At 49.9% G+C, this 72089-nt stretch overlaps 2 protein-coding genes, 1 long non-coding RNA gene and 1 pseudogene across 5 annotated transcripts; 2 read left to right on the top strand and 2 right to left on the bottom strand.

Moving 5' to 3' along the window:
* Positions 1–19736: 19736 nt before the first annotated feature.
* LOC118381790 (protein FAM53B-like) lies at positions 19737–51885 on the bottom strand (annotated as a pseudogene).
* On the top strand, positions 46689–48033 carry LOC127926422 (collagen alpha-2(I) chain-like). The gene is made up of 2 exons (XM_052511835.1): positions 46689–47401; positions 47510–48033. The coding sequence occupies exons 1-2, from the start codon at positions 46717–46719 to the stop codon at positions 47731–47733; spliced, it is 909 nt and encodes a 302-aa protein (XP_052367795.1). The 5' UTR covers positions 46689–46716; the 3' UTR covers positions 47734–48033.
* Positions 51886–64914: 13029 nt separating the features above from the next.
* On the bottom strand, positions 64915–66865 carry LOC127926423 (4-hydroxyphenylpyruvate dioxygenase-like). 2 transcript variants are annotated; one of them, XR_008124137.1, is made up of 2 exons: positions 66827–66865; positions 64915–65219 (listed from the first exon to the last, which is right to left on the bottom strand). XR_008124137.1 is itself a non-coding variant. In XM_052511836.1 (2 exons), the coding sequence occupies exons 1-2, from the start codon at positions 66838–66840 to the stop codon at positions 65027–65029; spliced, it is 411 nt and encodes a 136-aa protein (XP_052367796.1). In that variant the 5' UTR covers positions 66841–66856; the 3' UTR covers positions 64915–65026. The 2 variants fall into 2 exon arrangements, 1 of the variants encoding a protein (XP_052367796.1); XM_052511836.1 differs by having other exon boundaries at positions 64915–65423; positions 66827–66856.
* Positions 65365–66252, top strand: LOC127926424 (uncharacterized). 2 transcript variants are annotated; one of them, XR_008124138.1, is made up of 4 exons: positions 65422–65511; positions 65563–65654; positions 65757–65904; positions 66172–66252. It is a non-coding gene; the product is annotated as an uncharacterized LOC127926424 (long non-coding RNA). The 2 variants fall into 2 exon arrangements; XR_008124139.1 differs by lacking the exon at positions 65563–65654 and having other exon boundaries at positions 65365–65511; positions 65706–65904.
* Positions 66866–72089: the final 5224 nt, after the last annotated feature.

The following is a 72089-nucleotide window of genomic DNA, read 5'->3' as shown; positions in this document are numbered from 1 at the left end:
TGGTCTGGTTGCCCTCTGTAGAAGGGAGGCCATTCAACCTGAGTGGTCTGGTTGTCCTCTGTAGAAGGGAGGCCATTCAGCCTGAGTGGTCTGGTTGCCCTCTGTAGCAGGGAGGCCATTCAGCCTGAGTGGTCTGGTTGTCCTCTGTAGCAGGGAGGCCATTCAGCCTGAGTGGTCTGGTTGTCCTCTGTAGCAGGGAGGCCATTCAGCCTGAGTGGTCTGGTTGCCCTCTGTAGCAGGGAGGCCATTCAACCTGAGTGGTCTGGTTGTCCTCTGTAGAAGGGAGGCCATTCAGCCTGAGTGGTCTGGTTGCCCTCTGTAGCAGGGAGGCCATTCAGCCTGAGTGGTCTGGTTGCCCTCTGTAGAAGGGAGGCCATTCAGCCTGAGTGGTCTGGTTGCCCTCTGTAGCAGGGAGGCCATTCAGCCTGAGTGGTCTGGTTGCCCTCTGTAGCAGGGAGGCCATTCAGCCTGAGTGGTCTGGTTGCCCTCTGTAGCAGGGAGGCCATTCAGCCTGAGTGGTCTGGTTGCCCTCTGTAGCAGGGAGGCCATTCAACCTGAGTGGTCTGGTTGTCCTCTGTAGAAGGGAGGCCATTCAGCCTGAGTGGTCTGGTTGCCCTCTGTAGAAGGGAGGCCATTCAGCCTGAGTGGTCTGGTTGCCCTCTGTAGCAGGGAGGCCATTCAGCCTGAGTGGTCTGGTTGCCCTCTGTAGCAGGGAGGCCATTCAGCCTGAGTGGTCTGGTTGCCCTCTGTAGCAGGGAGGCCATTCAGCCTGAGTGGTCTGGTTGCCCTCTGTAGCAGGGAGGCCATTCAGCCTGAGTGGTCCTGTCACACTGACCCAGGATCCTAGAATCCCAGAGCTGAAGGGATACCTCCTCGTCTCAACCACAGGCCGAATCATCCCAAATGGCGCCCTATTCCCTACACAGTGCACTACTTTGAACCAGGGTCTATAGGGTAGTAGTGCACTATGTCGGGAATAGGGTGCCATTTGGGACACACACCCTTGATGTCTATTAATGAATTAGAGCATGTGTCAGTTAACCCTCAGATGACGTGAGCAGGCAAGATCCTTGCAACACGGGGCCGTGCATTATCGTACTATTATCATGCGTTATCATACTATTACCGTGTATTATCGTGCTATTACCATGCTATTATAATGCATTATCATACTATTACCATGCATTATCGTGCTATTACCATGCTATTACCATTCATTATGCTATTACCATGCTATTATCATACTATTATCATGCATTAGCAGGCTATTATCATACTATTATCATGCATTATCATACGATCACACATTATCATGCTATTATTGTGCATTATCATGTTATTACCATGCTATTATCATGCATTAGCAGGCTATTATCATACTATTATCATGCATTATCATACGATCACACATTATCATGCTATTATTGTGCATTATCATGTTATTACCATGCTATTATCATACTATTATCATGCATTAGCAGGCTATTATCATACTATTATCATGCATTATCATACGATCACACATTATCATGCTATTATTGTGCATTATCATGTTATTACCATGCTATTATCATGCATTAGCAGGCTATTATCATACTATTATCATGCATTATCATACGATCACACATTATCATGCTATTATCCCGCATTATCGTGCTGTTATGCATGGTCGTGTTATTATCATGCATAAGCAGGCTATTATCATGCCATTATCACTCATTATCATGCTATTATCATACATTATCATACTATAACACATTATCGTGCTATTATCATGCTGTTATCATGCATTATCATAGTATTATCATGCCATTATCACTCATTATCATGCTATTATCATAAATTACCATGCTATTATCATGCTGTTATCGTGCATTATCATATTATTATCATACATTATCACTCATTATCAGTTGATGGGACAGACATCAGTTGATAGGACAGACATCAGTTGATAGGACAGACATCAGTTGATAGGACAGACATCGGTTGATAGGACAGACATCGGTTGATAGGACAGACATCAGTTGATAGGACAGACTGGCTGACATCAGTTGATAGGACAGACATCAGTTGATAGGACAGACTGGCTGACATCAGTTGATAGGACAGACATCAGGAGGTTGTTGCAGGCAGCAGAAGGTTCTCCACGGCGTCTCCAGACTGTCACATGTGCTCAGTGTGAACCTGCTTTCATCTGTGAAGAGCACAGAGCGCCAGTGGCAAATTTGCCAATCTTGGTGTTCTCTGGCAAATGCCAAACGTCCTGCACGGTGTTGGGCTGTAAGCACAACCCCCATCTGTGGACGTCAGGCCCTCATACTACCACCCTCATGGAGTCTGTTTCTGACCGTTTGAGCAGACACATGCACATTTGTGGCTTGCTGGGGGTCATTTTGCAGGGCTCTGGCAGTGCTCCTCCTGCTCCTCCTTGCACTGTGCTGTGTCAGGTTGAGGAGAACGGTGCTGTGTGAGGTTGAGGAGAACGGTGCTGTGTCAGGTTGAGGAGAACGGTGCTGTGTCAGGTTGAGGAGAACGGTGCTGTGTCAGGTTGAGGAGAACGGTGCTGTGTCAGGTTGAGGAGAACGGTGCTGTGTCAGGTTGAGGAGAACGGTGCTGTGTGAGGTTGAGGAGAACGGTGCTGTGTCAGGTTGAGGAGAACGGTGCTGTGTGAGGTTGAGGAGAACGGTGCTGTGTCAGGTTGAGGAGAACGGTGCTGTGTGTCAGGTTGAGGAGAACGGGGCTGTGTGAGGTTGAGGAGAACGGTGCTGTGTGAGGTTGAGGAGAACGGTGCTGTGTGTCAGGTTGAGGAGAACGGTGCTGTGTCAAGTTGAGGAGAACGGTGCTGTGTCAGGTTGAGGAGAATGGTGCTGTGTCAGGTTGAGGAGAACGGTGCTGTGTGTGAGGTTGAGGAGAACGGTGCTGTGTGAGGTTGAGGAGAACGGTGCTGTGTGTGATCAAGGAAGTGGAAGAGCAACAACAGCAAATGATTAGATGTCCCAGCCCTACAGCCCTACAGCCCTACAGCCCTACAGCCCTGTACAGGGACACAACACGTCCCATCTGACCCCACAACAGTCCCTCCTGTAGTCCCATCTAACCCCAGAACAGTCCCTCCTGTAGTCCCATCTAACCCCAGAACAGTCCCTCCTGTAGTCCCATCTAACCCCATAACAGTCCCATCTAACCCCAGAACAGTCCCTCCTGTAGTCCCATCTAACCCCATAACAGTCCCATCTAACCCCAGAACAGTCCCTCCTGTAGTCCCATCTAACCCCATAACAGTCCCATCTAACCCCAGAACAGTCCCTCCTGTAGTCCCATCTAACCCCATAACAGTCCCATCTAACCCCAGAACAGTCCCATCTAACCCCAGAACAGTCCCATCTAACCCCATAACAGTCCCATCTAACCCCAGAACAGTCCCATCTAACCCCATAACAGTCCCATCTAACCCCATAACAGTCCCATCTAACCCCAGAACAGTCCCATCTAACCCCATAACAGTCCCATCTGACCCCAGAACAGTCCCATCTAACCCCATAACAGTCCCATCTAACCCCAGAACAGTCCCATCTAACCCCAGAACAGTCCCATCTAACCCCATAACAGTCCCATCTGACCCCAGAACAGTCCCATCTAACCCCATAACAGTCCCATCTAACCCCAGAACAGTCCCATCTAACCCCATAACAGTCCCATCTAACCCCATAACAGTCCCATCTAACCCCAGAACAGTCCCATCTAACCCCATAACAGTCCCATCTAACCCCAGAACAGTCCCATCTAACCCCAGAACAGTCCCATCTAACCCCAGAACAGTCCCATCTAACCCCATAACAGTCCCATCTGACCCCAGAACAGTCCCATCTAACCCCAGAACAGTCCCATCTAACCCCAGAACAGTCCCTCCTGTAGTCCCATCTAACCCCATAACAGTCCCATCTAACCCCAGAACAGTCCCATCTAACCCCAGAACAGTCCCATCTAACCCCAGAACAGTCCCTCCTGTAGTCCCATCTAACCCCATAACAGTCCCATCTAACCCCATAACAGTCCCATCTAACCCCATAACAGTCCCATCTAACCCCATAACAGTCCCATCTAACCCCAGAACAGTCCCATCTAACCCCATAACAGTCCCATCTAACCCCAGAACAGTCCCATCTAACCCCAGAACAGTCCCATCTAACCCCATAACAGTCCCATCTGACCCCCAGAACAGTCCCATCTAACCCCATAACAGAACAGTCCCATCTAACCCCAGAACAGTCCCATCTAACCCCATAACAGTCCCACCTGACCCCAGAACAGTCCCATCTAACCCCATAACAGTCCCATCTAACCCCAGAACAGTCCCATCTAACCCCATAACAGTCCCATCTAACCCCATAACAGTCCCATCTAACCCCAGAACAGTCCCATCTAACCCCATAACAGTCCCATCTAACCCCATAACAGTCCCATCTAACCCCAGAACAGTCCCATCTAACCCCAGAACAGTCCCATCTAACCCCATAACAGTCCCATCTGACCCCAGAACAGTCCCATCTAACCCCAGAACAGTCCCATCTAACCCCAGAACAGTCCCTCCTGTAGTCCCATCTAACCCCATAACAGTCCCATCTAACCCCAGAACAGTCCCATCTAACCCCAGAACAGTCCCATCTATCCCCAGAACAGTCCCTCCTGTAGTCCCATCTAACCCCATAACAGTCCCATCTAACCCCATAACAGTCCCATCTAACCCCATAACAGTCCCATCTAACCCCATAACAGTCCCATCTAACCCCAGAACAGTCCCATCTAACCCCATAACAGTCCCATCTAACCCCAGAACAGTCCCATCTAACCCCAGAACAGTCCCATCTAACCCCATAACAGTCCCATCTGACCCCAGAACAGTCCCATCTAACCCCAGAACAGTCCCATCTAACCCCAGAACAGTCCCTCCTGTAGTCCCATCTAACCCCATAACAGTCCCATCTAACCCCAGAACAGTCCCATCTAACCCCAGAACAGTCCCATCTAACCCCATAACAGTCCCATCTAACCCCATAACAGTCCCATCTAACCCCAGAACAGTCCCATCTGACCCCATAACAGTCCCATCTAACCCCATAACAGTCCCATCTAACCCCATAACAGTCCCATCTAACCCCAGAACAGTCCCATCTAACCCCATAACAGTCCCATCTAACCCCAGAACAGTCCCATCTAACCCCAGAACAGTCCCATCTAACCCCATAACAGTCCCATCTAACCCCAGAACAGTCCCATCTGACCCCAGAACAGTCCCATCTAACCCCATAACAGTCCCATCTAACCCCAGAACAGTCCCATCTAACCCCATAACAGTCCCATCTAACCCCAGAACAGTCCCATCTAACCCCAGAACAGTCCCATCTGACCCCAGAACAGTCCCATCTAACCCCATAACAGTCCCATCTAACCCCATAACAGTCCCTCCTGTAGTCCCATCTAACCCCATAACAGTCCCATCTAACCCCAGAACAGTCCCATCTAACCCCAGAACAGTCCCATCTGACCCCAGAACAGTCCCATCTAACCCCATAACAGTCCCTCCTGTAGTCCCATCTAACCCCATAACAGTCCCTCCTGTTGTCCCATCTAACCCCATAACAGTCCCTCCTGTAGTCCCATCTAACCCCAGAACAGTCCCTCCTGTTGTCCCATCTAACCCCATAACAGTCCCATCTAACCCCAGAACAGTCCCATCTAACCCCAGAACAGTCCCATCTAACCCCAAAACAGTCCCATCTAACCCCAAAACAGTCCCATCTAACCCCAAAACAGTCCCATCTAACCCCAAAACAGTCCCATCTAACCCCAAAACAGTCCCATCTAACCCCAGAACAGTCCCTCCTGTAGTCCCATCTGACCCCAGAACAGTCCCATCTAACCCCAGAACAGTCCCTCCTGTAGTCCCATCTAACCCCATAACAGTCCCTCCTGTAGTCCCATCTGACCCCAGAACAGTCCCATCTAACCCCAGAACAGTCCCATCTAACCCCAGAACAGTCCCATCTAACCCCAGAACAGTCCCTCCTGTAGTCCCATCTAACCCCATAACAGTCCCTCCTGTAGTCCCATCTAACCCCAGAACAGTCCCTCCTGTAGTCCCATCTAACCCCATAACAGTCCCATCTAACCCCAGAACAGTCCCTCCTGTAGTCCCATCTAACCCCATAACAGTCCCATCTAACCCCAGAACAGTCCCTCCTGTAGTCCCATCTAACCCCATAACAGTCCCTCCTGTTGTCCCATCTAACCCCATAACAGTCCCATCTAACCCCAGAACAGTCCCATCTAACCCCATAACAGTCCCTCCTGTTGTGTTCTCCGGATGCCCCAAACAATCGGAAAGGGGATTCATCAGAGAAAACGACTTTACCCCAGTCCTCAGCAGTCCAATCCCTGTACCTTTTACAGAATATCAGTCTGTCCCTGATGGGGGGGAGACAGAACTAGAGAGCAACTGAGAGAAGCAGCACCAGCAGTCCTGACACATGGCCCACATTCACAGCCGTCCGCCTGCCTGCCCTCTCCTCCCTCCCTCCCTCGCTGTCCTCTCATCCCCTCCCTTCTCCTTCCCTCTCTTCTCCTCCCATGTCACTGCTGCTCTTCAGATAAAAAGCCCCTTTGTTTCCCAGGAGGGAGGGAGAGAGGAAGGGAGGGAGAGAGGAAGGGAGGGAGAGAGGAAGGGATGGAGAGAGGAAGGGCGGGAGAAAGGAAGGGAGGGAGAAAGGAAGAGAGGGAGAAAGGGAGGGAGGGAGAGAGGAAGGGAGGGAGAGAGGAAGGGATGGAGAGAGGAAAGGAGGGAGAGAGGAAGGGAGGGAGAGAGGAAGGGATGGAGAGAGGAAGGGAGGGAGAGAGGAAGGGAGGGAGAAAGGAAGGAAGGGAGAGAGGAAGGGAGGGAGGGAGAGAGGAAGGGAGGGAGAAAGGAAGGGAGGGAGAGAGGAAGGGAGGGAGAGAGGAAGGGAGGGAGAGAGGAAGGAAGGAGAGAGAGAAAGGGAGGGAGGGAGAAAGGAAGGAAGGGAGAAAGGAAGGGAGGGAGAAAGGAAGGGAGGGAGAAAGGAAGGGAGGGAGAAAGGAAGGGAGGGAGAAAGGAAGGGAGGGAGAGAGGAAGGGAGGGAGAGAGGAAGGGAGGGAGAAAGGGAGGGAGGGAGAAAGGAAGGAAGGAAGGAGAGAGAGAAAGGGAGGGAGGGAGAAAGGGAGAGAGGAAGGGAGGGAGAAAGGAAGGAAGGGAGAGAGGAAGGGAGGGAGAGAGGAAGGGAGGGAGAAAGGGAGGGAGGTCTCTAGGCTGCACTGCCACGATGCAACCCATCATTTAACATGGAAAAGAAAAAAGAGGACTTCCCCTGCCTGTCATCTCCCCCCTGTGGCCTGTCATCTCCCCCTGGCCTGTCATCTCCCCCCTGGCCTGTCATCTCCCTCTTGACCTGTCATCTCCCCCTGGCCTGTCATCCCTCTTGGCCTGTCATCTCCCCCCTGGCCTGTCATCTCCCCCCTGGCCTGTCATCTCCCCCTGGCCTGTCATCTCCCCTGGCCTGTCATCTCCCCCTGGCCTGTCATCTCCCCCTGGCCTGTCATCTCCCTCTTGACCTGTCATCTCCCCTGGCCTGTCATCTCCTCTTGGCCTGTCATCCTCTTGGCCTGTCATCTCCCCCTGGCCTGTCATCTCCCCTGGCCTGTCATCTCCCCCTGGCCTGTCATCTCCCCCTGGCCTGTCATCTCCCTCTTGACCTGTCATCTCCTCTTGACCTGTCATCTCCCTCTTGACCTGTCATCTCCCCTGGCCTGTCATCTCCCCTGGCCTGTCATCTCCCCCTGGCCTGTCATCCCTCTTGGCCTGTCATCTCCCTCTTGGCCTGTCATCTTCCTCTTGACCTGTCATCTCCCCCTGGCCTGTCATCTCCCCCTGACCTGTCATCTCCCCTGGCCTGTCATCTCCCTCTTGACCTGTCATCCCTCTTGGCCTGTCATCTCCCCCCTGGCCTGTCATCTCCCTCTTGACCTGTCATCTCCCCCTGGCCTGTCATCTCCCTCTTGACCTGTCATCCCTCTTGGCCTGTCATCCCTCTTGGCCTGTCATCTCCCTCTTGGCCTGTCATCTCCCTCTTGACCTGTCATCTCCCCCTGGCCTGTCATCTCCCCTGACCTGTCATCTCCCCCTGGCCTGTCATCTCCCTCTTGACCTGTCATCCCTCTTGGCCTGTCATCTCCCCCCTGGCCTGTCATCTCCCTCTTGACCTGTCATCTCCCCCTGGCCTGTCATCTCCCCCTGGCCTGTCATCTCCCCCCTGGCCTGTCATCTCCCTCTTGACCTGTCATCTCCCCCTGGCCTGTCATCTCCCTCTTGGCCTGTCATCTCCCCCCTGGCCTGTCATCTCCCCCCTGGCCTGTCATTTCCCTCCTGGCCTGTCATCTCCCTCTTGACCTGTCATCTCCCCCTGGCCTGTCATCTCCCCCCTGGCCTGTCATCTCCCCCCTGGCCTGTCATCTCCCTCTTGACCTGTCATCTCCCCCTGGCCTGTCATCTCCCTCTTGACCTGTCATCCCTCTTGGCCTGTCATCTCCCCCCTGGCCTGTCATCTCCCCCCTGGCCTGTCATCTCCCCCCTGGCCTGTCATCTCCCTCTTGACCTGTCATCTCCCCTGGCCTGTCATCTCCCCCCTGGCCTGTCATCTCCCCCCTGGCCTGTCATCTCCCTCTTGACCTGTCATCTCCCCCTGGCCTGTCATCTCCCTCTTGGCCTGTCATCCCTCTTGGCCTGTCATCTCCCCCCTGGCCTGTCATCTCCCCCCTGGCCTGTCATCTCCCCCCTGGCCTGTCATCTCCCTCTTGACCTGTCATCTCCCTCTTGACCTGTCATCTCCCTCTTGACCTGTCATCTCCCTCTTGACCTGTCATCTCCCCCTGGCCTGTCATCTCCCCCTGGCCTGTCATCTCCCCCTGGCCTGTCATCCCTCTTGGCCTGTCATCTCCCTCTTGGCCTGTCATCTTCCTCTTGACCTGTCATCTCCCCCTGGCCTGTCATCTCCCCCTGACCTGTCATCTCCCCCTGGCCTGTCATCTCCCTCTTGACCTGTCATCCCTCTTGGCCTGTCATCTCCCCCCTGGCCTGTCATCTCCCTCTTGACCTGTCATCTCCCCCTGGCCTGTCATCTCCCTCTTGACCTGTCATCCCTCTTGGCCTGTCATCCCTCTTGGCCTGTCATCTCCCTCTTGGCCTGTCATCTCCCTCTTGACCTGTCATCTCCCCCTGGCCTGTCATCTCCCCCTGACCTGTCATCTCCCCCTGGCCTGTCATCTCCCTCTTGACCTGTCATCCCTCTTGGCCTGTCATCTCCCCCTTGTCCTGTCATCTCCCCCTGGCCTGTCATCTCCCCCCTGGCCTGTCATCTCCCTCTTGACCTGTCATCTCCCCCTGGCCTGTCATCTCCCTCTTGGCCTGTCATCTCCCCCCTGGCCTGTCATCTCCCCCTGGCCTGTCATTTCCCCCTGGCCTGTCATCTCCCTCTTGACCTGTCATCTCCCCTGGCCTGTCATCTCCCCCCTGGCCTGTCATCTCCCCCTGGCCTGTCATCTCCCTCTTGACCTGTCATCTCCCCCTGGCCTGTCATCTCCCTCTTGACCTGTCATCCCTCTTGGCCTGTCATCTCCCCCCTGGCCTGTCATCTCCCCCTGGCCTGTCATCTCCCCTGGCCTGTCATCTCCCCCTGGCCTGTCATCTCCTCTTGACCTGTCATCTCCCCTGACCTGTCATCTCCCCTGGCCTGTCATCTCCCCTGGCCTGTCATCTCCCCCTGGCCTGTCATCTCCCTTTTGGCCTGTCATCTCCCTCTTGACATGTCATCTCCCCCTGACCTGTCATCTCCCCCTGGCCTGTCATCTCCCCCTGGCCTGTCATCTCCTCTTGACCTGTCATCCCTCTTGGCCTGTCATCTCCCCCTGGCCTGTCATCTCCTCTTGACCTGTCATCTCCCCTGGCCTGTCATCTCCCCCTGGCCTGTCATCTCCCCCCTGGCCTGTCATCTCCCCCTGGCCTGTCATCTCCCCCTGGCCTGTCATCTCCCTCTTGACCTGTCATCCCTCTTGGCCTGTCATCTCCCACTTGACCTGTCATCTCCCCCCTGGCCTGTCATCTCCCCCTGGCCTGTCATCTCCCCTGGCCTGTCATCTCCCCTGGCCAGTCATCTCCCCTGGCCAGTCATCTCCCCCTGGCCTGTCATCTCCCCTGGCCTGTCATCTCCCCTGGCCTGTCATCTCCCCCTGGCCTGTCATCTCCCTCTTGACCTGTCATCCCTCTTGGCCTGTCATCTCCCACTTGACCTGTCATCTCCCCCTGGCCTGTCATCTCCCCCTGGCCTGTCATCTCCCCCTGGCCTGTCATCTCCCCCTGGCCAGTCATCTCCCCCTGGCCTGTCATCTCCCCCTGGCCTGTCATCTCCCCTGGCCTGTCATCTCCCCTGGCCTGTCATCTCCCCTGGCCTGTCATCTCCCCCCTGGCCTGTCATCTCCCCTTGGCCAGTCATCCCCCTGGCCTGTCATCTCCCCCTGGCCTGTCATCTCCCCCTGGCCAGTCATCTCCCCCTGGCCTGTCATCTCCCCCCTGGCCTGTCATCTCCCCCTGGCCTGTCATCTCCCCCTGGCCTGTCATCTCCCCTGGCCTGTCATCTCCCCCTGGCCTGTCATCTCCCTTGGCCAGTCATCCCCCTGGCCTGTCATCTCCCCTGGCCTGTCATCTCCCCCCTGGCCAGTCATCTCCCCTGGCCTGTCATCTCCCCCTGGCCTGTCATCTCCCCCTGGCCTGTCATCTCCCCTGGCCTGTCATCTCCCCTGGCCTGTCATCTCCCCTGGCCAGTCATCTCCCCTGGCCTGTCATCTCCCCTGGCCTGTCATCTCCCCTTGGCCAGTCATCCCCCTGGCCTGTCATCTCCCCCTGGCCTGTCATCTCCCCTGGCCTGTCATCTCCCCCCTGGCCTGTCATCTCCCCCTGGCCTGTCATCTCCCCCCTGGCCTGTCATCTCCTCTTGACCTGTCATCTCCCCCCTGGCCTGTCATCTCCCCCTGGCCTGTCATCTCCCCCTGGCCTGTCATCTCGATGTCGATTAGCCTATCAGAGCCTATCAGAGGCTTCTAAAGCCATGACATCATCTTCTGGAATTTTCCAAGCTGTTTATTAAAGGCAGTCAACTTGGTGTATGTAAACTTCTGACCCACTGGAATTATAAGTGAAATAATCTGTAAACAATAGTTGTCAAAATGACTTGTCATCATGCACAAAGTAGATGTCCTAACCGACTTGCCAAAACTATAGTTTGTTTAACAACAAATTCGTGGAGTGGTTGAAAAACGAGTTTTAATGACTACAACCTAAGTGTCTGTAAACTTCCGACTTCAACTGTGTGTGTGTGTGTGTGTGTGTGTGTGTGTGTATATATACACAGCTTGGGGGTGTGTCTCTGTGTGTGTGTGTGTGTGTATATACAGCTTTGGGATGTGTCTCTCTGTGTGTGTGTGTCTGTGTGTGTCTCTGTGTGTGTGTGTGTCTCTGTGTGTGTGTGTGTATACACACCTTGGGGGTGTGTCTCTGTGTGTGTGTATATACACAGCTTGGGGGTGTGTCTCTGTGTGTGTGTATATACACACCTTGGGGGTGTGTCTCTGTGTGTGTGTGTGTGTGTGTGTGTGTATATATACACACCTTGGGGGTGTGTCTCTGTGTGTGTGTGTGTGTGTGTGTGTGTATATATACACACCTTGGGGGTGTGTCTCTGTGTGTGTGTGTGTGTGTGTGTGTGTGTGTGTGTGTGTGTGTGTGTGTGTGTGTGTGTGTGTGTGTGTGTGTATATACACAGCTTGGGGGTGTGTCTCTGTGTGTGTGTATATCTCTGTGTGTGTGTGTGTGTGTGTGTGTGTGTATATACACACCTTGGGGGTGTGTCTCTGTGTGTGTGTGTGTGTGTGTATATACACACCTTGGGGGGGTGTCTGTGTGTGTGTGTATATACACACCTTGGGGGTGTGTCTGTGTGTGTGTGTGTGTGTGTGTGTCTGTGTGTGTGTGTGTGTGTGTGTGTGTGTGTGTGTGTGTGTGTGTGTGTATATACACAGCTTGGGGGTGTGTCTCTGTGTTATCCGTTTCTTAGGCAACACTTCCTTCTACACTACTGGGTCAATATGTCCACGACAAGGTAGATATTTATGAAGGAGAGATGTTTTTAATATCTATTTAATAATAATATAATCATATATTAATCTAAGTAGTTTTTTAACTTTTAGAACTTCTATAAAAAATATAAATATACCCCCCATCAATGGAGAAGGCTTCAAAGTGCTGATCAGTATGTAAACTCAGCAAAAAAATAAACCCATTTTCAGGATCCTCACTTACAAAGATCATTCGTAAAAATCCAAATAACTTCACAGATCTTCATTGTAAAGGGTTTAAACACTGTTTCCCATGCTTGTTCAATGAATCATTAACAATTTATGAACATGAACCTGTGGAACGGTCGTTAAGACACTAACAGCTTACAGACGGCAGGCAATTAAGGTCACAGTTATGAAAACTTGGGACACTAAAAAGAGGACTTCCGAATGACTCTGGAAAAACACCAAAAGAAAGATTCCCAGGCTCCCTGCTCATCTGCGTGAACGTGCCTTAGACATGCTGCAAGGAGGCATGAGGACTGCAGATGTGGCCAGGGCAATACATTTCAATGTCCGTACTGTGAGACACCTGAAACAGTGCTACAGGGAGACAGGACGGACAGCTGATCGTCCTCGCAGTGGCAGACCACGTGTAACAACACCTGCACAGGATCGGTACATCCGAACATCACACCTGGATAGCAACAACAACTGCCCGAGTTACACCAGGAACGCACAATCCCTCCATCAGAGCCCAGACTGTCCACAATAGGCTGAGAGAGGCTGGACTGAGGGCTTGTAGGCCTGTTGTAAGGCAGGTCCTCACCAGACATCACCGGCAACAACGTCACCTATGGGCACAAACCCACCGTCGCTGGACCAGACAGGACTGGCAAAAAGTGCTCTTCACTGACGAGTCACTGTTTTGTCTCACCAGGGGTGATGGTCGGACTCGCGTTTATCGTCGATGGAGTGAGCGTTACACCGAGGCCTGTACTCTGGAGCGGGATCGATTTGGAGGTGGAGGGTCCGTCATGGTCTGGGGCGGTGCGTCACAGCATCATCAGACTGAGCTTGTTGTCATTGCAGGCAATCTCAACGCTGTGCGTTACAGGGAAGACATCCTCCTCCCTCATATCTTACCCTTCCTGCAGGCTCATCCTGACATGACCCTTCAGCACGACAATGCCACCAGCCATACTGCTCGTTCTGTGCGTGATTTCCTGCAAGACAGGAATGTCAGTGTTCTGCCATGGCCAGCGAAGAGCCCGGATCTCAATCCCATTGAGCACGTCTGGGACCTGTTGGATCGGAGGGTGAGGGCTAGGGCCATTCCATCCAGAAATATCTGGGACCTGTTGGATCGGAGGGTGAGGGCTAGGGGCCATTCCATCCAGAAATATCTGGGACCTGTTGGATCGGAGGGTGAGGGCTAGGCCCATTTCCCCCCAGAAATATCCGGGAACTTGCAGGTGCCTTGGTGGAAGAGTGGGGTGACATCTCACAGCAAGAACTGGCAAATCTGGTGCAGTCCATGAGGAGATGCTCCGCAGTACTTAATGCAGCTGGTGGCCACACCAGATACTGACTGTTACTTTTGATTTCGACCCCACCTTTGTTCAGGGACACATTATTCAATTTCTGTTAGTCACATGTCTGTGGAACTTGTTCAGTTTATGTCTCAGTTGTAAATATTTGTATGAACACAAGATTCCACATGTTAAGTTTGCTGAAAATAAACGCAGTTGACAGCGAGAGGACGTTTCTTTTTTTGTTGTTGCCGAGTTTATATTCATATATCTGAAGACGGTAGCTGAACATGTAAAACAACCATGTTTATTCCAATAGAAATGTGTTCATGTTTTTACCTTACATCGCGTTGTAGTAACAACTTGTTAAAAATAAAGAATATTAACAAACGGCATTAGCATCATCACTAAGTTTCTCTCAGACAAATGAGGAGAGTAGATTTCATTTCAATGTTATTGTGTGAAATGTTCATTGATACACTCTGTGTGTGTGTGTGTGTGTGTGTGTGTCAGACCTGGGTTCAAATACTATTTGAAATCAGTTCAATACTTTAACTGGGCTTCACTGATCTGGTCTGTTTAACCAGAATTATAGTCCCATCAGACACTCCAGGCCTAAAGCACTCCAGACACTCCAGGCACTCCAGGCAGGCCAAAAGCACTCCAGACACCCCAGGCAGGCCTAAAGCACTCCAGACACTCCAGGACTAAAGCACTCCAGACACTCCAGGCCTAAAGCACTCCAGACACTCCAGGCCTAAAGCACTCCAGACACTCCAGGCCTAAAGCACTCCAGACACTCCAGGCCTAAAGCACTCCAGACACCCCAGGCAGGCCTAAAGCACTCCAGACACCCCAGGCCTAAAGCACTCCAGACACTCCAGGCCTAAAGCACTCCAGACACTCCAGGCCTAAAGCACTCCAGACACCCCAGGCAGGCCTAAAGCACTCCAGACACCCCAGGCAGGCCTAAAGCACTCCAGACACTCCAGGCAGGCCTAAAGCACTCCAGACACTCCAGGCAGGCCTAAAGCACTCCAGACACTCCAGGCAGGCCTAAAGCACTCCAGACACTCCAGCCTAAAGCACTCCAGGCAGGCCTAAAGCACTCCAGGCCTAAAGCACTCCAGGCCTAAATCACTCCAGACACTCCAGGCCTAAAGCACTCCAGACACTCCAGGCCTAAAGCACTCCAGACACTCCAGCCTAAAGCACTCCAGACACTCCAGGCCTAAAGCACCCCAGACACTCCAGGCCTAAAGCACCCCAGACACTCCAGACCTAAAGCACTCCAGACACTCCAGGCCTAAAGCACTCCAGACACTCCAGGCCTAAAGCACTCCAGACACTCCAACCTAAAGCACTCCAGACACTCCAGCCTAAAAGCACTCCAGACACTCCAACCAAAAGCACTCCAGACACCCCAGGCAGGCCTAAAGCACTCCAGACACTCCAGGCCTAAAGCCCTCCAGACACTCCAGGCAGGCCTAAAGCACTCCAGACACTCCAGGCAGGCCTAAAGCACTCCAGACACTCCAGGCAGGCCTAAAGCACTCCAGACACTCCAGCCTAAAGCACTCCAGGCAGGCCTAAAGCACTCCAGGCCTAAAGCACTCCAGACACCCCAGGCAGGCCTAAAGCACTCCAGACACTCCAGGCCTAAAGCACTCCAGAAACTCCAGCCTAAAGCACTCCAGACACTCCAGCCTAAAACACTCCAGCCTAAAGCACCCCAGACACTCCAGGCCTAAAGCACTCCAGACACTCCAGCCTAAAGCACTCCAGACACTCCAGGCCTAAAGCACTCCAGACACTCCAGGCCTAAAGCACTCCAGGCCTAAAGCACTCCAGACACTCCAGGCCTAAAGCACTCCAGACACTCCAGGCCTAAAGCACTCCAGACACTCCAGGCCTAAAGCACTCCAGGCCTAAAGCACTCCAGGCCTAAAAGCACTCCAGACACTCCAACCTAAAGCACTCCAGACACTCCGGCCTAAAGCACTCCAGACACTCCGGCCTAAAGCACTCCAGACACTCCAGCCTAAAGCACTCCAGACACTTCAACCTAAAGCACCCCAGACACTCCAGGCCTAAAGCACTCCAGACACTCCAGGCCTAAAGCACTCCAGGCCTAAAGCACTCCAGACACTCCAGGCCTAAAGCACTCCAGGCCTAAAGCACTCCAGACACTCCAACCTAAAGCACTCCAGACACTCCAGGCAGGCCTAAAGCACTCCAGACACTCCAGGCAGGCCTAAAGCACTCCAGACACTCCAGGCAGGCCTAAAGCACTCCAGACACTCCAGCCTAAAGCACTCCAGGCAGGCCTAAAGCACTCCAGGCCTAAAGCACTCCAGGCCTAAATCACTCCAGACACTCCAGGCCTAAAGCACTCCAGACACTCCAGGCCTAAAGCACTCCAGACACTCCAGCCTAAAGCACTCCAGACACTCCAGGCCTAAAGCACCCCAGACACTCCAGGCCTAAAGCACTCCAGACACTCTAGCCTAAAGCACTCCAGACACTCCAGATCTAAAGCACTCCAGACACTCCAGGCCTAAAGCACTCCAGGCCTAAAGCACTCCAGCCTAAAAGCACTCCAGACACTCCAACCTAAAGCACTCCAGACACTCCAGCCTAAAAGCACTCCAGACACTCCAACCAAAAGCACTCCAGACACCCCAGGCAGGCCTAAAGCACTCCAGACACTCCAGGCCTAAAGCACTCCAGACACTCCAGGCCTAAAGCACTCCAGACACTCCAGGCCTAAAGCCCTCCAGACACTCCAGGCCTAAAGCCCTCCAGACACTCCAGGCAGGCCTAAAGCACTCCAGACACTCCAGGCAGGCCTAAAGCACTCCAGACACTCCAGGCAGGCCTAAAGCACTCCAGACACTCCAGGCAGGCCTAAAGCACTCCAGGCAGGCCTAAAGCACTCCAGGCCTAAAGCACTCCAGAAACTCCAGCCTAAAGCACTCCAGACACTCCAGCCTAAAACACTCCAGCCTAAAGCACCCCAGACACTCCAGGCCTAAAGCACTCCAGACACTCCAGCCTAAAGCACTCCAGACACTCCAGGCCTAAAGCACTCCAGACACTCCAGGCCTAAAGCACTCCAGGCCTAAAGCACTCCAGACACTCCAGGCCTAAAGCACTCCAGACACTCCAGGCCTAAAGCACTCCAGACACTCCAGGCCTAAAGCACTCCAGGCCTAAAGCACTCCAGGCCTAAAAGCACTCCAGACACTCCAACCTAAAGCACTCCAGACACTCCGGCCTAAAGCACTCCAGACACTCCAGCCTAAAGCACTCCAGACACTTCAACCTAAAGCACCCCAGACACTCCAGGCCTAAAGCACTCCAGACACTCCAGGCCTAAAGCACTCCAGGCCTAAAGCACTCCAGGCCTAAAGCACTCCAGACACTCCAGGCCTAAAGCACTCCAGGCCTAAAGCACTCCAGACACTCCAGCCTAAAGCACTCCAGACACTCCAGCCTAAAGCACTCCAGACACTCCAGCCTAAAGCACTCCAGACACTCCAACCTAAAGCACTCCAGACACTCCAGACTAAAGCAAACGGTCAAAGTGTTTATCGTCGGATGGGGCCACAGTGTCTCCTGACCCCTCCCGTCTCAGCCTCCAGTGCTAGGGTCAGTCTGTTATATCTGGAGTATTTCTCCTGTCTTATCCGGTGTCCAGTGTGAATTTAAGTGTGCATTCTCTAATTCTCTCCTTCCCTCTTTCTCTCTCTCGGAGGACCATGCCTCAGGACTACCTGGCATGATGACTCCTTGCTGTCCCGAGTCCACCTGGCCGTGCTGCTGCTCCAGTTTCAACTGTTCTGCCTGCGGCTATGGAACCCTGACCTGTTCACCGGATGTGCTACCTGTCCCAGACCTGCTGTTTTCAAATCTAGAAACAGCAGGAGCGGTAGAGATACTCTGAATGATCGGCTATGAAAAGCCAACTGACATTTACTCCTGAGGTGCTGACCTGTTGCACCCTCGACAACTACTGTATTTATTATTATTTGACCATGCTGGTCATTTATGAACATTTGAACATCTTGGCCATGTTCTGTTATAATCTCTACCCGGCACAGCCAGAAGAGGACTGGCCACCCCTCATAGCCTGGTCCCTCTCTAGGTTTCTTCCAAGGTTTTGGCCTTTCTAGGGAGTTTTTCCTAGCCACCGTGCTTCTACACCTGCATTGCTTGCTGTGTGGGGTTTTAGGCTGGGTTCCTGTACAGCACTTTGAGATATCAGCTGATGTACGAAGGGCTTTATAAATACATTTGAAAGATTTCAAATAGTATTTGAACCCAGGTCTGGGGGGGTGCTGTGTGTAAAATACATTTTCCCCATTAAAAAGATAAGAGGAAGGAATGCACAGACAGACGGTGTCTCTCAAAGTCTCCATCTCCGTCCTCACGTCCCTGTTAATGTACTGTCCCAGACGGACGGACCCCAATCCCAGACGGACCCCCATCCCAGACGGACCCCCATCCCAGACGGACCCCTAGCGCCCTACGTCCTCTCCATCTCCGTCCTCACGTCCCTGTTAATGTACTGTCCCAGACGGGCCCCTAGCGCCCTACGTCCTCTCCATCGCAGTCCTCACGTCCCTGTTAATGTACTGTCCCAGACGGACCCCTAGCGCCCTACGTCCTCTCCATCGCAGTCCTCACGTCCCTGTTAATGTACTGTCCCAGACGGACCCCTAGCGCCCTACGCCCTCTCCATCCTCACGTCCCTGTTAATGTACTGTCCCAGACGGACCCCTAGCGCCCTACGTCCTCTCCATCCTCACGTCCCTGTTAATGTACTGTCCCAGACGGACGGACCCCAATCCCAGACGGACCCCTAGCGCCCTACGTCCTCTCCATCGCCGTCCTCACGTCCCTGTTAATGTACTGTCCCAGACGGACCCCTAGCGGCCTACGTCCTCTCCATCGCAGTCCTCACGTCCCTGTTAATGTACTGTCCCAGACGGACCCCTAGCGCCCTACGTCCTCTCCATCGCAGTCCTCACGTCCCTGTTAATGTACTGTCCCAGACGGACGGACCCCAATCCCAGACGGACCCCCATCCCAGACGGACCCCTAGCGCCCTACGTCCTCTCCATCGCAGTCCTCACGTCCCTGTTAATGTACTGTCCCAGACGGACCCCTAGCGCCCTACGTCCTCTCCATCGCCGTCCTCACGTCCCTGTTAATGTACTGTCCCAGACGGACCCCTAGCGCCCTACGTCCTCTCCATCTCCATCCTCACGTCCCTGTTAATGTACTGTCCCAGACGGACGGACCCCAATCCCAGACGGACCCTAATCCCAGACGGACCCCAATCCCAGACGGACCCCCATCCCAGACGGACCCCAATCCCAGACGGACCCCAATCCCAGACGGACCCCCATCCCAGACGGACCCCAATCCCAGACGGACCCCAATCCTGTTAATGTACTGTCCCAGACGGACCCCTAGCGCCCTACGCCCTCTGGGTGCATTTGATTGGTATAAGCAATAGGGTGAAACTTCCCCCTTAGCCTATCAGAGGGAAAGGGGGGGGGAGGTTCGACCATATTGATTGACCTAATAATTATAAATAATTTATTGATTGACACGGGTCAAATCATCTCAGATCCCCACGTGCGTCAGGTTTAGGTGATCGATTGGGACGACATCCACTAGTCCAAGTGCAGAGAATTAATACAAACCAACCAGTGTGTTCTGTTCATACACAGTACAAACCAGCTGTGTTCTGTTCATACCCAGTACAAACCAGCTGTGTTCTGTTCATACCCAGTGCAAACCAGCTGTGTGTTCTGTTCATACCCAGTACAAACCAGCTGTGTGTTCTGTTCATACCCAGTACAAACCAGCTGTGTATTCTGTTCATACCCAGTACAAACCAGCTGTGTGTTCTGTTCATACCCAGTACAAACCAGCTGTGTGTTCTGTTCATACCCAGTACAAACCAGCTGTGTGTTCTGTTCATACCCAGTACAAACCTGCTGTTTATTCTGTTCATACCCAGTACAAACCTGCTGTTTATTCTGTTCATACCCAGTACAAACCAGCTGTTTATTCTGTTCATACCCAGTACATCGTTATACAAACCAGCTGTTTATTCTGTTCATACCCAGTACATCACAATACAAACCAGTACATCGTTGAAGATAAGGCATTCAGGCTCAGAGAGAAATGCTGATAGCCCAGACAGACGACAAAGAGAGACCCTCCTTCACCTTTCACTCCAGGGGTTTAGTCAGAGCAGGAGTCTGGTCTCTTCACATGGACTACTGTAGTCTACAGGGTTTAGTCAGAGCAGGAGTCTGGTCTCTTCACATGGACTACTGTAGTCTACAGGGTTTAGTCAGAGCAGGAGCCTGGTCTCTTCACATGGACTACTGTAGTCTACAGGGTTTAGTCAGAGCAGGAGTCTGGTCTCTTCACATGGACTACTGTAGTCTACAGGGTTTAGTCAGAGCAGGAGTCTGGTCTCTTCACATGGACTACTGTACTCTACTTGTCTTTGTCCTTTAAGCCGATCAGTAGGGTTTACCTAATGTACCACCCAACTCCTCTTTCCTTTCACAGTCCCATTCCCCTGAGGGTGGTGAGCATAGTTCAGGGTCATTCAGTCCCATTCCCCTGAGGGTGGTAAGAATAGTTCAGGGTCATTCAGTCCCATTCTCCTGAGGGTGGTAAGAATAGTTCAGGGTCATGTTCATTCAGTCCCATTCCCCTGAGGGTGGTAAGCATAGTTCAGGGTCATGTTCATTCAGTCCCATTCCCCTGAGGGTGGTAAGAATAGTTCAGGGTCATTCAGTCCCATTCCCCTGAGGGTGGTGAGCATAGTTCAGGGTCATTCAGTCCCATTCCCCTGAGGGTGGTAAGAATAGTTCAGGGTCATGTTCATTCAGTCCCATTCCCCTGAGGGTGGTAAGAATAGTTCAGGGTCATGTTCATTCAGTCCCATTCCCCTGAGGGTGGTAAGCATAGTTCAGGGTCATGTTCATCCAGTCCCATTCCCCTGAGGGTGGTAAGAATAGTTCAGGGTCATGTTCATTCAGTCCCATTCCCCTGAGGGTGGTAAGACTAGTTCAGGGTCATGCAGTCCCATTCCCCTGAGGGTGGTAAGAATAGTTCAGGGTCATGTTCATCCAGTCCCATTCCCCTGAGGGTGGTAAGCATAGTTCAGGGTCATTCAGTCCCATTCCCCTGAGGGTGGTAAGACTAGTTCAGGGTCATGTTCATTCAGTTCCATTCCCCTGAGGGTGGTAAGCATAGTTCAGGGTCATGTTCATTCAGTCCCATTCCCCTGAGGGTGGTAAGAATAGTTCAGGGTCATGTTCATTCAGTCCCATTCCCCTGAGGGTGGTAAGAATAGTTCAGGGTCATGTTCATTCAGTCCCATTCCCCTGAGGGTGGTAAGAATAGTTCAGGGTCATGTTCATTCGGGAACATGAGGGAAAAAAATGCATTAACATTTTGCAGCATTTCTCATTGAACATATCCAGGTTCTCTCTCCTCGTTTCAGTCTGTTTTGTTCCGTTTGGTGCCTAATGAAAACAACCCGGGTTCAGTTCCTCTCGATCTGATCGATGTCCAGATCTCCTCCCAGCTGATACACATCCTTCCTGGTGCCGGTGGCTGCCCCTTCTGTCACGTCGTCGCGGACCGGGAGCTCAGCCGATCCAGCTCCTCCATGGAGACACTTGACAACTCTGCCATCTTTGGAGCTGGCGGTTGGCTCGTCCAATCCCTGATCGCCTGCAGAGGTAAAGTCAGTCTCACATTGGTCAGTAGTCCTCAGAGGGGGCGGGCCCTGGGTTGATTGATAGCCGTTGTCCCCAGTGATCCCAGGGCAGCTGAGGCTTTGGAAATTCTGAAGTTTCTGTGGATAAAAAAAAAATATATATATTTTTTTATATGTTTTTGTTATGAATATTTATTTGGTCACAACAGGAAAAAGAAAGTAAAGCAAAACGTGACTGGACTGGGGTAGAGAGGAGAGAGAACTACACAGCATGCAGGATACTGAACAGACATAGTCCCCATGAGCAGCATTGGCAGATACTCTGCAGTTGGTTTCCATGGAGATGCAATATTTCCCTGGCTCAACGTGACACTATTGGACTTGTTCAATAATAGCGATTGAAGAAACACACAACTTGACCTTTTTAAAATTGGTTTGCTTTACCCAACAGTGCAGGAAAGATTTGAGCTGGCTAGCAGACCAGATCCTCCTGAATTACAACACAGGTAAACCCATTATATATTCGTCCCCTTCTCACCTGTGTCATCTTGGTCAGGTCCAGAGAAGGCCTCTGTTTGTGTGAGTCGGCTGGTCTCCTCCCGCTTCATAGCCGTCTTCTTGTCGCTGAGGACGCAGGGCTGAGAGCGACTCCGGGCCAGCCCCCTGCCCAGCACGGCGCTTCATCTCTGGGCTGGAGTCTGGGGAGCTCAGGGGCGACGCCGACACTCCCTGGATCTCTGGGAGGCAGATCTGTTCATGAGAGAGGTAGAGGAAGGGCCTGGGGGGCTCTGAGGACCGGGAGGAGTAAGAGGGAGGGGCTAAGCCGCTGAAGTAGGAAGGGCAGGGGGTGAAGCCAGTGAGATCCAGGGAGAGGGTGTTGGAGCGAGCTGGTAGGCTGAAGCTGAAGCTACGCTGCACGGCAGGGAACCCTAGCTGCTGAGAGCGTGTCCCTCCTCCTGTTGCAAATCCTCTCTGGACACTTCCTCCGCTGTGGGATCGCCTCTTCGCCACAGCCGTCCACACCCCGGACCCCTGGGGCCTCCAGGCCGACGACCGGCCTCCCAGGTCCTCTGAGCAGGAGACGGAGCGGCACGGGCGTTTGGAGGCTGGAGCGGTGGAGGGTGAGGAGGCTACAGCGGCTGACGTCTCACCCAGGCTCAGGTCCTGTAGCAGGCCGGTGATGGCGCCCGGGATGGAGGTGATGCTGGCGGGACCCAGTCCTGCGTCTCTGACTGGGCTCGGGTAGTAGTGGCGGGGTAGAACCTCGGAGGGCAGGACATCCCACAGGTTCTCCAGGCAACAGGACTCCACTGAGGGTCTCTGGTGAGGCAGGGCTCCACAACACCCCAGACCCACGTCACCCCACCTGCTGCCGGTCTCTGAAACACAGCATGGTGATAGTGAGGGGGGGACATATAGCCTACAACACAACATGGTAATAGTCAGGGGGGGGGACATATAGCCTACAACACAACATGGTAATAGTCAGGGGGGGGGGGACATATAGCCTACAACACAACATGGTAATAGTCAGGGGGGACATATAGCCTACAAGACAACATGGTGATAGTGAGGGGGACATATAGCCTACAACACAACATGGTAATAGTCAGGGGGACATATAGCCTACAACACAACATGGTAATAGTCAGGGGGACATATAGCCTACAACACAACATGGTAATAGTCAGGGGGACATATAGCCTACAACACAACATGGTAATAGTGAGGGGGGGGGCATATAGCCTACAACACAACATGGTAATAGTGAGGGGGGGACATATAGCCTACAACACAACATGGTAATAGTCAGGGGGGGACATATAGCCTACAACACAACATGGTAATAGTCGGGGGGACATATAGCCTACAACACAACATGGTAATAGTCAGGGGGACATATAGCCTACAACACAACATGGTAATAGTCAGGGGGGACATATAGCCTACAACACAACATGGTAATAGTCAGGGGGGGACATATAGCCTACAACACAACATGGTAATAGTCAGGGGGGACATATAGCCTACAACACAACATGGTAATAGTCAGGGGGACATATAGCCTACAACACAACATGGTAATAGTCAGGGGGGGGACATATAGCCTACAACACAACATGGTAATAGTCAGGGGGGCATATAGCCTACAACACAACATGGTAATAGTCAGGGGGGACATATAGCCTACAACACAACATGGTAATAGTCAGGGGGGGACATATAGCCTACAACACAACATGGTAATAGTCAGGGGGGACATATAGCCTACAACACAACATGGTAATAGTCAGGGGGGACATATAGCCTACAACACAACATGGTAATAGTCAGGGGGACATATAGCCTACAACACAACATGGTAATAGTCAGGGGGGGACATATAGCCTACAACACAACATGGTAATAGTCAGGGGGACATATAGCCTACAACACAACAATGGGGGGACATATAGTAATAGTCAGTCAGGGGGACATATAGCCTACAACACAACATGGTAATAGTCAGGGGGGCCTACATGGTATAGCCTACAACACAACATGGTAATAGTCAGGGGGACATATAGCCTACAACACAACATGGTAATAGTCAGGGGGGACATATAGCCTACAACACAACATGGTAATAGTCAGGGGGGGACATATAGCCTACAACACAACATGGTAATAGTCAGGGGGGACATATAGCCTACAACACAACATGGTAATAGTCAGGGGGACATATAGCCTACAACACAACATGGTAATAGTCAGGGGGGACATATAGCCTACAACACAACATGGTAATAGTCAGGGGGGACATATAGCCTACAACACAACATGGTAATAGTCAGGGGGGACATATAGCCTACAACACAACATGGTAATAGTCAGGGGGGACATATAGCCTACAACACAACATGGTAATAGTCAGGGGGACATATAGCCTACAACACAACATGGTAATAGTCAGGGGGACATATAGCCTACAACACAACATGGTAATAGTCAGGGGGACATATAGCCTACAACACAACATGGTAATAGTCAGGGGGGACATATAGCCTACAACACAACATGGTAATAGTCAGGGGGGACATATAGCCTACAACACAACATGGTAATAGTCAGGGGGACATATAGCCTACAACACAACATGGTAATAGTCAGGGGGGCATATAGCCTACAACACAACATGGTAATAGTCAGGGGGGACATATAGCCTACAACACAACATGGTAATAGTCAGGGGGGACATATAGCCTACAACACAACATGGTAATAGTCAGGGGGGACATATAGCCTACAACACAACATGGTAATAGTCAGGGGGGACATATAGCCTACAACACAACATGGTAATAGTCAGGGGGGGCATATAGCCTACAACACAACATGGTAATAGTCAGGGGGGACATATAGCCTACAACACAACATGGTAATAGTCAGGGGGGACATATAGCCTACAACACAACATGGTAATAGTCAGGGGGGGACATATAGCCTACAACACAACATGGTAATAGTCAGGGGGACATATAGCCTACAACACAACATGGTAATAGTCAGGGGGGGGGACATATAGCCTACAACACAACATGGTAATAGTCAGGGGGACATATAGCCTACAACACAACATGGTAATAGTCAGGGGGGGACATATAGCCTACAACACAACATGGTAATAGTCAGGGGGGGACATATAGCCTACAACACAACATGGTAATAGTCAGGGGGACATATAGCCTACAACACAACATGGTAATAGTCAGGGGGGACATATAGCCTACAACACAACATGGTAATAGTCAGGGGGGACATATAGCCTACAACACAACATGGTAATAGTCAGGGGGGGGACATATAGCCTACAACACAACATGGTAATAGTCAGGGGGGGACATATAGCCTACAACACAACATGGTAATAGTCAGGGGGGGGGACATATAGCCTACAACACAACATGGTAATAGTCAGGGGGGACATATAGCCTACAACACAACATGGTAATAGTCAGGGGGGACATATAGCCTACAACACAACATGGTAATAGTCAGGGGGGGACATATAGCCTACAACACAACATGGTAATAGTCAGGGGGACATATAGCCTACAACACAACATGGTAATAGTCAGGGGGGGACATATAGCCTACAACACAACATGGTAATAGTCAAATATAGCCTACAACACAACATGGTAATAGTCAGGGGGGGGGGGGACATATAGCCTACAACACAACATGGTAATAGTCAGGGGGGACATATAGCCAAACACAACATGGTAATAGTCAGGGGGGACAACACAACATGCGTAATAGTCAGGGGGGACATATAGAACACAACATGGTAATAGTCAGGGGGACATATAGCCTACAACACAACATGGTAATAGTCAGGGGGACATATAGTCTACAACACAACATGGTAATAGTCAGGGGGGGACATATAGCCTACAACACAACATGGTAATAGTCAGGGGGGGACATATAGCCTACAACACAACATGGTAATAGTCAGGGGGGACATATAGCCTACAACACAACATGGTAATAGTCAGGGGGGGCCATATAGCCTACAACACAACATGGTAATAGTCAGGGGGGACATATAGCCTACAACACAACATGGTAATAGTCAGGGGGGACATATAGCCTACAACACAACATGGTAATAGTCAGGGGGACATATAGCCTACAACACAACATGGTAATAGTCAGGGGGGGACATATAGCCTACAACACAACATGGTAATAGTCAGGGGGCATATAGCCTACAACACAACATGGTAATAGTCAGGGGGGCATATAGCCTACAACACAACATGGTAATAGTCAGGGGGGGGACATATAGCCTACAACACAACATGGTAATAGTCAGGGGGGACATATAGCCTACAACACAACATGGTAATAGTCAGGGGGACATATAGCCTACAACACAACATGGTAATAGTCAGGGGGGGGACATATAGCCTACAACACAACATGGTAATAGTCAGGGGGACATATAGCCTACAACACAACATGGTAATAGTCAGGGGGGGGACATATAGCCTACAACACAACATGGTAATAGTCAGGGGGACATATAGCCTACAACACAACATGGTAATAGTCAGGGGGGGACATATAGCCTACAACACAACATGGTAATAGTCAGGGGGGACATATAGCCTACAACACAACATGGTAATAGTCAGGGGGACATATAGCCTACAACACAACATGGTAATAGTCAGGGGGGGGACATATAGCCTACAACACAACATGGTAATAGTCAGTATAGCCAACACAACATGGGGGGACATATAGCCTACAACACAACATGGTAATAGTCAGGGGGGGACATATAGCCTACAACACAACATGGTAATAGTCAGGGGGGACATATAGCCTACAACACAACATGGTAATAGTCAGGGGGGGGACATATAGCCTACAACACAACATGGTAATAGTCAGGGGGACATATAGCCTACAACACAACATGGTAATAGTCAGGGGGGACATATAGCCTACAACACAACATGGTAATAGTCAGGGGGGACATATAGCCTACAACACAACATGGTAATAGTCAGGGGGGGACATATAGCCTACAACACAACATGGTAATAGTCAGGGGGGACATATAGCCTACAACACAACATGGTAATAGTCAGGGGGGGACATATAGCCTACAACACAACATGGTAATAGTCAGGGGGGACATATAGCTACAACACAACATGGTAATAGTCAGGGGGGCATATAGCCTACAACACAACATGGTAATAGTCAGGGGGACATATAGCCTACAACACAACATGGTAATAGTCAGGGGGGACATATAGCCTACAACACAACATGGTAATAGTCAGGGGGGTTTATAGCCTACAACACAACATGGTAATAGTCAGGGGGGCATATAGCCTACAACACAACATGGTAATAGTCAGGGGGGACATATAGCCTACAACACAACATGGTAATAGTCAGGGGGGGACATATAGCCTACAACACAACATGGTAATAGTCAGGGGGGACATATAGCCTACAACACAACATGGTAATAGTCAGGGGGGACATATAGCCTACAACACAACATGGTAATAGTCAGGGGGACATATAGCCTACAACACAACATGGTAATAGTCAGGGGGGGACATATAGCCTACAACACAACATGGTAATAGTCAGGGGGGACATATAGCCTACAACACAACATGGTAATAGTCAGGGGGGGGGACATATAGCCTACAACACAACATGGTAATAGTCAGGGGGACATATAGCCTACAACACAACATGGTAATAGTCAGGGGGGACATATAGCCTACAACACAACATGGTAATAGTCAGGGGGGCCTACAACACAACATGGTAATTATAGCCTACAACACAACATGGTAATAGTCAGGGGGGACATATAGCCTACAACACAACATGGTAATAGTCAGGGGGGACATATAGCCTACAACACAACATGGTAATAGTCAGGGGGGGACATATAGCCTACAACACAACATGGTAATAGTCAGGGGGGGGACATATAGCCTACAACACAACATGGTAATAGTCAGGGGGGACATATAGCCTACAACACAACATGGTAATAGTCAGGGGGGACATATAGCCTACAACACAACATGGTAATAGTCAGGGGGGGGACATATAGCCTACAACACAACATGGTAATAGTCAGGGGGACATATAGCCTACAACACAACATGGTAATAGTCAGGGGGGACATATAGCCTACAACACAACATGGTAATAGTCAGGGGGACATATAGCCTACAACACAACATGGTAATAGTCAGGGGGGACATATAGCCTACAACACAACATGGTAATAGTCAGGGGGACATATAGCCTACAACACAACATGGTAATAGTCAGGGGGGACATATAGCCTACAACACAACATGGTAATAGTCAGGGGGGGGACATATAGCCTACAACACAACATGGTAATAGTCAGGGGGGACATATAGCCTACAACACAACATGGTAATAGTCAGGGGGGACATATAGCCTACAACACAACATGGTAATAGTCAGGGGGGACATATAGCCTACAACACAACATGGTAATAGTCAGGGGGGACATATAGCCTACAACACAACATGGTAATAGTCAGGGGGGACATATAGCCTACAACACAACATGGTAATAGTCAGGGGGGGACATATAGCCTACAACACAACATGGTAATAGTCAGGGGGGACATATAGCCTACAACACAACATGGTAATAGTCAGGGGGGGGACATATAGCCTACAACACAACATGGTAATAGTCAGGGGGGCATATAGCCTATGGTAATAGTCAGGGGGGGACATATAGCCTACAACACAACATGGTAATAGTCAGGGGGGACATATAGCCTATGGTAATAGTCAGGGGGGGCATATAGCCTACAACACAACATGGTAATAGTGGGGGGGAATAGCCTACAACACAACATGGTAATAGTCAGGGGGGGACATATAGCCTACAACACAACATGGTAATAGTCAGGGGGGACATATAGCCTACAACACAACATGGTAATAGTCAGGGGGGATATAGCCTACAACACAACATGGTAATAGTCAGGGGGGACATATAGCCTACAACACAACATGGTAATAGTCAGGGGGGACATATAGCCTACAACACAACATGGTAATAGTCAGGGGGGGACATATAGCCTACAACACAACATGGTAATAGTCAGGGGGGACATATAGCCTACAACACAACATGGTAATAGTCAGGGGGGACATATAGCCTACAACACAACATGGTAATAGTCAGGGGGACATATAGCCTACAACACAACATGGTAATAGTCAGGGGGGACATATAGCCTACAACACAACATGGTAATAGTCAGGGGGGGGGACATATAGCCTACAACACAACATGGTAATAGTCAGGGGGGACATATAGCCTACAACACAACATGGTAATAGTCAGGGGGGACATATAGCCTACAACACAACATGGTAATAGTCAGGGGGGGACATATAGCCTACAACACAACATGGTAATAGTCAGGGGGACATATAGCCTACAACACAACATGGTAATAGTCAGGGGGGACATATAGCCTACAACACAACATGGTAATAGTCAGGGGGGACATATAGCCTACAACACAACATGGTAATAGTCAGGGGGGACATATAGCCTACAACACAACATGGTAATAGTCAGGGGGACATATAGCCTACAACACAACATGGTAATAGTCAGGGGGACATATAGCCTACAACACAACATGGTAATAGTCAGGGGGGACATATAGCCTACAACACAACATGGTAATAGTCAATAGCCTCAACACTGGGGTCAGGGGGGACATATAGCCTACAACACAACATGGTAATAGTCAGGGGGGACATATAGCCTACAACACAACATGGTAATAGTCAGGGGGACATATAGCCTACAACACAACATGGTAATAGTCAGGGGGGACATATAGTCAACACAACATGGTAATAGTCAGGGGGGGACATATAGCCTACAACACAACATGGTAATAGTCAGGGGGACATATAGCCTACAACACAACATGGTAATAGTCAGGGGGGGGACATATAGCCTACAACACAACATGGTAATAGTCAGGGGGGGACATATAGCCTACAACACAACATGGTAATAGTCAGGGGGACATATAGCCTACAACACAACATGGTAATAGTCAGGGGGGACATATAGCCTACAACACAACATGGTAATAGTCAGGGGGGGACATATAGCCTACAACACAACATGGTAATAGTCAGGGGGGGACATATAGCCTACAACACAACATGGTAATAGTCAGGGGGGACATATAGCCTACAACACAACATGGTAATAGTCAGGGGGGGACATATAGCCTACAACACAACATGGTAATAGTCAGGGGGGACATATAGCCTACAACACAACATGGTAATAGTCAGGGGGACATATAGCCTACAACACAACATGGTAATAGTCAGGGGGGACATATAGCCTACAACACAACATGGTAATAGTCAGGGGGGGACATATAGCCTACAACACAACATGGTAATAGTCAGGGGGACATATAGCCTACAACACAACATGGTAATAGTCAGGGGGGGCATATAGCCTACAACACAACATGGTAATAGTCAGGGGGACATATAGCCTACAACACAACATGGTAATAGTCAGGGGGGACATATAGCCTACAACACAACATGGTAATAGTCAGGGGGGGGACATATAGCCTACAACACAACATGGTAATAGTCAGGGGGACATATAGCCTACAACACAACATGGTAATAGTCAGGGGGACATATAGCCTACAACACAACATGGTAATAGTCAGGGGGGCATATAGCCTACAACACAACATGGTAATAGTCAGGGGGGACATATAGCCTACAACACAACATGGTAATAGTCAGGGGGGACATATAGCCTACAACACAACATGGTAATAGTCAGGGGGGACATATAGCCTACAACACAACATGGTAATAGTCAGGGGGGACATATAGCCTACAACACAACATGGTAATAGTCAGGGGGACATATAGCCTACAACACAACATGGTAATAGTCAGGGGGACATATAGCCTACAACACAACATGGTAATAGTCAGGGGGGGACATATAGCCTACAACACAACATGGTAATAGTCAGGGGGGACATATAGCCTACAACACAACATGGTAATAGTCAGGGGGACATATAGCCTACAACACAACATGGTAATAGTCAGGGGGGGGACATATAGCCTACAACACAACATGGTAATAGTCAGGGGGGACAGCTATAGCCTGGGGTCATGGTAATAGTCAGGGGGACATATAGCCTGCAACACAACATGGTAATAGTCAGGGGGGACTTCCACAACATGGTAATAGTCAGGGGGACATATAGCCTACAACACAACATGGTAATAGTCAGGGGGGACATATAGCCTACAAGCACAACATGGTTAGCAATTCATTGGGAAAATGGCAGCTGGGAGACATATAGCCTGTGGCGGCAACACAACATGGTAATAGGGTTTATTATGGGGATCCCCATTAGTTCCTGCCAACACAACAGGTACTCTTCCTGGGGGATCCCCATTAGCTAAGGCAACAGCAACTTCCTGGGGTCATTATGGACATAGCCTGCCCTAAGGCAACACAACATGGTAATAGTCATGGGGGACATATAGCCTACAACACAACCTGGTAAAGTAGGATCCCCATAAGCCTGAAACAACATGGTAATAGTCAGGGGGGACATGGATCCTAGCATTAGTTCAACAAGGCAACAGCTACTCTTCCTGGGGTTTATTATGGGGATCCCCATATAGCCTGCCAAGGCAACAGCTACTCTTCAAGGGGTTTATTAGGATCCCCATTAGCCTGAAAGGCAGCAGCTACTCTTCCTGGGGTTTATTATGGATCCCCAGGAGCAAGATAGCCTGCAACACAACAGGCTACTCTTCATGGGGGGATCTGGGGGTTTATTATGGATCCCAACATGTAATGAAGGCAGCAGCTACTCACTGGGGTTTATTAGGATCCCGGATTAGCCTGCCAAGGAACTCTTCCTGGGGGGATCCCCATTAGCCTGCATGAGGCAGCTACTCTTCCTGGGGTTTATTATCCCCCACAACATGCTAATAGCTTTTTATGGATCCCCAAACAACATTCAATTCTTCCTGGGGTTTTTAAAATCCCATTAGCTGGAAAGGCAACGCAGCCAAACAGCTACTCAATGAATGGGGTTTAATGGATCCTCATTGTTCTGCCAAGGCAGCAGCTAAACCAGTGGGGTTTAAAACCCAGTCGGTTCCTAACAGCCAAATTCAAGATTGGTTGCCACACAAGACTATCTTCCTGGGGTTTATTATGGATCCTCATTAGTTCCTGCCAAGGCAGCAGCTACTCTTCCTGGGGTTTATTATGGATCCCCATTAGTTCCTGCCGAGGCAGCAGCTACTCTTCCTGGGGTTTATTATGGATCCCCATTAGATGCAAGGCAGCAGCTACTCTTCCTGGGGTTTATTATGGATCCCCATTAGATGCAAGGCAGCAGCTACTCTTCCTGGGGTTTATTATGGATCCCCATTAGATGCAAGGCAGCAGCTACTCTTCCTGGGGTTTATTATGGATCCCCATTAGTTCTGCCAAGGCAGCAGCTACTCTTCCTGGGGTTTATTATGGATCCCCATTAGTTCCTGCCAAGGCAGCAGCTACTCTTCCTGGGGTTTATTATGGATCCCCATTAGTTCCTGCCAAAGAAGCAGCTACTCTTCCTGGGGTTTATTATGGATCCCCATTAGTCCCTGCCAAGGCAGCAGCTACTCTTCCTGGGGTTTATTATGGATCCCCATTAGCTGTCAAGGCAGCAGCTACTCTTCCTGGGGTTTATTATGGATCCCCATTAGATCCTGCCAAGGCAGCAGCTACTCTTCCTGGGGTTTATTATGGATCCTCATTAGTTCCTGTCGAGGCAGCAGCTACTCTTCCTGGGGTTTATTATGGATCCCCATTAGATGCAAGGCAGCAGCTACTCTTCCTGGGGTTTATTATGGATCCCCATTAGATGCAAGGCAGCAGCTACTCTTCCTGGGGTTTATTATGGATCCCCATTAGATCCTGCCAAGGCAGCAGCTACTCTTCCTGGGGTTTATTATGGATCCCCATTAGATCCTGCCAAGGCAGCAGCTACTCTTCCTGGGGTTTATTATGGATCCCCATTAGATCCTGCCAAGGCAGCAGCTACTCTTCCTGGGGTTTATTATGGATCCCCGTTAGTTCCTGGGGTATATTATGGATCGAGGGGGTTAGATCCTGCCCAGGCAGCAGCTACTCTTAATTCCAACTGAATCCATTATTAGGCTAAATTCAGAGCTGTTACTTGGTCTCAGGTAAATCAGAAACATCTCATTCTCAGTAAGCCAGCCACTCCTACAGCCATTATATCCACACTCACCCATGACTCCATAAGAGAAGAGTGCTGTCCCCTGAAGGCTCATGGTCTCTGCCTTGATCTGTGGAAACACAAGACATCACATAAGGAAACACCTGCCTGTGGGTTGGAAAGCCCCTTCGCCAAGTCACCTCACGACTGGGGCTTAACGTTCTGTCACCAAGTCACCTCACGACTGGGGCTTAACGTTCTGTCACCAAGTCACCTCAACACTGGGGCTTAACGTTCTGTCACCAAGTCACCTCAACACTGGGGCTTAACGTTCTGTCACCAAGTCACCTCACGACTGGGGCTTAACGTTCTGTCACCTAGTCACCTCACCTCACCACTGGGGCTTAACGTTCTGTCACCTAGTCACCTCACCTCAACACTGGGGCTTAACGTTCTGTCACCAAGTCACCTCACCTCACACTGGGGCTTAACGTTCTGTCACCTAAGTCACCTCACCTCACACTGGGGCTTAACGTTCTGTCACCTAGTCACCTCACCTCAACACTGGGGCTTAACGTTCTGTCACCAAGTCACCTCAACACTGGGGCTTAACGTTCTGTCACCAAGTCACCTCAACACTGGGGCTTAACGTTCTGTCACCAGTCACCTCACCTCAACACTGGGGCTTAACGTTCTGTCACCTAGTCACCTCAAACACTGGGGCTTAACGTTCTGTCACCAAGTCACCTCAACACTGGGGCTTAACGTTCTGTCACCTAGTCACCTCACCTCACACTGGGGCTTAACGTTCTGTCACCTAGTCACCTCACCTCAACACTGGGGCTTAACGTTCTGTCACCTAGTCACCTCACCTCAACACTGGGGCTTAACGTTCTGTCACCAAGTCACCTCAACACTGGGGCTTAACGTTCTGTCACCAAGTCACCTCAACACTGGGGCTTAACGTTCTGTCACCAAGTCACCTCACCTCACACTGGGGCTTAACGTTCTGTCACCTAGTCACCTCAACACTGGGCTTAACGTTCTGTCACCTAGTCACCTCACCTCAACACTGGGGCTTAACGTTCTGTCACCAAGTCACCTCAACACTGGGGCTTAACGTTCTGTCACCAAGTCACCTCACGACTGGGGCTTAACGTTCTGTCACCAAGTCACCTCACGACTGGGGCTTAACGTTCTGTCACCAAGTCACCTCACCACTGGGGCTTAACGTTCTGTCACCAAGTCACCTCAACACTGGGGCTTAACGTTCTGTCACCAAGTCACCTCAACACTGGGGCTTAACGTTCTGTCACCAAGTCACCTCACCACTGGGGCTTAACGTTCTGTCACCAAGTCACCTCAACACTGGGGCTTAACGTTCTGTCACCAAGTCACCTCAACACTGGGGCTTAACGTTCTGTCACCAAGTCACCTCAACACTGGGGCTTAACGTTCTGTCACCAAGTTACCTCACCACTGGGGCTTAACGTTCTGTCACCAAGTCACCTCACCACTGGGGCTTAACGTTCTGTCACCTAGTCACCTCACCTCAACACTGGGGCTTAACGTTCTGTCACCAAGTCACCTCACCTCACCACTGGGGCTTAACGTTCTGTCACCAAGTCACCTCACACTGGGGCTTAACGTTCTGTCACCAAGTCACCTCACCTCAACACTGGGGCTTAACGTTCTGTCACCAAGTCACCTCAACACTGGGGCTTAACGTTCTGTCACCTAGTCACCTCACCTCAACACTGGGGCTTAACGTTCTGTCACCAGTCACCTCACCTCACACTGGGGCTTAACGTTCTGTCACCAAGTTACCTCAACACTGGGGCTTAACGTTCTGTCACCAAGTCACCTCAACACTGGGGCTTAACGTTCTGTCACCAAGTCACCTCAACACTGGGGCTTAACGTTCTGTCACCAAGTCACCTCACCTCAACACTGGGGCTTAACGTTCTGTCACCAAGTCACCTCAACACTGGGGCTTAACGTTCTGTCACCAAGTCACCTCAACACTGGGGCTTAACGTTCTGTCACCAAGTCACCTCAACACTGGGGCTTAACGTTCTGTCACCAAGTCACCTCACCACTGGGGCTTAACGTTCTGTCACCAAGTCACCTCACCTCAACACTGGGGCTTAACGTTCTGTCACCAAGTCACCTCACCTCAACACTGGGGCTTAACGTTCTGTCACCAAGTCACCTCACGACTGGGGCTTAACGTTCTGTCACCAAGTCACCTCACCAACTGGGCTTAACGTTCTGTCACCAAGTCACCTCACCTCAACACTGGGGCTTAACGTTCTGTCACCTAGTCAATAGTGTCTACCAATGTGTTTGTGTGTGGTGTTTTTGTAGGTCTATGTAAATGTGGCATGAAAGAGGACGTTAGAGACTGCAGCTGTGGAATGGATTCCCCTGGGCACATCTAAAATGGCGTCTTATCCACTACATATTGGCCCATAGGGCTCTGGACCAAAGTCACGTGACTGTATTAGAAATAGGGTGCCCTTTAAAGACACAGTCCTAGTCAGTCCAGTCTCCACTTTAAACTGAGGATCAGTCTCCTGAGACTGGGCATGACGATGACGTTTCCCGTGGACAGAGGACAAACTCATGTCCACATTACAGGGAGAATTTTCACTCTGAACATTTCTCTTCTCCGGTGAGAAAACACGAGTCAGAGTTGACCAGCCTTGTTGTTTCTAAAAGGTTGAGTGATATAGTCCTCTACTGTTGACCAGAACCCTATGGGCCCGGGTCAAAAGTAGTGGACTTTATAGATAACGGCCCTTTTTGTTTTTCAGAAGAGTAATGAATGGAAGGAAACAAGAGTCTTCCTGAATGAGTCTTCCTGAATGGAAACAAACAAGAGTCTTCCTGAATGGAAACAAGCAAGAGTCTTCCTGGATGGAAACAAGCAAGAGGCTTCCTGAATGGAAGGAAGCAAGAAGAGCTTCCGGGATGGAAGGAAGCAAGAGTCTTCCTGGATGGAGAAGGAAGCAAGAGTCTTCCGGGATGGAAGGAAGCAAGGAGGAAGCTTCCGGGATGGAAGGAAGCAAGAGGCTTCCGGGATGGAAGGAAGCAAGAGGCTTCCGGGAATGGAAGGAAGCAAGAGGCTTCAGGAAGGAAGCAAGAGGCTTCCGGGATGGAAGGAAGCAAGAGGCTTCAGGATGGAAGGAAGCAAGAGGCTTCTACTGGGAAGGAACCCTCAAGAGGCTGATAACATGCAAGAGCTTTCACTTCATGGAAGGAAGCAAGAGGCTTCATGGAAGGAAGCAAGAGGCTTCAATGGAAGGAAGCAAGAGGCTTCCGGGATGGAAGGAAGCAAGAGGCTTCGGGATGGAAGGAAGCAAGAGGCTTCCGGGATGGAAAATCAAGAGGCTTCTGGAAGGAACTACATGACACAGCCTTCCTTCAGTCCCTCCTGATAACATGCTGAGCTTTCACCATTCAACCATGATTCAATGTGATAAAAAAGTATCCTTTTAAAATCGACACTGGGCTTGGTGTTTCCTACTGGGCTTGGTGTTTCCTACCGACTGACAGGATGGTTGACATCATACTGACTAAACACAGTACAAACATACAATCACAAAGGAAATATGCAAATAACATATGATATATGCAAATAACAATGATATATGTCATATACAAAGGTGTGTGTAGAACTTCTCACCAGCTCCAAATCGGTCTCTTTGACTTTGGACTTTACATCGTCGACACCCGGCTTCTTTTCCAGTAATTTGTGTGTAAATGATCACCATGGCAACGCCGCTCCACATCTCCACTGCCACACTCTATTCCAGGGCATTTTGGCTGTGAACCTGGTTGGCGATGGAGGCTATCTTGACGATCCTCAGCACCTCCTGGAATGTCTACTTCCTGTCCCTGCTCTGTCGCAGGAGACAAAGGGATTAGAATCCTGTCCGTTTTTGGAGTTCAGGACCTTGTTTCTCAACAACCCTCAACCCTGACCTCGTGACCCAGCTGAACTGTGGTGCGGTCAGTAAGAATCCCTGAAGGTGCTTCCTCTCATAAGCCTGATCTAAGATCTGTTTGCAATGGAAATGACAGTGATCAGAGGACTGCACAGAGGGGTCAGGGGAGGAGGAGGGCTACACAGAGGGGTCAGGGGAGGAGGAGGGCTACACAGAGGGGTCAGGGAGGAGGACTGCACAGAGGGGTTGGGGAAGAGGAGGGCTACACAGAATGACAGGAACTAACAGAGGGCAGAGGAGAGGAGGGGGTGCACAGAGGGGAGAGGAGGGGGAGGACTGCACAGAGGGGGTCAGAGGAGGAGGGAGAGGACTGCAGAGAGGGGACTCAGAGGGTCAGGAGGAGGAGGACTGCACAGAGGGGTCAGAGGAGGAGGACTGCACAGAGGGGTCAGAGGAGGAGGACTGCACAGAGGGGTCAGAGGAGGAGGACTGCACAGAGGGTTGGGTGAATAGAGGGTCAGATGAATGACAGAACAACTGAGGCGCTGGGAGAGAGGGGGTAGAGAGCAGGGAGAGAGGGGGTAGAGAGCAGGGAGAGAGGGGGTAGAGAGCAGGGAGAGAGGGGGTAGAGAGCAGGGAGAGAAAAGGGGTTTTGATAGAGAGCAGGGAGAGAGGGGGTAGAGAGCAGGGAGAGAGGGGAGAGAGCAGGGAGATAGGGGGTAGAGAGCAGGGAGACTGCAGGGGGTAGAGAGGGGTGACCGCTGTTGTCTGTGGAACAAAAGGCAAGTTGTTTTGATCATACAGAACAGACTGCAGGGGACACAATACCGAGCTGACAAGACTAGGAGAAAGTCAGAATATAAACTCACAGCAACAAGACTGCAGGGGCCGACTGACCATGGTGACCGTGTGATCTCCATCACTAGGCCTAACAGTGATCACATCAAGTCACAGCAACAAGACTGCAGGGGGCCGACTGACCATGGTGACCGTGTGATCTCCATCACTAGGCCTAACAGTGATCACATCAAGTCACAGCAACTTGAGACAGGACGTCACACCATTTCCTGGTTGATAACAGTCTACTAGGTTGCCAAATTGGGCTCCCGATTGATGCAGTGGACTGCATCACAGACCGGGCCGTGATCGGCCCATGCGTCGTCCGGGTTGGGGAGTGTACCATCTAAACCGCTGGGAAATATCTTGTCAAATAAACAAAAATATTATATTTTTCATCTGTTTGAAACTGGAGTAAAAAACCGAAAGAGTGCAAAAAAAAAAAAAAAAGGAAATTTAAGAACGTGAAGCCTAGAAATAGTGCACATAGAACAGATCTTAACCGCTTCTTAGACTGGCTTTCAATAAGAACGACAGGTCTATAACTCACATTTCTGAGAATTTGATCAGGTCAGATATTTTTATTTTTACATATTGCAGCTTTAAATATTTTAAATGATTTTTTTTTTAAAAAAGCTAAATTGGCTCTGGACTGGACACCAGCTGGTAACATGGGGCCCTCAGTAAGTAGACTGGACACCAGCTGGTAACATGGGGCCCTCAGTAAGTAGACTGGACACCAGCTAGTAACATGGGGCCCTCAGTAAGTAGACTGGACACCAGCTGGTAACATGGGGCCCTCAGTAAGAGACTGGACACCAGCTGGTAACATGGGGCACATTTCAGTAATTTGACAACAGCTGGTAACATAGGCCCTCAGTAAGTAGACTGGACACCAGCTGGTAACATGGGGCCCTCAGTAAGTGACTGGACACCAGCTAGTAACATGGGGCCCTCAGTAAGTAGACTGGACACCAGCTGGTAACATGGGGCCCTCAGTAAGTGGACTGGACACCAGCTGGTAACATGGGGCCCTCAGTAAGTAGACTGGACACCAGCTAGTAACATGGGGCCCTCAGTAAGTAGACTGGACACCAGCTGGTAACATGGGGCCCTCAGTAAGTGGACTGGACACCAGCTGGTAACATGGGGCCCTCAGTAAGTAGACTGGACACCAGCTGGTAACATGGGGCCCTCAGTAAGTGGACTGGACACCAGCTAAACATGGGGCCCTCAGTAAGTAGACTGGACACCAGCTGGTAACATGGGGCCCTCAGTAAGTGGACTGGACACCAGCTGGTAACATGGGGCCCTCAGTAAGTAGACTGGACACCAGCTGGTAACATGGGGCCCTCAGTAAGTAGACTGGACACCAGCTAGTAACATGGGGCCCTCAGTAAGTAGACTGGACACCAGCTGGTAACATGGGGCCCTCAGTAAGTGGACTGGACACCAGCTGGTAACATGGGGCCCTCAGTAAGTGGACTGGACACCAGCTGGTAACATGGGGCCCTCAGTAAGTGGACTGGACACCAGCTGGTAACATGGGGCCCTCAGTAAGTAGACTGGACACCAGCTGGTAACATGGGGCCCTCAGTAAGTGGACTGGACACCAGCTGGTAACATGGGGCCCTCAGTAAGTGGACTGGACACCAGCTGGTAACATGGGGCCCTCAGTAAGTAGACTGGACACCAGCTGGTAACATGGGGCCCTCAGTAAGTAGACTGGACACCAGCTGGTAACATGGGGCCCTCAGTAAGTAAACTGGACACCAGCTGTAACATGGGGCCCTCAGTAAGTGGACTGGACACCAGCTGTAACATGGGGCCCTCAGTAAGTAGACTGGACACCAGCTGGTAACATGGGGCCCTCAGTAAGTGGACTGGACACCAGGTCTGTCTGTCCCAGGAGTCCCTAAACATGCTGCTAGTTCTGTCTTTTTTTATTTTTTTTTATTCACCTTTATTTAACCAGGTAGGCCAGTTGAGAACACCTTTATTTAACCAGGTAGGCTAGTTGAGAACACCTTTATTTAACCAGGTAGGCCAGTTGAGAACACCTTTATTTAACCAGGTCCGCCAGTTGAGAACAAGTTCTCATTTACAACTGCGACCTGGTCAAGATAAAGCAAAGCAGTGCGACACAAACAACAGAGTTACACATGGCGTAAACAAACATACAGTCAATAACGCAATAGAAAAGGTGACGCAAATGAGTGTATGCAAATGAGGTGAGATTAGGGAGGTAAAGGCAATGAATAGGCCGTAGTGGCAAAATAATTACAATTTAGCAATTAAACACTGGAGTGGTCTGCCAGCAGACAGACTGGTTATTTAGTTTTTACAAAGGAACAGGACACATTAATAAACAGGCCTGACAACGTGCCAGTTTTAACCAGCGAGCCTCTCGTCAACGGTAGACGGGGGCGTTAGAAGTGGTCTCTCTGCAGCACTGGGCTTGATGAGCGATGGAGAAGGGAGACCAAGACTTCTTCCTCTGTGGTCACAGTCAGCCTGTCAAACGGCGAAGGCCGTCGCACTGAAAACACCAGAGACACACAACTGGGTCTAGAGGAAACCACAGTGCCAAATGAGGACAGGAGGATGGATATACACAGTGTAGAATGCTCTGAGCTGATAGGAGAGCCGGGTCACTCGCTGTATATAGACTTTTTGTTTTCTACTGTATTATTGACTGTATGCTTGTTTACTCCACGTGTAACTCTGTTGTTGTATGTGTCAAACTGCTTTGCTTCATCTTGACCAGATCGCAGTTATAAATGAGTACTTGTTCTCAACTGGCCTACCTGGTTAAATAAAGGTGTTCTCAACTGGCCTACCTGGTTAAATAAAGGTGAAATATAAACAAAACTCTACTGGTCATTAGTAGGAAGCAGGAACTGGTGACCTGAAGCTGTAAGCAGCTAATCTAATGGACAACTTTTAAAAAGGGATAATGTGAGAATCTGGCTAGTTAGTATTGGCTTTCAAAACCAGCCCTTACTTCCTTCATACTGCACACAGAGACACATACAAACGCTACCCACTAGTTCATCTGACGCTGGGTAAGTGTGCCGCCAGAGCCCCCGGCCGTGTCAGCCAGAGCCCCACCGGCCGTGTCCAGCCAGAGCCCCCCGGCCGTGTCCAGCCAGAGCCCCCCGGCCGTGTCCCGCCAGAGCCCCCCGGCCGTGTCCCGCCAGAGCCCCCGGCCGTGTCCCGCCAGAGCCCCCCGGCCGTGTCCCGCCAGAGCCCCCTGGCCGTGTCCCGCCCTAGAGCCCCCTCCACCGTGTCCCGCCAGAGCCCCCTGGTCCGTCAGTTTCTGTCATCCTCTATGGTCATTGTCAGTGTGAGCCCCCAGATCTGGGACCGTGTTGAGAAGAACCAGTCCTGCCAGATCTACCAGCCCCCTATTGGCTGTGTACCTTTCAGCCAGAGCCCCCGTCCATCTCATGCCCATTGGTTCCCCTAGGCCGTGTCCAGCCAGAAGGAGGATCCCCGTCCATCTCATGCCCATTGGTTCAGCCAGAGCCCCTATTGGTTGTGTCCTTTCAGCCAGAGCCCCCCGTCCATCTCATGTTGGTTCATAGGCCAGAGCCCCTGCTGGTACATTTCGTGTCCGCTGCATTCAGAAGCCCCCCATCCGTGTCCATAGGCCAGAGCCCCCTGATGGTCTATGGTGACATGTGTAGTACAGGAACAGAGGGAACAATGAAATGACTGAGGAAAGAAAACCGGGGACCGGCTCAGACCTCTTTGTTGCTGCATCAGCAAATCAGGATTGTAGCCCTCAGAACCTCTGTACCTGGGTCCTGTAGCCTAAGTCCTAGTGTCTGTAGGATACAGGCCTTGAGTGGCCCTGTTGTAGGATACAGGAAGGCCTGGGGTCAACAACAGAACCTTGACCCTGGGTCAGGTGATGAACAGTCCTGGCCCAAAATCACCCATTTATGCTACTGCTAGCTGGTGATCAAGTAGGCCTGGTCCCAGATCAGTTTCTGTCATCCTGTTGTATGGTCAGAACCTTGTCAGTAAGGCCTGTGAGAATGACCATAGGCCTGGGTCGGTGAGTGTTGTAGGAAAGAACCTTGACAGTATGGGTCTGGGACCAGACTGTGGGTCGGTGCTGTTGTAGGAACAGAACCAGTCATGTTTCCTGACAGTAAGGCCTGGGGTCGGTGAAAGTATCTACCAGCTAACTCTGTTCAGAACTATAAGGCCTGGCTGCTGGTACATTTGACAGTTTCAGTGAACGTGTTGTAGGATGCAGAACCTTGACAGTAAGGCCTGGGTCGGTGAAGTGTTGTGTTGGATACAGGACCTTGACAGTCCATGTTGTAGGATACAGAACCTTGACAGTATGCAGAACCTTGACAGTAAGGCCTGGGTCATTTGTAGGATACAGAACCTGACAGTAAGGCCTGGGTCGGTGAACGTGTTGTAGGATACAGAACCTGACAGTAAGGCCTGGGTCAGGTGAACATGTTGTAGGATACAGGACCTTGACAGTTAGGCCTGGGTCGGTGAACGTGTTGTAGGATACAGGACCTTGACAGTAAGGCCTGGGTAGGATCTGAACGTGTTGTAGGATACAGGACCTTGACAGTAAGGCCTGGGTCGGTGAACGTGTTGTGTTGGATACAGAACCTTGACAGTAAGGCCTGGGTCGGTGAACGTGTTGTAGGATACAGGAAGACAGTAAGGCCTGGGTCGGTGAACGTGGGGATCGACAGTGAACGTGTTGTAGGATACAGGACCTTGACAGTTAGGCCTGGGGTCGGTGAACGTGTTGTAGGATACAGGACCTTGACAGTTAGGCCTGGGGTCGGTGAACGTGTTGTAGGATACAGGACCTTGACAGTAAGGCCTGGGGTCGGTGAACGTGTTGTAGGATACAGAACCTTGACAGTTAGGCCTGGGTCGGTGAACGTGTTGTAGGATACAGGACCTTGACAGTTAGGCCTGGGGTCGGTGAACGTGTTGTAGGATACAGGACCTTGACAGTTAGGCCTGGGTCGGTGAACGTGTTGGATGGACCCTTGACAGTTTGAGGCCTGGGGTCGGTGAACGTGTTGTAGGACACAGAACCTTGACAGTAAGGCCTGGGTCGGTGAACGTGTTGTGTTGGATACAGGACCTTGACAGTTAGGCCTGGGTCGGTGAACGTGTTGTAGGATACAGAACCTTGACAGTTAGGCCTGGGTCGGTGAACGTGTTGTAGGATACAGAACCTTGACAGTAAGGCCTGGGTCGGTGAACGTGTTGTAGGATACAGAACCTTGACAGTAAGGCCTGGGTCGGTGAACGTGTTGTAGGATACAGAACCTTGACAGTTAGGCCTGGGTCGGTGAACGTGTTGTAGGATACAGGACCTTGACAGTTAGGCCTGGGTCGGTGAACGTGTTGTAGGATACAGGACCTTGACAGTTAGGCCTGGGTCGGTGAACGTGTTGTAGGATACAGGACCTTGACAGTAAGGCCTGGGTCGGTGAACGTGTTGTAGGATACAGGACCTTGACAGTTAGGCCTGGGTCGGTGAACGTGTTGTAGGATACAGGACCTTGACAGTAAGGCCTGGGGTCGGTGAACGTGTTGTAGGATACAGGACCTTGACAGTTAGGCCTGGGGTCGGTGAACGTGTTGTAGGATACAGGACCTTGACAGTAAGGCCTGGGGTCGGTGAACGTGTTGTAGGATACAGGACCTTGACAGTAAGGCCTGGGTCGGTGAACGTGTTGTAGGATACAGAACCTTGACAGTTAGGCCTGGGTCGGTGAAAGTGTTTTAGTAAAATTTGTCAAAGCAGGATTTTTGGTGTTTACAGTGCTCTGGAGATAACAGTACATCAATTAGTCCTGTTTGGCAGGCTACAGGCTATATGCTACAGGCTATATGCTACAGGCTATATGCTACATGCTACAGGCTATATGCTACAGGCTATATGCTACAGGCATATATAGGCTTACCAAACCACATTACAGAGAGGAGACGACTAGGCATCGTCTTGGGTTTCCCCGAAGTTGACTTGGGGACACGACACTATAATTCTCCCATTCAAATGCCAGTCTACCATGCCGAAACATCGAGGTTGGCTGCACCCTCACCTTGCAGTGCTGCGAGCTACATTACTGCTTATAAAACTATAAGGACTCTAAGAGGGCTCCAGCTATGCATCAGGGTTTCTAACTTGCTAAGCGGCTAGATGTCAACATCAAGCTTCTTGGTTACAGCAGAGATATTCAACCCCCTTCTGGATCAAGTTCCCCTGTTGCCTAAATTGTTTTGTCAAAAACCCTGAGCCGTGTCTGAGAGACTAGTGGGACACAGTAATGGTTGAGCCGTGTCAGAGACTAGACACAGTAATGGTTGAGGAGACCCTGAGCCGTAGACTAGTGGACACAGTAATGGTTGAGGAGACCCTGAGCCGTGTCAGAGACTAGTGGGACACAGTAATGGTTTCATAAGCATGCAGCTGCCCCAGCCACTTACCATAAACACAAAGACCCACCCAGCAAGCCTATGCATGGCAGCCGAGGCAGAGAGGCCTGCTTTTTAGTGGGTTTACTTTATAAAAAGAAGGCCTACAGCCTGCAACAGCAGCACTGTACGTGGGTTAGGAAACAACAGCACCGTGGATTAAGAAACAGCACCGGGTGGGTTAGGAAACAGCACCGTGGATTAAGAAACAGCACCGGGTGGGTTAGGAAACAACAGCACCGTGGATTAAGAAACAGCACCGGGTGGGTTAGGAAACAACAGCACTGGATTAAGAAACAGCACCGGGTGGGTTAGGAAACAGCACCGTGGATTAAGAAACAGCACCGGGTGGGTCGGGAAGCAACGGCACCGGGTGGGTCGGGAAACACCGGCACCGGGCGGGTCGGGAAACACCGCACCGGGCGGGTCGGAAACACCGGCACCGGGCGGGTCAGGAAGCAACGGGTGGGTCAGGAAGCAACGGGTGGGTCGGGAAGCAACAGCACCGGGTGGGTCGAAGCAACAGCAACAGGTGGGTCGGGAAGCAACAGCACCGTGGATTAAGAAACAGCACCGGGTGGGTTAGGTAACAACAGCACCGTGGATTAAGAAACAGCACCGGGTGGGTTAGGAAACAACAGCACCGTGGATTAAGAAACAGCACCGGGTGGGTTAGGAAACAACAGCACCGTGGATTAAGAAACAGCACCGGGTGGGTCGGGAAGCAACGGCACCGGGTGGGTCGGGAAGCAACGGCAACAGCACCAGGTGGGTCGGGAAGCAACGGCACCGGGCGGGTCGGGAAGCAACGGCACCGGGCGGGTCGGGAAGCAACGGCACCGGGCGGGTCAGGAAGCAACGGCACCGGGCGGGAAGCAACGGCACCGGGCGGGTCGGAAGCAACGGCACAGGGCGGGAAGCAACGGCAACAGCACCAGGTGGGTCGGGAAGCAACGGCACCGGGCGGGTCAGGAAGCAACGGCACCGGGCGGGGGAAGCAACGGCACCGGGCGGGAAGCAACGGCACCGGGAAGCAACGGCACCGGAAGCAACAGCACCAGGCGGGTCGGGAAGCAACAGCACCAGGCGGGAAGCAACGGCACCGGGCGGGAAGCAACGGCACCGGGCGGGAAGGGCACCGGGCGGGTCGGGAAGCAACGGCACCGGGAAGCAACGGCACCGGGAAGCAACAGCACCAGGCGGGTCGGGAAGCAACAGCACCAGGCGGGTCGGGCACCGGGTGGGTCGGGAAGCAACAGCACCGGGTGGGTTAGGAAGCAACAGCACCAGGTGGGTCGGGAAGCACCAGGTGGGTCGGGAAGCAACAGCACCAGGTGGGTCGGCACCAGGTGGGTTAGGAAGCAACAGCACCAGGTGGGTTAGGAAGCAACAGCACCAGGTGGGTCGGGAAGCAACAGCACCAGGTGGGTTAGGAAGCAACAGCACCAGGTGGGTCGGGAAGCAACAGCACCAGGTGGGTCGGGAAGCAACAGCACCAGGTGGGTCGGGAAGCAACAGCACCGGGTGGGTTAGGTGGGGTGGGTTAGGAAGCAACAGCACCAGGTGGGTTGGCGTCTTTACAGGCCTCCATGGTTCAGAAACAAGAGAATGGTGGATGTCTTTCCACCAGCCCTGTCAATGTCTACATGAATATTCATGCCAGTTAAAGTAACAGGGCCAACCTACACTGAAGGTAGGGCAGGCCTATTCATGCCCATTACAGTAACAGGGACAACCTACACTGAAGGTAGGGCAGGCCTATTCATGCCCATTACAGTAACAGGGACAACCTACACTGAAGGTAGGGCAGGCCTATTCATGCCCATTACAGTAACAGGGCCAACCTACACTGCAGGTAGGGCAGGCCTATTCATGCCCATTACAGTAACAGGGCCAACCTACACTGCAGGTAGGGCAGGCCTATTCATGCCCATTACAGTAACAGGGCCAACCTACACTGCAGGTAGGGCAGGCCTATTCATGCCCATTACAGTAACAGGGCCAACCTAACTGCAGGTAGGGCAGGCCTATTCATGCCCATTACAGTAACAGGGCCAACCTACACTGCAGGTAGGGCAGGCCTATTCATGCCCATTACAGTAACAGGGCCAACCTACACTGCAGGTAGGGCAGGCCTATTCATGCCCATTACAGTAACAGGGCCAACCTACACTGCAGGTAGGGCAGGCCTATTCATGCCCATTACAGTAACAGGGCCAACCTACACTGCAGGTAGGGCAGGCCTATTCATGCCCATTACAGTAACAGGGCCAACCTACACTGCAGGTAGGGCAGGCCTATTCATGCCCATTACAGTAACAGGGCCAACCTACACTGCAGGTAGGGCAGGCCTATTCATGCCCATTACAGTAACAGGGCCAACCTACACTGCAGGTAGGGCAGGCCTATTCATGCCCATTACAGTAACAGGGCCAACCTACACTGCAGGTAGGGCAGGCCTATTCATGCCCATTACAGTAACAGGGCCAACCTACACTGCAGGTAGGGCAGGCCTATTCATGCCCATTACAGTAACAGGGCCAACCTACACTGCAGGTAGGGCAGGCCTATTCATGCCCATTACAGTAACAGGGCCAACCTACACTGCAGGTAGGGCAGGCCTATTCATGCCCATTACAGTAACAGGGCCAACCTACACTGCAGGTAGGGCAGGCCTATTCATGCCCATTACAGTAACAGGGCCAACCTACACTGCAGGTAGGGCAGGCCTATTCATGCCCATTAAAGTAACAGGGCCAACCTACACTGCAGGTAGGGCAGGCCTATTCATGCCCATTAAAGTAACAGGGCCAACCTACACTGCAGGTAGGGCAGGCCTATTCATGCCCATTAAAGTAACAGGGCCAACCTACACTGCAGGTAGGGCAGGCCTATTCATGCCCATTACAGTAACAGGGCCAACCTACACTGCAGGTAGGGCAGGCCTATTCATGCCCATTACAGTAACAGGGCCAACCTACACTGCAGGTAGGGCAGGCCTATTCATGCCCATTACAGTAACAGGGACAACCTACACTGCAGGTAGGGCAGGCCTATTCATGCCCATTACAGTAACAGGGCCAACCTACACTGCAGGTAGGGCAGGCCTATTGATAACATGGGAAGGCTGCATCCTAGTCCACTATACCGTCCACTAGTTTGAGCCCCAAAAGTAGTGCACTATAAAAGGGACGAGGGCACCATTTAGGACACAGGCCTTAAGCCTAACATTTTAGAACACGGGCCTTAAGTCTAACATTTTATAAAAGTGACTTGTCGGCATTAGGCCAAATATCTCACCCATGGGAAGATGAGGTACTGTGAGCAGTCTAGAGACACTCCCAAACAACCTTTAAGAAGACAAGTCTAACCGTCATTGACCTATTTAAATAGGTCAGTGACATGGACAATAACCCGCTAGTCATCTCAACGTTCAGTTCCTGCTGTCTCAGCTAAAAACAGAGCCTTGTGACTAACAATTAGACCACAACTGACAACATATTCTACCATCCAGCTGTGATAAAGATCAAGAGGTGTAAGACCACATGTTAACGTACGCCTCAAACGCCTGACAGTTTACCACGACCCCCCCCCTCTCTGGCTCCTGTTTACCATGCAGTCAGCTAGATGGCTTGGTAGTTAGCAGTCAGCTAGATGGCAGTTAGCAGTCAGCTAGATGGCTTGGTAGTTAGCAGTCAGCTAGATGGCTTGGTAGTTAGCAGTCAGCTAGATGGCTTGGTAGTTAGCAGTCAGCTAGATGGCTTGGTAGTTAGCAGCACAGTCAGCTAGATGGCTTGGTAGTTAGCAGTCAGCTAGATGGCTTGGTAGTTAGCAGTCAGCTAGATGGCTTGGTAGTTAGCAGTCAGCTAGATGGCAGTTAGCAGTCAGCTAGATGGCTTGGTAGTTAGCAGCACAGTCAGCTAGATGGCTTGGTAGTTAGCAGCACAGTCAGCTAGATGGCTTGGTAGTTAGCAGCACAGTCAGCTAGATGGCTTGGTAGTTAGCAGCACAGTCAGCTAGATGGCTTGGTAGTTAGCAGCACAGTCAGCTAGATGGCTTGGTAGTTAGCAGCACAGTCAGCTAGATGGCTTGGTAGTTAGCAGCACAGTCAGCTAGATGGCACACAGTCAGCTAGATGGCTTGGTAGTTAGCAGCACAGTCAGCTAGATGGCTTGGTAGTTAGCAGCACAGTCAGCTAGATGGCTTGGTAGTTAGCAGCACAGTCAGCTAGATGGCTTGGTAGTTAGCAGCACAGTCAGCTAGATGGCTTGGTAGTTAGCAGCACAGTCAGCTAGATGGCTTGGTAGTTAGCAGCACAGTCAGCTAGATGGCTTGGTAGTTAGCAGCACAGTCAGCTAGATGGCTTGGCAGTTAGCAGCACAGTCAGCTAGATGGCTTGGTAGTTAGCAGCACAGTCAGCTAGATGGCTTGGTAGTTAGCAGCACAGTCAGCTAGATGGCTTGGTAGTTAGCAGCACAGTCAGCTAGATGGCTAAGCACACAGTCAGCTAGATGGCTTGGTAGTTAGCAGCACAGTCAGCTAGATGGCTTGGTAGTTAGCAGCACAGTCAGCTAGATGGCTTGGTAGTTAGCAGCACAGTCAGCTAGATGGCTTGGTAGTTAGCAGCACAGTCAGCTAGATGGCTTGGTAGTTAGCAGCACAGTCAGCTAGATGGCTTGGTAGTTAGCAGCACAGTCAGCTAGATGGCTTGGTAGTTAGCAGCACAGTCAGCTAGATGGCTTGGTAGTTAGCAGCACAGTCAGCTAGATGGCTTGGTAGTTAGCAGCACAGTCAGCTAGATGGCTTGGTAGTTAGCAGCACAGTCAGCTAGATGGCTTGGTAGTTAGCAGCACAGTCAGCTAGATGGCTTGGTAGTTAGCAGCACAGTCAGCTAGATGGCTTGGTAGTTAGCAGCACAGTCAGCTAGATGGCTTGGTAGTTAGCAGCACAGTCAGCTAGATGGCTTGGTAGTTAGCAGCACAGTCAGCTAGATGGCTTGGTAGTTAGCAGCACAGTCAGCTAGATGGCTTGGTAGTTAGCAGCACAGTCAGCTAGATGGCTTGGTAGTTAGCAGCACAGTCAGCTAGATGGCTTGGTAGTTAGCAGCACAGTCAGCTAGATGGCTTGGTAGTTAGCAGCACAGTCAGCTAGATGGCTTGGTAGTTAGCAGCACAGTCAGCTAGATGGCTTGGTAGTTAGCAGCACAGTCAGCTAGATGGCTTGGTAGTTAGCAGCACAGTCAGCTAGATGGCTTGGTAGTTAGCAGCACAGTCAGCTAGATGGCTTGGTAGTTAGCAGCACAGTCAGCTAGATGGCTTGGTAGTTAGCAGCACAGTCAGCTAGATGGCTTGGTAGTTAGCAGCACAGTCAGCTAGATGGCTTGGTAGTTAGCAGCACAGTCAGCTAGATGGCTTGGTAGTTAGCAGCACAGTCAGCTAGATGGCTTGGTAGTTAGCAGCACAGTCAGCTAGATGGCTTGGTAGTTAGCAGCACAGTCAGCTAGATGGCTTGGTAGTTAGCAGCACAGTCAGCTAGATGGCTTGGTAGTTAGCAGCACAGTCAGCTAGATGGCTTGGTAGTTAGCAGCACAGTCAGCTAGATGGCTTGGTAGTTAGCAGCACAGTCAGCTAGATGGCTTGGTAGTTAGCAGCACAGTCAGCTAGATGGCTTGGTAGTTAGCAGCACAGTCAGCTAGATGGCTTGGTAGTTAGCAGCACAGTCAGCTAGATGGCTTGGTAGTTAGCAGCACAGTCAGCTAGATGGCTTGGTAGTTAGCAGCACAGTCAGCTAGATGGCTTGGTAGTTAGCAGCACAGTCAGCTAGATGGCTTGGTAGTTAGCAGCACAGTCAGCTAGATGGCTTGGTAGTTAGCAGCACAGTCAGCTAGATGGCTTGGTAGTTAGCAGCACAGTCAGCTAGATGGCTTGGTAGTTAGCAGCACAGTCAGCTAGATGGCTTGGTAGTTAGCAGCACAGTCAGCTAGATGGCTTGGTAGTTAGCAGCACAGTCAGCTAGATGGCTTGGTAGTTAGCAGCACAGTCAGCTAGATGGCTTGGTAGTTAGCAGCACAGTCAGCTAGATGGCTTGGTAGTTAGCAGCACAGTCAGCTAGATGGCTTGGTAGTTAGCAGCACAGTCAGCTAGATGGCTTGGTAGTTAGCAGCACAGTCAGCTAGATGGCTTGGTAGTTAGCAGCACAGTCAGCTAGATGGCTTGGTAGTTAGCAGCACAGTCAGCTAGATGGCTTGGTAGTTAGCAGCACAGTCAGCTAGATGGCTTGGTAGTTAGCAGCACAGTCAGCTAGATGGCTTGGTAGTTAGCAGCACAGTCAGCTAGATGGCTTGGTAGTTAGCAGCACAGTCAGCTAGATGGCTTGGTAGTTAGCAGCACAGTCAGCTAGATGGCTTGGTAGTTAGCAGCACAGTCAGCTAGATGGCTTGGTAGTTAGCAGCACAGTCAGCTAGATGGCTTGGTAGTTAGCAGCACAGTCAGCTAGATGGCTTGGTAGTTAGCAGCACAGTCAGCTAGATGGCTTGGTAGTTAGCAGCACAGTCAGCTAGATGGCTTGGTAGTTAGCAGCACAGTCAGCTAGATGGCTTGGTAGTTAGCAGCACAGTCAGCTAGATGGCTTGGTAGTTAGCAGCACAGTCAGCTAGATGGCTTGGTAGTTAGCAGCACAGTCAGCTAGATGGCTTGGTAGTTAGCAGCACAGTCAGCTAGATGGCTTGGTAGTTAGCAGCACAGTCAGCTAGATGGCTTGGTAGTTAGCAGCACAGTCAGCTAGATGGCTTGGTAGTTAGCAGCACAGTCAGCTAGATGGCTTGGTAGTTAGCAGCACAGTCAGCTAGATGGCTTGGTAGTTAGCAGCACAGTCAGCTAGATGGCTTGGTAGTTAGCAGCACAGTCAGCTAGATGGCTTGGTAGTTAGCAGCACAGTCAGCTAGATGGCTTGGTAGTTAGCAGCACAGTCAGCTAGATGGCTTGGTAGTTAGCAGCACAGTCAGCTAGATGGCTTGGTAGTTAGCAGCACAGTCAGCTACCTAGCTTGCTAACCTAGAATCTCCTAGCTAAAATGTATAACTATAGTAGCTAAACAGTGTTACAACTCACGAGAATCAAGCTGCACATCTCGATGGGTCCCAATGTCTGTCTGACTCCCACACCAACTTACAGTTCAAAATGCAGAATCATCTTCCAAGTTTTTTTGTTGTTGCAAAAAACATAGTGCTGCAACAACAAACAAACTAACAAACAAAAACAAGACAAAGCATTGAGTTCAAACTTCCCGTGCTGCATGGACACACACACACACACACACACACACACACACACACACACACACAGGAACTGAACTCTCACAACTACTTTGAGCCAGTGTCTGAATTTATACGCTGTGACGACACGCACTTTGGAGCGAACCATTTACGAGTCGTAGGGGTGGTAGGGTTTACTCATTAAATATCATGATATCAAGGCTGTCGCGTATTTAGATATACCTTATGTAGTTATGACTGTTTTGATACGGTCAATAATCAAAAGTATGTAAAGATAGTGAGAGATACTGTATCAGACTTTACCGATCACATAGCGGCCGCCTCACCTCAACGATGGTCTCATCCGCACCGCAGTAATCGAAAGCACATAAAAAAAAAAATCAGATTTAAAGGTTTGTAATAGTTGTTGACTGACCGTAAACAACTTTGTGAAAAAGTAGGTCATATGTACAAGGATTACACAATGCACATGTATGTAAACCACGATAAAGGAGTAATAGTTAGTTATATTGCCAAAACTACTGAAATGTGTTGGATATTTTATTTGAGTGACTTTCTGAGCAAATAGTCTCACAGTGGAAGTGTTTAAAAAAAAGGTGTTTTCAAATGACCTCAAAGCGTTATGGGTTGGGATGATGTCACGAGAATACCACCAGATATTTGCATAATGTTATGCAGCATGCCTTTGCACACATTGTATATAGACTCCCCTTTTTTTCTACTGTGTTATTGACTTGTTAATTGTTTACTCCATGTGTAACTCTGTGTTGTCTGTTCACACTGCTATGCTTTGTCTTGTCAGGTCGCAGTTGCAAATGAGAACTTAGCCTCCTGGTTAAATAAAGGTGTTCTCAACTAGCCTACCTGGTTAAATAAAGGTGTTCTCAACTAGCCTACCTGGTTAAATAAAGGTGAAATAAAAAAAAATAAAAAAATAAATACAACACTTGTTTTTAGTCCAGGAAAAGTTGCAAATGTGGTCCAATTTATTTGAGGGTTAACTGCATTTCACCACTAGTCATGTTTCATTATTTATCCTTGATTAGAGGAGTACCGGAACGCCAATTCTAAATAATAAAAAAATACTTCTACCCCCAAGCCATAAGACTCTTGAGGACTAATTTGCTTATTCCTGTCTGGTGGTAATGGGGTAACCATAACACATCAGAGTGTTCATACCTTTCTGTGTGGTGGTAGGACTGGTAACACATCAGAGTGTTCATACCTTTCTGTGTGGTGGTAATGGGGTTACCGTGGTAACATATCAGAGTGTTTATACCTTCCTGTGTGGTGGTAATGGGGTTACTGTCATACCTGTGTGGTGGTAATGGGGTTACTATGGTAACATAACACCATGGTAACATATGAGTGTTCATACCTTTCTGTGTGGTGGTAATGGGGTTACCATGGTAACATATCAGAGTGTTCATACCTTTCTGTGTGGTGGTAATGGGGTTACCGTGGTAACACATCAGAGTGTTCATACCTTCCTGTGTGGTGGTAATGGGGTTACCGTGGTAACATGTCAGAGTGTTCATACCTTCCTGTGTGGTGGTCCTGGGGTTACCGTGGTAACATGTCAGCGTGGGCATACCTTCCTCCTGGTGTCCCATGTACAACAGGAGTTCTACACAGGGTGATCCTGGTCCAGAATACACCTGGGTTTCTCCCTCCCCATATTGACTGATCCTGGTCCAGAATACACAGGGTTACTCCCCTGGTCCAGAATACACATATTAACTGATCCTGGTCCAGAATACACAGGGTTTCTCCCTCCCCATATTGACTGATCCTGGTCCAGAATACACAGGGTTTCTCCCTCCCCATATTAACTGATCCTGGTCCAGAATACACAGGGTTTCTCCCTCCCCATATTGACTGATCCTGGTCAGAATACACAGGGTTTCTCCCTCCCCATATTGACTGATCCTGGTCCAGAATACACAGGGTTTCTCCCTCCCCATATTGACTGATCCTGGTCCTGGTCTAGAATACACAGGGTTTCTCCCTCCCCATATTGACTGATCCTGGTCCAGAATACACAGGGTTTCTCCCTCCCCATATTGACTGATCCTGGTCCAGAATACACAGGGTTTCTCCCCTCCCCATATCGACTGATCCTGGTCCAGAATACACAGGGTTTCTCCCTCCTCATATTGACTGATCCTTGTCCAGAATACTGATCCTGGTTCAGAATACAGGGTTTCTCCCCCCAGGGTTTGGTTCTCCAGGTCTCCCATATTGACTGACATCCTGTCTGTTAGAGTGCCAGGTCTCTGTCCATTCAGAGACATCCTCTGTCTGTCAGAGTGCCAGGTCTCTGTCCATTCAGAGACATCAGTATCTGTCTGTCAGAGTCTCTGTCCATTCAGAGACATCTCCCATTCTGTCCATTCAGAGACATCAGTATCTGTCTGTCAGAGTGCCAGTCTCTGTCCATTCAGAGTATTTCACAGGTCTCTGTCTCTGTCCTCTCCATTCAGAGACATCAGTATCTGTCTGTCAGAGTGCCAGGTCTCTCTCCATTCAGAGACATCAGTATCTGTCTGTCAGAGTGCCTGGTCTCTCTCCATTCAGAGACATCAGGGTTTCAGAGTGCCAGGTCTCTCTCCATTCAGAGACATCAGTATCCTGTCTGTCAGAGTGCCAGGTTTCTCCATTCAGAGACATCAGTATCTGTCTGTCAGACTGTCAGAGTGCCAGGTCCAGAATTCAGAGACATCAGTATCTGTCTGTCAGAGTGCCAGGTCTCCCATTCAGAGACATCAGTATCCTGGTCAGAGTGCCAGGTCTCTCTCCATTCCCATCAGTATCATATCTCTGACTGTCAGAGTGCCAGGTCTCTCTGATCCTGGTTCTGCTAAATGGCAGAGACATCAGTATCAAGCAGGTGCTCTCTCCATTCAGAGACATCAGTATCTGTCTGTCAGAGTGCCAGGTCTCTCTGTCCATTCAGAGACATCAGTATCTGTCTGTCAGAGTGCCAGGTCTCTCTCCATTCAGAGACATCAGTATCTGTCTGTCAGAGTGCCAGGTCTCTCTGTCCATTCAGAGACTCTGTCCATTCAGTATCTGTCTGTCAGAGTGCCAGGTCTCTCTCCATTCAGAGACATCAGTATCTGCCTCTGTCAGAGTGCCAGGTCTCTCTCCATTCAGAGACATCAGTATCTGTCTGTCAGAGTGCCAGGTCTCTGTCCATTCAGAGACATCAGTATCTGTCTGTCAGAGTGCCAGGTCTCTCTCCATTCAGAGACATCAGTATCTGCCAGGTCTGTCCATTCAGAGTGCCAGGTCTCTCTGTCCATTCAGAGACATCAGTATCTAGCCTGTCTGTCAGAGTGTCAGGTCTCTCTCCATTCAGAGACATCAGTATCTGCCTCTGTCAGAGTGCCAGGTCTCTCTCCATTCAGAGACATCAGTATCTGTCTGTCAGAGTGCCAGGTCTCTCTCCATTCAGAGACATCAGTATCTAGCCTGTCTGTCAGAGTGCCAGGTCTCTCTCCATTCAGAGACATCAGTATCTGTCTGTCAGAGTGCCAGGTCTCTGTCCATTCAGAGACATCACTATCTGTCTGTCAGAGTGCCAGGTCTCTCTCCATTCAGAGACATCAGTATCTGTCTGTCAGAGTGCCAGGTCTCTGTCCATTCAGAGACATCAGTATCTGTCTGTCAGAGTGCCAGGTCTCTCTGTCCATTCAGAGACATCAGTATCTGTCTGTCAGAGTGCCAGGTCTCTCTCCATTCAGAGACATCAGTATCTAGCCTGCCTGTCTGTCAGAGTGCCAGGTCTCTGTCCATTCAGAGACATCAGTATCTGTCTGTCAGAGTGCCAGGTCTCTCTCCATTCAGAGACATCAGTATCTGTCTGTCAGAGTCATTCAGCATCAGTGTCTGTCAGAGTGCCAGGTCTCTCTCCATTCAGAGTCTCTCTCCATTCAGAGACATCAGTGTCTGTCTGTCAGAGTGCCAGGTCTCTCTCCATTCAGAGACATCAGTATCTAGCCTGTTTGTCAGAGTGCCAGGTCTCTCTCCATTCAGAGACATCAGTATCTAGTCTGTCAGAGTGTCTGTCAGAGTGCCAGGTCTCTCTCCATTCAGAGACATCAGTATCTGTCTGTCAGAGTGCCAGGTCTCTCTCCATTCAGAGACATCAGTATCTGTCTGTCAGAGTGCCAGGTCTCTCTCCATTCAGAGACATCAGTATCTCTCTCCATTCAGAGACATCAGTATCTGTCTGTCAGAGTGCCAGGTCTCTCTGTCCATTCAGAGACCTCAGTGTCAAACCCATCTGTCAGTGCCATCATCATGCTAGTCTCCATGTGCTGGCTCCATACATGTTTCATTTAAAATGACTTAAATGTAATGTTTCTGGGAACAAATAGTATCTGTTTTTTAAAACCAATGGCAGTTAGTAGAGGTAATATCTGAAACACAAACATGTTGAAGTTTGAAAAATCAGACTAAACCTACCAGGTCCTAATTCTGTTCTCATTCAGTTGGTTGAGAAGGCATAAGGATTGGAGGTGAGGTCTTTGCCAGAGCCCCATTGATGGACATTGGCAGAGTAGACCAGCTCTTGGCCCATTCATCAAAGATACTGGTTGGTCACACCCATGACATTATTAGTAGTGGTTATCTGGCAGAGAACCAACAGGCTCACCTTTCACTGTCCATTTAATGTCATTATCAGTAGGGGTTAATGTCATCAGTAGTGGTTAATGTCTGTCAGAGTAGTGGTTAATGTCATTATCCATTGGTTAATGTCAGGTTAATGTCATCAGTAAGTAATGGTCCTAGCTCCAGAACCCCATGCAGGAAGTAATGGTCCTAGCTCCAGAACCATGGAGGAAGTAATGGTCAGCTCCAGAACCCCATGCAGGAAGTAAAGGTCTGCTCAGAACCCCATGCAGGAAGTAAAGGTCCTAGCTCCAGAACCCCATGCAGGAAGTAATGGTCCTAGCTCCAGAACCCCATGCAGGAAGTAATGGTCCTAGCTCCAGAACCCCATGCAGGAAGTAATGGTCTATCTCCAGAACCCCATGCAGGAAGTAATGGTCCTAGCTCCAGAACCTCATGCAGGAAGTAATGGTCTAGCTCCAGAACCCCATGCAGGAAGTAATGGTCCTATTCAGAACCCCAGGCAGGAAGTAATGGTCAGTTCCATCAGGAAGTAAAGGTCCTAGCTCTGAACCTCAGCAGTGGTCCTAGTTCCAGAACCCCAGGCAGGAAGTAATCCTAGTTCAGAACCCGATCAGGAAGTAAAGGTCCTAGCTCTGTGCAGGAAGTAAAGGTCCTAGTTCCAGAACCCCAGGCAGGAAGTAATGGTCCTATTCAGAACATGCAGGAAGTAAAGGTCTAGCTCCAGAACCCCATGGAGGAAGTAATGGTCAGCTCCAGAACCCCATGCAGGACAGGAAGTAATGGTCCTATCTCCAGAACCCCATGCAGGACAGGAAGTATCTGGTCCTAGCTCCAGAACCCCTCCATTCAGAGAACCCCATCAGGACAGGAAGTAATGGTCTAGCTCCAGAACCCCATGCTGTCAGCTCCAGAACCTGCCAGGAGGTAATGTTCCTAGCTCCAGAACCCCATCAGGAAGTATGGTCCTAGCTCCAGAACCTCATGTAGGAGGTAATGGTCCTAGCTCCAGAACCCAAGCAGGAAGTAATGGTCTAGCTCCATTCAGGAGGTAATGGTCCTAGCTCCAGAACCCCAGGCATGAAGTAATGGTCTAGCTCCAGAACCCCATGTCAGGTAATGGTCCTAGCTCAGAACCCCATGCAGGAAGTCCTAGCTCCCCCAGGCATGAAGTTCCTAGCTCCAGAACCCCATGCAGGAAGTAATGGTCCTAGCTCCAGAACCCCAAGCAGGAAGTAATGGTCTAGCTCCAGAACCCCATGCAGGAAGTAATGGTCCTAGCTCCAGAACCTCCATTCAGGTCCTAGCTCCAGAACCCCATGCAGGAAGTAATGGTCCTGCTCAGAACCCCATGGAGGAAGTGGTCCTCCAGAACCCCATGCAGGAAGTAATGGTCCTGCTCCAGAACCCCATGCAGGAAGTAATGGTCCTAGCTCAGTATGCAGGAAGTAATGATCCTAGCTCCAGAACCCCATGCAGGAATTAATGGTCCTAGCTCCAGAACCCCATGCAGGAAGTAATGGTCCTAGCTCAGATCCTAGCTCCAGAACCCCATGCAGGAAATAAAGGTCCTAGCTCCAGAACCCCATGCAGGAAGTAATGGGCCAGCTCCAGAACACCATGCAGGAAGTAAAGGTCCTAGCTCCAGAACCCCATGCAGGAAGAAAGGTCCTAGCTCAGTATCTCAGTCAGACCCCATGCAGGAAGTAAAGGTCCTATCTCCAGAACCCCATGCAGGAAGTAATGGTCCTAGCTCCAGAACCCCATGCAGGAAGTAAAGGTCCTAGCTCCAGAACCCCATGCAGGAAGTAATGGTCCTATCTCCAGAACCCCATAATGGTCCTGTCAGAACCCCATCTGGTCCTATCTCCAGAACCCCAAGCAGGAAGTAAAGGTCATGCTCCAGAACCCCAAGCAGGAAGTAATGGTCTAGCTCCATAACCCCATGCAGGAAGTAAATGTCCTTTAAACCCCATGCAGGAAGTAAAGGTAAAGCTCCAGAACCCCAATGGAAGTAAAGGTCCTTCCAGGACCCCATGCAGGAACAAATAGCTGACTGCAGGAAGTTTTAAAACCAAGGAAGTAATGGTCCTAGCTCCAGAACCCCATGCAGGTAAGTAAAGGTCCTAACTCCAGAACCCCATGCAGGAAGTAAAGGTCCTAGCTCCAGAACCCCATGCAGGAAGTAAAGGTCCTATCCCCAGAACCCCAAATCAGACTAAACCTAGCTCCAGGACCCCATGCAGGAAGTTCCTATCTCCAGAACCCCATGCAGAAGTAAAGGTCCTCTCCAGAACCCATCGGAAGTAAAGGTCCTAGCTCCAGAACCCCATGGGAAGTAATGGCCTATCTCCAGAACCCCATGCAGGAAGTAAAGGTCCTGAGATGAGGTAATGGTCCTATCTCCAGAACCCCAAGCAGGAAGTAATGGTCCATTGAACCCCATGGGAAGTAAAGGTCATTGAACCCCAAGCAGGAAGTAAAGGTCCTAGCTCCAGAACCCCAAGCAGGAAGTAATGGTCCTAGCTCCAGGCCCCATTCATCAAATGTCCTAGCTCCAGAACCCCATGCAGGAAGTAAAGGTCCTAGCTCCAGAACCCCATGCAGGAAGTAAAGGTCCTAGCTCCAGAACCCCATGCAGGAAGTAAAGGTCCTAGCTCCAGAACCCCATGCAGGAAGTAAAGGTCCTAGCTGGAACCCCATGCAGGAAGTAAAGGTCCTAGCTCCAGGACCCCATGCAGGAAGTAATGGTCCTTTCACCCCATGCAGGAAGTAATCAGTAGAACCCCATGCAGTTAATGGTCCTAGCTATGCAGTAAGTAAAGGTCCTAACTCCAGAACCCCATGCAGGAAGTAAAGGTCATAGCTCCAGAACCCCATGCAGGAAGTAAAGGTTAATGCTCCAGAACCCCAAGCAGGAAGTAAAGGTCCTAGCTCCAGGACCCCATGCAGGAAGTAAAGGTCCTATCTCCAGAACCCCATGCAGGAAGTAAAGGTCCTAGCTCCAGAACCCCATGCAGGAAGTAAAGGTCCTAGCTCCAGAACCCCATGCAGGAAGTAATGGTCCTAGCTCCAGAACCCCATGCAGGAAGTAAAGGTCCTAGCTCCAGAACCCCATGCAGGAAGTAATGGTCCTATCTCCAGAACCCCATGCAGGAAGTAATGGTCCTATCTCCAGAACCCCATGCAGGAAGTAATGGTCCTAGCTCAGAACCCCATGCAGGACAGGAAAATGGTCCTAGCTCCAGAACCCCATGCAGGAAGTAATGGTCCTAGCTCCAGAACCCCATGCAGGAAGTAATGGTCCTAGCTCCAGAACCCCATGCAGGAAGTAATGGTCCTAGCTCCAGAACCCCATGCAGGAAGTAAAGGTCCTAGCTCCAGAACCCCAGGCATGTGTGCAGCCAGGAGACTGTATGCAGGAAGTAAAGGTCCTAGCTCCAGAACCCCATGCAGGAAGTAAAGGTCCTAGCTCCAGAACCCCATGCAGGAAGTAATGGTCCTAGCTCCAGAACCCCATGCAGGAAGTAATGGTCCTAGCTCCAGAACCCCATGCAGGAAGTAATGATCCTAGCTCCAGAACCCCATGCAGGAATAATGGTCCTAGCTCCAGAACCCCATGCAGGAAGTAATGATCCTAGTTCCAGAACCCCATGCAGGAAATAAAGGTCCTAAGAACCCCATGCAGGAAGTAATGGGCCTAGCTCCAGAACCCCATGCAGGAAGTAAAGGTCCTAGCTCCAGAACCCCATGCAGGAAGTAATGGTCCTAGCTTCAGAACCCCATGCAGGAAGTAAAGGTCCTATCTCCAGAACCCCATGCAGGAAGTAATGGTCCTAGCTCCAGAACCCCATGCAGGAAGTAAAGGTCCTATCTCCAGAACCCCAAGCAGGAAGTAATGGTCCTAGCTCCAGAACCCCATGCAGGAAGTAAAGGTAATAAGCAGGAAGTCCTAGCTCCAGAACCCCAAGCAGGAAGTAATGGTCCTATCTCCAGAACCCCATGCAGGAAGTAAAGGTCCTAGCTCCAGAACCCCATGCAGGAAGTAAAGGTCCTAGCTCCAGAACCCCATGCAGGAAGTAATGGTCCTATCTCCAGAACCCCATGCAGGAAGTAATGGTCCTAGCTCCAGAACCCCATGCAGGAAGTAATGGTCCTATCTCCAGAACCCCATGCAGGAAGTAATGGTCCTATCTCAGAACCCCATGCAGGAATTAATGGTCCTAGCTCCAGAACCCCATGCAGGACAGGAAGTAATGGTCCTAGCTCCAGAACCCCATGCAGGAAGTAATGGTCCTAGCTCCAGAACCCCATGCAGGAAGTAATGGTCCTAGCTCCAGAACCCCATGCAGGAAGTAATGGTCCTAGCTCCAGAACCCCATGCAGGAAGTAAAGGTCCTAGCTCCAGAACCCCAGGCACAGCCAGGAGACATGCAGGAAGTAAAGGTCCTAGCTCCAGAACCCCATGCAGGAAGTAAAGGTTCTAGCTCCAGAACCCCATGCAGGAAGTAATGGTCCTAGCTCCAGAACCCCATGCAGGAAGTAAAGGTCCTAGCTCCAGAACCCCATGAACCCAGGAGACATGCAGGGGATGTGTGCAGCCAGGAGACTGTATGCATGCCATCTGGGTTTCTAATTAAAATGATCATTAATTGAAACATACATACAGTAGCCTGTTTTTGATCTAAAAGCTCTCAAAAAAGACAACACACCTCTCATCAATAAAACAAAAGCAAAAAATATATATAAAAATAAATTCATACATTTCTACACAATTTATTTCATGGTCCTTCAAGCCATTTCATGTCTGTCTTTGCTTGTAAACAAACATTTTATTACACTGTAAGTAATTGGCGATCCTAGTTACGAACTTTGAAATGCACAAACTGTCACTAATGTTCACTACCGTAGCCGGGTGTAGAGGTGCTAACTGAGGATGGTGAGTTGCAGTTAGTCATCTACCAATAAAGGGCCCTTTCCCGTAGTAGACCATCAATGCTAAGTATAATCTCTTTTATTACCAATCGAGACAAGACAACATTTACGTGAAAAGGAAAACAGGGACACCTACTGACAGAGTTGCAGAACTACATCCATATCACTTCTGTTGAGCAACTCTTTTTGCTGAGTGGAATCACCAATTAGTAGTTTTGACGATTGATCAAACGGGAAATGTTGTCATGGAAACAGTTGACCAAATCCAAGCAGGTGATTATTTTATTATTTAACCTTTATTTCACTAAGCAAGTCAGTTAAGAAACAAATGTGCAAATTTACAATGAGGACTTACCTCGGCCAAACCCGAACAGCACTGAGTTTGGCCGGGACTCCCAATCACAGCCGTGTGTGATTCAGCCTGGATTCGAACCAGGGACTGTAGTGACGCCTCTTGCACTGAGATGCAGTGTCTTAGACCGCTGCGCCACTCGGGAGCCCAGTTCAACAGAGGTGTCTTCCCAAATGGCACCCTATTCCCTACATAGTGCACTACTTTTCACCAGAGCCCTATGAGCCCTGGTCAAAAGTAGTGCACTACATAGGGAATACAGGGTGACCTTTGGAAACTAATATGAGACCAGAAAAACATGAAAGGACCATCTGGTCGCCATAGACTCCCAGTTATTGACACAACTACCTGTCAGACATTTAGTTCATCCACAGCTCATAGCAGAGAGATGAGATCATTCAACCTTAACGCTCCTCCAGGATAATGGGGGGGCAAAGGACCCCAGGACATAGGAGTCCATCTGGGATTGGGCCTTGTCTTTGGCTCTGGGAGCCCATGACTCAGGAGTAGAGGTGGAGGCCATTTTGGGGGATGGGTCAGCGTGTCAACGGGAGGGGGGGGGGGGGTTCTGGAGCAATGCCCATCAATGTTGTTGGTTGTGTAAAACAAAGTGTACAGAAGATGTGTAGTGTCTATGCTTGACAGTAATATTCAGTGTGTTGTCCAGAAGTGTAGTGTCTATGCTTGACAGTAATATTCAGTGTGTTGTCCAGAAGTGTAGTGTCCCAGTAATATTCAGTGTGTTGTAGAATGTAGTGTCTATGCCAGTCCTATTCAGTGTGTTGTCGTAATATTCAGTGTCCAGTGTGCTGGATATAATATTCAGTGTGTTGTCCAGAAGTGTAGTGTCTATGCTTGATAGTAATAGTCAGTGTGTTGTACAGTGTAGTGTCTATCCCAAATATTCAGTGTGTGGTAGAAGTGTAGTGTCTATGCTTGATAGTAATAGTCAGTGTGTTGTCCAGAAGTGTAGCCTATGCTTGAAGTAATATTCAGTGTGTTGTACAGAAGTGTAGTTCTATGCTTGATAGTAATAGTCCTTCCTATGCTTGATAGTAATATTCAGTGTGTTGTACAGAAGTGTTGTCTATGCTTGACAGTAATATTCAGTGTGTTGTCCAGAAGTGTAGTGTCCCTGCCAGTAATATCAGTGTGATGTCCAGAAGTGAGTGTCCCAGAATGTCCAGAGTGTTGTCCCAGTCCTCTTTAACGGCTGTCCGAAGTCTGGATACCGGAAGACGCTGTCATACACGTGTCCATCCCAAACATGCTCAATGGGTAACATGTCTGGTGAGCATGCAGGCCATGGAAGAACTACATTTTCGGTCCAGATCCTTCCTGTCCTTGTTGTGTCCTTTGTCTTCTCTGTACCGGTAGACTTCCTGTCCTTGTTGTGTCTCTGCCTTCTCTGTACCGGTAGACTTCCTGTCCTTGTTGTGTCTTTGTCTTCTCTGTACCGGTAGACTTCCTGTCCTTGTTGTGTATTTGTCTTCTCTGTACCGGTAGACTTCCTGTCCTTGTTGTGTCCCTGCCTTCTCTGTACCGGTAGACTTCCTGTCCTTGTTGTGTCCCTGCCTTCTCTGTACCGGTAGACTTCCTGTCCTTGTTGTGTATTTGTCTTCTCTATACCGGTAGACTTCCTGTCCTTGTTGTGTCTCTGCCTTCTCTGTACCGGTAGACTTCCTGTCCTTGTTGTGTCCCTGCCTTCTCTGTACCGGTAGACTTCCTGTCCTTGTTGTGTCTCTGCCTTCTCTGTACCGGTAGACTTCCTGTCATTGTTGTAAGACTTGTGAACATTGGAGAGCAAAATTACCTTTAGCTTCCTTCATGTAAAGACATAAAAATTGAATCCATGAGTTCATCGGACTCTGGGTAACTAGATAAAATGATAGTATCATTTTTTAAGTTAAAAGACTTTGCAGATATAGTTAATATTGACTAATTTGCCTTGTGACATGTCCCTGTTGTGTCTGCACTCTCAAATCAAATGTTATTTGTCACATGCGCCAAATACAACAGGTATTAGGTGTGCTTACCCAAGGATCAGTACCCTTTGGATTCCATTTTAGCCTGAAATGACCTAAATCTAAATGTAGCTCGGGACCTGAAGCAAGGGCAGTGCTTTTCCCTGCGGTTCATTTTCATGCCAGCCAGGTAGGCAATGCTCCTGTTATAAAGAGAAGCAATGTGCTTAATATTAGGAAAGTTGAGGAATAAATATAGTAGGCCTAGCCTATAGAAAGCTGATGGGATCCTCCTCTTTTTAGTAGAGGTTCACGCAATTGCATAGCCTATGAAAATTTTGCGAAACACAAACTTTAATGTTTGATTAGATTTTCCACAACATTTGCATTGATGTCAGAGAGATTAGAGACAGAATGCAGAGTACCACAGTTAGCAAGTTTGGTAGGCTACTAATGACCATCAGCTAAACGATCACTTTGAACTTGACCGCCGTTGTGGAGGTAATTTGGTCGCCCTATAACCCACCGGTTGGAAGTTCACTGAGGCATTGCAACGACAGCAGCGAAGAGGTGAAATGAGAATGGGAGCAGCAAACTAGCTGGTTTTCCACCACCAAAGACCTCCTTCAAGACGATTGGACAAGAGATCCTCATGAATCTGGTTGAGTGAACGCCAAGAGTGTGGAAAACTGTAAAAGCAAATAGAGGCTACTTTGAAGAATCTAAAATATCTTTACATGTGTTTAACACTTTTATTTGTTTACTACATGATTCCATATGTGTTATTTTATATAGTTCTGATGTCTTCACTATTATTCTACAACGTAGAAAATAGTAAAAAGAAAGAAAACTCAACTTCTGACCGGAACTGTTGCCTTGAGGTATAATATTCTGCCCACATGAATTCATTTATAAAGGCCATTAAAAATATTAGTCATACAGGGTTTAATGAAAAATCATTAAAACATACACATTTAATAAGAGACTCATGAACACAATCATTCAATGCTTCCCCGGTGAGCCACAGCTTCCCGGTGAGCCACAGCTGGTGAGCCACAGCTTCCCGGCGAGCCACAGCTTCCCGAGCCACAGCTTCCCCCTGGCGAGCCACAGCTTCCCCGGTGAGCCACAGCTTCCCGGTGAGCCACAGCTTCCCCGGCGAGCCACAGCTTCCCGGGAAACTCAGTGTATTTCAGCCTCACACAGACGAAAGAGTAGCGGAGGAAGGAGTTCGCTGCAGTGTTCGCTGTAAAATGTTAGGCGCTGTGGCAGTGCTTCGGGTTCTGGGGTTATGTTCTGGGAGTCGTGTTCTCTCCTTGTGCCTCAGTCTCTGCCCTCTCTGTGTCCATGTATGCCTGGACAGACCTCCACAGAGCTTTGATGTTCCCCTCTCCGAACCCTGACGCACCTCTCCTCTCGATTAGCTCCAGGAAGAAGGTGTCCTCTGAGAAGATGGGCTTGGTGAACACCTGGAGCAGGTATCTGTTTAGAGGGAATGAGAAGATGGGCTTGGTGAACGGCTGGAGCAGGTATCTGTTTAGAGGGAATGAGAAGATGGGCTGGGTGAACACCTGGAGCAGGTATCTGTTTAGAGGGAATGAGAAGATGGGCTGGGTGAACGCCTGGAGCAGGTATCTGTTTAGAGGGAATGAGAAGATGGGCTTGGTGAACACCTGGAGCAGGTATCTGTTTAGAGGGAATGAGAAGATGGGTGAACACCTGGAGCAGGTATCTGTTTAGAGGGAATGAGAAGATGGGTGAACACCTGGAGCAGGTATCTGTTTAGAGGGAATGAGAAGATGGACTTGGTGAACACCTGGAGCAGGTATCTGTTTAGAGGGAATGAGAAGATGGGTGAACACCTGGAGCAGGTATCTGTTTAGAGGGAATGAGAAGATGGGTGAACACCTGGAGCAGGTATCTGTTTAGAGGGAATGAGAAGATGGGCTTGGTGAACACCTGGAGCAGGTATCTGTTTAGAGGGAATGAGAAGATGGGCTTGGTGAACGCCTGGAGCAGGTATCTGTTTAGAGGGAATGAGAAGATGGGCTTGGTGAACGCCTGGAGCAGGTATCTGTTTAGAGGGAATGAGAAGATGGGCTGGGTGAACGCCTGGAGCAGGTATCTGTTTAGAGGGAATGAGAAGATGGGTGAACGCCTGGAGCAGGTATCTGGGGAATGAGAAGATGGGCTGGGTGAACGTCTGGAGCAGGTATCTGGGGAATGAGAAGATGGGCTGGGTGAACGCCTGGAGCAGATATCTGGGAATGAGAAGATGGGCTTGGTGAACGCCTGGAGCAGGTATCTGGGAAATGAGAAGATGGGCTTGGTGAACGCCTGGAGCAGGTATCTGGGAATGAGAAGATGGGCTGGGTGAACGCCTGGAGCAGGTATCTGGGAATGAGAAGATGGGCTTGGTGAACGCCTGGAGCAGGTATCTGTTTAGAGGGAATGAGAAGATGGGCTTGGTGAACGCCTGGAGCAGGTATCTGTTTAGAGGGAATGAGAAGATGGGCTGAACACCTGGAGCAGGTATCTGGGAATGAGAAGATGGGCTTGGTGAACGGCTGGAGCAGGTATCTGTTTAGAGGGAATGAGAAGATGGGCTGGGTGAACGTCTGGAGCAGGTATCTGTTCTGGGAATGAGAAGATGGACTGGGTGAACACCTGGAGCAGGTATCTGTTTAGAGGGAATGAGAAGATGGGCTTGGAAAACCTGGAGCAGGTATCTGGGTAGAGGGAATGAGAAGATGGGCTTGGGTGAACACCTGGAGCAGGTATCTGTTTGAGGGAATTAGAAATGGACATTTGAACGCCTGGAGCAGGTATCTGGGAATGAGAAGATGGGCTGGGTGAACGTCTGGACCAGGTATCTGGGACCTGAGAACTCTGGGCTGGGTACACTCTGACCTCTATCTGGGAATGAGAAGATGGGCCTCTACACTCTGACCTCTATCTGTGTTGTGATGAAGAGAGCAGTAGACATACTGCAGGTCTCATCAGAATGAAATAAAGGGCTATATTGAAAACCCTGGACAGTCTTTAAGGAACACTAGCATTTGATACCTACAGGCTAATGAATCTGGTACCTTTTCTTCTGCATGTCCGTAGTCTGACAGGAGGGGCAGTCTGGACCTGGCGCAGGTATCTGTGTAGGAGGAATGAGAAGATGGACAGCATCTGGGGGTCGTAACCTGCGTCCTCCATCTCTGTTTACCCACCTGCCACAGGACAAGACACAGGGGTCAACGCACAGTGGTAGTAGACGTTTAAGGAGCCTCAGTCAGTAAATGGACACTGGGTGTCTCCTGGAGCAGGTATCTGTTTAGAGGGAATGAGAAGACGCGGAAAACAACGGTGGAGAGGATATCCACCAACAACACCAACAGTTTTCAATCACGCTACAACTTCCTGCTTCCAGTAAACAACTTCCTGTCGTGTTCAATCACGCTTAGAAAACTTTATACTCTGCTTCCAGTAAACAACTTCCTGTCGTGTTCAATCACGCTACAACTTCCTGCTTCCAGTAAACAACTTCCTGTCGTGTTCAATCACGCTAGACAACTTCCTACTTCCAGTAAACAACTTCCTGTCGTGTTCAATCACGCTACAACTTCCTGCTTCCAGTAAACAACTTCCTGTCGTGTTCAATCACGCTACAACTTCCTGCTTCCAGTAAACAACTTCCTGTCGTGTTCAATCACGCTACAACTTCCTGCTTCAGTAAACAACTTCCTGTCGTGTTCAATCACGCTACAACTCCTGCTTCCAGTAAACAACTTCCTGTCGTGTTCAATCACGCTACAACTTCCTGCTTCCAGTAAACAACTTCCTGTCGTGTTCAATCACGCTACAACTTCCTGCTTCCAGTAAACAACTTCCTGTCGTGTTCAATCACGCTACAACTTCCTACTTCAGTAAACAACTTCCTGTCGTGAGACTTCAATCACGCTACAACTTCCTACTTCCAGTAAACAACTTCCTGTCGTGTTCAATCACGCTACAACTTCCTACTTCCAGTAAACAACTTCCTGTCGTGTTCAATCACGCTACAACTTCCTACTTCCAGTAAACAACTTCCTGTCGTGTTCAATCACGCTACAACTTCCTACTTCCAGTAAACAACTTCCTGTCGTGTTCAATCACGCTACAACTTCCTACTTCCAGTAAACAACTTCCTGTCGTGTTCAATCACGCTACAACTTCCTACTTCCAGTAAACAACTTCCTGTCGTGTTCAATCACGCTACAACTTCCTACTTCCAGTAAACAACTTCCTGTCGTGTTCAATCACGCTACAACTTCCTACTTCCAGTAAACAACTTCCTGTCGTGTTCAATCACGCTACAACTTCCTGCTTCCAGTAAACAACTTCCTGTCGTGTTCAATCACGCTACAACTTCCTACTTCCAGTAAACAACTTCCTGTCGTGTTCAATCACGCTACAACTTCCTGCTTCCAGTAAACAACTTCCTGTCGTGTTCAATCACGCTACAACTTCCTACTTCCAGTAAACAACTTCCTGTCGTGTTCAATCACGCTACAACTTCCTACTTCCAGTAAACAACTTCCTGTCGTGTTCAATCACGCTACAACTTCCTACTTCCAGTAAACAACTTCCTGTCGTGTTCAATCACGCTACAACTTCCTACTTCCAGTAAACAACTTCCTGTCGTGTTCAATCACGCTACAACTTCCTACTTCCAGAAAACAACTTCCTGTCGTGTTCAATCACGCTACAACTTCCTACTTCCAGAAAACAACTTCCTGTCGTGTTCAATCACGCTACAACTTCCTACTTCCAGTAAACAACTTCCTGTCGTGTTCAATCACGCTACAACTTCCTACTTCAAGAAAACAACTTCCTGTCGTGTTCAATCACGCTACAACTTCCTACTTCCAGTAAACAACTTCCTGTCGTGTTCAATCACGCTACAACTTCCTACTTCCAGTAAACAACTTCCTGTCGTGTTCAATCACGCTACAACTTCCTACTTCCAGTAAACAACTTCCTGTCGTGTTCAATCACGCTACAACTTCCTACTTCCAGTAAACAACTTCCTGTCGTGTTCAATCACGCTACAACTTCCTACTTCCAGTAAACAACTTCCTGTCGTGTTCAATCACGCTACAACTTCCTACTTCCAGTAAACAACTTCCTGTCGTGTTCAATCACGCTACAACTTCCTACTTCCAGTAAACAACTTCCTGTCGTGTTCAATCACGCTACAACTTCCTACTTCAAGAAAACAACTTCCTGTCGTGTTCAATCACGCTACAACTTCCTACTTCAGTAAACAACTTCCTGTCGTGTTCAAGCACGCTACAACTTCCTACTTCCAGTAAACAACTTCCTGTCGTGTTCAAGACGCTACAACTTCCTACTTCCAGTAAACAACTTCCTGTCATGTTCAAGCACGCTACAACTTCCTACTTCAAGAAAACAACTTCCTGTCGTGTTCAATCACGCTACAACTTCCTACTTCAAGAAAACAACTTCCTGTAGATGCATGTAGAGCTACAGAGGACTGTTTGGGTTCCTTTGAATGATCCATGTACCACAATGCATTGGGGCATCTCACAGACCTGTTTCATTCACAAGTTAGAGACGGACGGACACGAGTGAGAGACGGGCGGACATGCGTGAGAGAGACGGACGGACATGAGTGAGAGAGACGGACGGACATGCGTGAGAGAGACGGACGGACATGAGTGAGAGACAGACGGACATGCGTGAGAGAGACGGACGGACATGAGTGAGAGACGGACGGACGGACATGCGTGAGAGACGGACGGACATGCGTGAGAGACGGACGGACATGCGTGAGAGACGGACGGACATGCGTGAGAGACAGACGGACATGAGTGAGAGAGACGACGGACATGCGTGAGAGAGACGGACGGACATGAGTGAGAGACGGACGGACATGCGTGAGAGACGGACGGACATGAGTGAGAGACAGACGGACATGCGTGAGAGACGGACGGACATGAGTGAGAGAGACGGACGGACATGAGTGAGAGACGGACGGACGGACATGCGTGAGAGACGACGGACGGACATGCGTGAGAGACGGACGGACATGCGTGAGAGACGGACGGACGGACATGCGTGAGAGACGGACGGACGGACATGCGTGAGAGACGGACGGACGGACATGCGTGAGAGACGGACGGACGGACATGAGTGAGAGACGGACGGACATGCGTGAGAGACGGACGGACATGCGTGAGAGACGGACGGACATGCGTGAGAGACGGACGGACATGCGTGAGAGAGACGGACGGACATGCGTGAGAGAGACGGACGGACATGCGTGAGAGAGACGGACGGACATGCGTGAGAGAGACAGAGACGGACATGCGTGAGAGACAGACGGACATGCGTGAGAGAGACGGACGGACATGCGTGAGAGACGGACGGACATGCGTGAGAGACGGACGGACGGACATGCGTGAGAGACGGACGGACGGACATGCGTGAGAGACGGACGGACATGCGTGAGAGACGGACGGACGGACATGCGTGAGAGACGGACGGACATGCGTGAGAGACAGACGGACATGCGTGAGAGACAGACGGACATGCGTGAGAGACGGACGGACATGCGTGAGAGACAGACGGACATGCGTGAGAGACAGACGGACGGACATGCGTGAGAGACGGACGGACATGCGTGAGAGACGGACGGACATGCGTGAAGGAGATTGTAGATTATGAAAAGTGCTATAAAAAGTTAAATAAATGTATAATTAATAGGTGCAATCAATATGGTAGAAGCTCCACCCTGCTCTCTGATAGGCTAAGTGGAAGTTTCACCATATTGCTAATACCAATCAAATCCTCTAGGGCAGGGGTGTCAAAGTCAAATGGACGGAGGGCCAAATAAAAATTTAGCTACAAGCCGAGGGCCGGACTGTTCGAATGTTCATTGAAAATTTTAAATGACGCATATAGTCTAGTGAACCTAATTGAACCTACTGAAAACCTAACAAATATATTCCAATATGATCAGATAAATAAAGCAATATTTTCTTATGGCTCTGTCAGTAATCTTTAATTTTCAACAGACACAAAAGACAAATTTCCTTTATATAAAAATCCCCATAACATGAACATTAAATGAAAGAAACCGGTATTCAAGGCACCATCAGTAGCCTATATTTTCTATTTTAGCAAAAGTGGGCTAAATTTACTTCAAAGAAAAAAACAATAATAGCAATTTTCTATCATCCACTCAACTGAAATATTTTTAAAATATAATTGGATTGAAATACAATAAAATAAAGTGCAAAAATCTATTAATCAAAAACAACACTTTGTTTAAGGAGAAGTAACATGCAGTGAAAACAAATATTAAACTTTAACTTTTAAACTTGAACTGAGTAAAAACTCTAAATATGTGATTGCACAGTAATGTTCACTTGTTTGAGGTTGAGGGTGATACTTGGTGGTGTCCCATCTTTTCCACAAGTTCATCAATGTTCGGGGTAAGGCTCTGAGCTGAGGAAATCCTCAGAATTGAGTGGAGGTGTTCAGCAGTAAGTCGACTTCTGTGTGATGTTTTGTTCAAGTTCATCAAAGAAAACAGTTGTTCACACAGGTATGTGCTGCCAAACATAGACAACGTTTGAGCAGCCTGGATGCGCAGCTGGGGCATTGTGTCGGGAGGAAACGGGCGAACTCCGCAGCACCCACTGCCGCATATTTTGCCCTCAGTGCATCATTGCATTGGAGGTCAATCAACTCCATTTGGAGGTTTGGTGGTGAGCTTTCCACGTCAACAGCAAATGGGTTACCGAGCAGTTCCAACCTGCTTTTTGTGCTTCAAAGTCAGCAAATCGGACGTCGAAAGTCAGCGGCAAGCATACCTATTTTATCAGCCAACTGTGCGCCGGGAACGCACTGACCGTAGAGAGCTTCTCTTTCATGGTCTGGCAGCTGGGAAAGTGGCTCAAATTTTCTTTCCGCATCTGCGTAGACCCACAGAGTCAGTTTGGTTTTAAATGCCTTCACTGTACTGTACATATCAGAGATGACACGATCCCGACCCTGCAGCTGCAAGTTCATTGCATTCAGATGACACGTAATGTCACACAGAAAAGCCATTTCACACAGAAACATTTCGTCTCGGAGTTGTGTTGTGTCTTTCCCTTTGCTGTCCAAGAACAGACAAATCTCCAGACGAGCTCGAAACATCTTTGAAGCACCTTTCCCTGGCTTAGCCATCCACCTCTGTGTGATAAGGCAAATCACCATGCTCCATCCTAACTCCGTAGAAATGCCTTGAACTGGCGGTGATTCAAACCTTTGGCTCTGATAAAGTTAACTGTGCGCGTGATGATGCTCATT

The sequence above is a fragment of the Oncorhynchus keta genome, unplaced genomic scaffold, assembly GCF_023373465.1.
Source record: "Oncorhynchus keta strain PuntledgeMale-10-30-2019 unplaced genomic scaffold, Oket_V2 Un_contig_7552_pilon_pilon, whole genome shotgun sequence".
Classification (NCBI taxonomy): Eukaryota; Metazoa; Chordata; class Actinopteri; order Salmoniformes; family Salmonidae; genus Oncorhynchus; species Oncorhynchus keta.
The sequence above is the reverse complement of the archived record's forward strand: the minus strand, read 5'-3'. Positions and strand labels throughout refer to the sequence as shown.

Bases quoted from the DNA above. Each gene is read 5' to 3' on its own strand.
- LOC127926422 (XM_052511835.1), top strand. From the start codon at position 46,717: ATGCCCATTACAGTAACAGGGCCAACCTACACTGCAGGTAGGGCAGGC. The intron at 47,402-47,509 runs GTAGGGCAGGCC...CCTACACTGCAG, and splicing joins AGGGCCAACCTACACTGCAG to GTAGGGCAGGCCTATTCATG.